Source organism: Molothrus aeneus, chromosome 1 (assembly GCF_037042795.1).
Source record: "Molothrus aeneus isolate 106 chromosome 1, BPBGC_Maene_1.0, whole genome shotgun sequence".
In the NCBI taxonomy this organism is placed as follows: Eukaryota; Metazoa; Chordata; class Aves; order Passeriformes; family Icteridae; genus Molothrus; species Molothrus aeneus.
The window spans coordinates 136,027,802-136,095,718 of record NC_089646.1 but is presented as its reverse complement, the minus strand read 5'-3'; the positions used below and the strand labels follow the sequence as shown (position 1 = coordinate 136,095,718).

General features: G+C 37.6%; 3 protein-coding genes across 4 annotated transcripts; 1 reads left to right on the top strand and 2 right to left on the bottom strand.

Annotated features, from left to right (window-relative positions):
- Nucleotides 1–12,286: 12,286 nt before the first annotated feature.
- On the bottom strand, nucleotides 12,287–29,442 carry LOC136555972 (ATPase family AAA domain-containing protein 2-like). The gene is made up of 16 exons (XM_066549048.1): nucleotides 29,406–29,442; nucleotides 28,983–29,081; nucleotides 27,833–27,911; nucleotides 26,890–27,058; nucleotides 26,560–26,675; nucleotides 24,868–25,042; nucleotides 24,202–24,290; nucleotides 23,719–23,878; nucleotides 22,407–22,497; nucleotides 21,543–21,964; nucleotides 18,279–18,497; nucleotides 16,538–16,723; nucleotides 15,314–15,449; nucleotides 14,961–15,079; nucleotides 12,597–12,725; nucleotides 12,287–12,394 (listed from the first exon to the last, which is right to left on the bottom strand). The coding sequence occupies exons 1-16, from the start codon at nucleotides 29,440–29,442 to the stop codon at nucleotides 12,287–12,289; spliced, it is 2,334 nt and encodes a 777-aa protein (XP_066405145.1).
- Nucleotides 29,443–37,335: 7,893 nt separating this feature from the next.
- On the bottom strand, nucleotides 37,336–43,641 carry SLC7A13 (solute carrier family 7 member 13). The gene is made up of 4 exons (XM_066548052.1): nucleotides 42,918–43,641; nucleotides 40,337–40,468; nucleotides 38,322–38,686; nucleotides 37,336–37,581 (listed from the first exon to the last, which is right to left on the bottom strand). Exons 1-4 carry the CDS (start codon nucleotides 43,639–43,641, stop codon nucleotides 37,336–37,338), a joined length of 1,467 nt encoding a protein of 488 aa, XP_066404149.1.
- A 3,082-nt stretch (nucleotides 43,642–46,723) lies between these two features.
- Nucleotides 46,724–65,459, top strand: LRRCC1 (leucine rich repeat and coiled-coil centrosomal protein 1). Of its 2 annotated transcripts, XM_066548031.1 has the most exons (19): nucleotides 46,724–46,826; nucleotides 46,908–47,113; nucleotides 47,475–47,540; nucleotides 48,296–48,463; nucleotides 50,330–50,499; nucleotides 50,600–50,809; nucleotides 51,636–51,838; nucleotides 52,550–52,721; nucleotides 53,048–53,196; nucleotides 54,251–54,455; nucleotides 56,780–56,919; nucleotides 58,185–58,386; nucleotides 59,479–59,664; nucleotides 60,712–60,886; nucleotides 61,560–61,723; nucleotides 62,578–62,786; nucleotides 62,966–63,103; nucleotides 64,429–64,564; nucleotides 65,171–65,459. In XM_066548031.1, the coding sequence occupies exons 1-19, from the start codon at nucleotides 46,750–46,752 to the stop codon at nucleotides 65,300–65,302; spliced, it is 3,108 nt and encodes a 1,035-aa protein (XP_066404128.1). In that variant the 5' UTR covers nucleotides 46,724–46,749; the 3' UTR covers nucleotides 65,303–65,459. The 2 variants fall into 2 exon arrangements, with proteins under 2 accessions (XP_066404128.1, XP_066404139.1); XM_066548042.1 differs by lacking the exons at nucleotides 62,578–62,786; nucleotides 64,429–64,564; nucleotides 65,171–65,459 and having other exon boundaries at nucleotides 62,966–63,097.
- The last annotated feature ends 2,458 nt before the right edge of the window (nucleotides 65,460–67,917 follow it).

Sequence of the window (67,917 nt, the reverse complement as noted above, 5' to 3'; positions counted from 1 at the left end):
TGTTGCATACAAATAAATGTCAAGTGCCATTGAAGATGCTTTTGGGATATTTGAGATAATCTTCTGTAGCAGAGAGCAGCTTCAGGGAAGTCTGTGACCCCTCGAAATTACATCTAGAGATTAAGTCCCAGAGGACATGTTAAATATTGTAGGATACTTCAAAATGAGTTAGACACCTATGTGTGAACAACCGAATGACATCCCTAATAATCACCACTTAACATCTGCTGATTCAATTGTCTCACTGCTGGCAATTTTTTTGGAGTTACCCAGCTGTATATTCAATTAGCACTGTTGATGGAAAAGAACATCCTGGTGATCCAGCCAATTCTCAGAGAAGCTGCTGCACACTTGTATCATGCAGAACTGACTATGATGATGTGGTGTTATTAAATGTCTCAAGAATATGTCTTCTTTTTTTCCCCTCATACTTTTAGTAAAGATACAAAGTGGCCTCTAACCCAAAGATCCCTTTGCTTCTGAATTGTCTATTGACAGTCAAGAGGACCAGAGCCATTTGTCAGCTGAGCTGTAATTTTTGTATATAAATGATCATGTATAATTACTTCCTGCATGTTTCAACAGATACTTCTGCTTTTTGGGTGTTACTGTTTTAAAGTTGCCATTAAAAGTACTAATTTCACCCAAGGAGTCACTGCCATTAAAGAAATGAGATCATAAGAAGGAGCAGCTACTGCAGACCCAGCAGATAAGAACAGATGCAGCAGCAGCTGTTTCCACATAAACCTGAGTTTTATTGCACTCTTTACAATATGGCAGGTACTGTAGCTCCTGGGAGCCTTGAGGTATTCATACACTACCCTACACTTCAGTGATGGCTCTCTCTCTGCTATGTCCCTTGCACCATAGTCAGTCACATCTCAGTGTTTGACATCTCAGCCTTTGCTACAAGAGGAGTTTCTGCTGAACCCTGTAGAAGAAGGGGGCATCCAAACACACATGAGGAAATCAAAGTGAAATTTATATAGCACTTAAGTGCTGACATAAAAAAAAAAAAATCAATTAAAAACACCAATTAATTCACTTGGAGGGGAAAATATCAGGGATATGGAACGGACACTGAAAAAAAAAAACAACAAAAAACACGGAATTTGCCAAAGTCCAAAGCCATGAAAACACCTGTATGCCAACAAGCGCAGAGGCATGCACCAAAGCTTGCCAAAATTCTCCTTCAATTTTATTTCCATGATGAACGCCGAAACACAAAAGAAGGACTTATGAAAACTCTGGAATGGAGATACCATCAAAGTAAATGAAATTGAAGGAAGAAAAAAAAATTGTGAAATTTTGTGACTACAAGAAAATGGACTGGAATTACATCTGGTACAGTGCAGAGGACAAAAACATGCCAAAACTAAGCTCACAGATTTTGCAAAAGCAGAGGAAAAAAATCAAGGAGGAAGACACAACTTGGAGGGGAAGATATGAGGGACATGGCATGGATACTTAAAAAAAAAAAGAAAAACAAAAAATTTGCCAAAGAAAAAAGGCATGAAAAGGCCTGTATGCTATAAGGTGCAGGCACATGCATCAAAGCTTGCCAAAATTGATACCTGCTGAAGGCTGAAACAGGAAACAAGGACTTACAAACACTCTGGAACGGAGATACTATCAAAGGAGATGAAATTAAAGGAAGGAAAAAAAAATTGTGAAATTTTGTGACAACAAGAAAATGGACCGGGATTATATCAGGTGCAGTGCAAAAAACCAAAAGATGCCAAAACTAAGCTCACAGATGTTGCAAAAGCTGGGGAAAAAGTCAAGGAGGAAGACACAACTTGGAGGGGAAGATATGAGGGACATGGCATGGATGCTTAGAAAAAAAAAAAAGAAAGAAATCTTTCCAAAGACAAAGCGAAAAACTTTCCTAAAGTCAAAGCTATCAAAAGGCATGGCATGCCATCTAGTGCAGGGACATGCACCAAAGATTCCTCTATTAGTCCCCATTGAAAAGGAAATTTCATTTCCTTTCAGGAAGGGAAACGGAATCTCGCGAACCCGAAAAGAAAGGCTTACAAACATTCTGGAAAGGAGATCAGATCAAATGAAATGCAATTGAAGAAAACCCCAAAAAATCCAGAAAATTGGGAGATTTAGTGTGTTCATAAAATGGTCTGTGAGGAAATGAGCTGCAGTGCAAAGGACCAAAACAGGCCAAAAGTAATCTCACAGATGTTGCAAAAGCAGGGGAAAAAGTCAAGGAGGAAGACACAACTTGGAGGGGAAGATATGAGGGACGTAGCATGGACATTTAAAAAAAAAATTTACCTAAAGTCAAAAGCCATGAAAATGCCTTTCTGCCATCAAGTGCAGGGACATGGACCAAAGCTTGCCAAAATTGATCCCCAGCCGAACCTGAAATAAGGACTTACAAACACTCTGGAACAGAGATACCATCAAAGGAAATGAAATTGATGGAGAAAAAAATTGGGGAAATTTAGTGACTATAGTGACTACAAGAAAGTGTTTGCAAGTGTTTCCTGAAGAAAAGCAAGTGCATTCTGCAGGCTGAGCCACTGTAAAGGGAGATCTCCAGTATCACGCACACAGGGAAGATGCTTTAGGATTAACCTACAAGCATGTATAGGGCCATCAGAGCCTCACCAAAGCTTTTGTTTCACTCTATTCTCCAAAATACCCTGTATGCAGATATAGGGAGTGGATGATGCAAAACTAGTGCATTCAGCTTTTTTACCAGAGGCTGTGCCCACTGTGGCAGAAGTGTCTGCTCCCTTAGCAGCAGACTTCCATCTGCTTTACAGCAATGAAGCAGTGTGATGCACCTGCAATGGACACTTAAGGGACTGAAAGGATACCAAATTCTGAGACAAAGGAAAACTCAGATAAATCTTCTTCTCCAATTCCAACTCAGGCTGCTGACACAGTAAGAGAGGCAATGGGAGAAAAAGACTCATTCCTATTTCCTAGTTGTATTGATTGGTGTGTTTTATCACAGACTTTCAGTTCATCCCGAGACTCCTATGCTGTCACACAGTTGCCTTTTTTTGGGAACACATGCAGGATGTTTGAAAACTCCCATTTTTTATCCAGAAGAGTAGGTTACTGCAGCTACTGGTAGCATGAGGATGTGCAAGAGCGGTCGCAGAGTGCTAAACACTGCAGCAGTTACTGAGGGTTTTCAGTGCACAAAGAAGGAGACTGGAAAGAAGAGATGTTATCTGCAAGTACAATAAGGGGAAAAAACCTTAAAATTCTCGAAAAATACATTAAGGGAAATTTTCAAGGGATCAGTTTTGGTGATTAATTTTAAATAATGTCATTTGGATCAATGCAGTGTAAAGGGACAAGTGTTTCTTTTTAACATGTGAAAATGTTCTAAGAGATGCATTTTAATAAATTTTAAAAGAATTTTTGGGAAACAAGAAAAACACACTCAAAGGAACTTCAAAGAGTTATAATGTAGGCGGGGTGTTCTTAAATGCATTAATGCTTACATGAAATGAAAGTTCAAACAAGACCCTTCAATCTTATATATGATTCAAGCCAATAGAGAAATAAAACCCTGGTATGTTAATGGGAGCCATTACTTTCACAGGGTTTGCTGCAAGCCTCATGATAGTCCTACTTTAATTTGAAGTTGTATTTGCAAACTCAAATTAGGACTTTTTATTTGAGGAAGATTTCTTAAGCTATATTGAAATTCAGCAGACAAAGATGAATACTGCTTCCCCGCCCATCTCCCAGCTTCTCAATTTTCATGTGTTTCAGATCATCTCACAGACAGCTATTCACTGATCAGCATCATGCTGCAGCTACCTGCAGGTGTATTTCTGCCTCTTCCTCTGCCAGATCAATGATCTCTGTTTTGTACTGCTAGTATGCAGTTCATAATACAGTATATAAATCACCATATACAGTATATAATTCATCTAACTCCAGCTTGGGTCTGGAGCATAATAGCCTTCTGGCTCTGAAGGAATTAACCTTTCACTTGTCAGCCTGTTAGAGCACCTCAGCTGATATTGTAGCACAAACAGGAAAATTACATTTCTTATCGTAAATGCACAGGGGATGGGATCAGCCACGGTGATGGCAGTGTTTACCTGGAGCTGCTGGTTCCTGACCCTTTCACTGGTGTGAGGAAAACTCCTCTCACATGGCTCCACTACCATCTTGGTGCAGATGAACACTGCCTGGCCCTCAAAGCCACTGATAAGGAAGATGCAAGTATCAGTACCCACCCAGATTTCAGCTAAAGTGGCTGGAAAGGTATGGGGGGAGTTGGAGCAGTAGTAACTCTGTCTTTTACCTGTGTAATAAGTGTCTAGAGCGCTTAGACTAAAGCACAACTAAATGCTGCAAGACTAATACATAAATCAGTGGTTTTTCCTACTAGTGAAGAGAGGTACCAGAGGGAAAGGGAGGCTTCTCTGCTCCCAGTACAGCTTAAAAGTGACTTTCTCTTCTACCCTCACATAGTTGTTAAAGGACTTCTCTGATGACAGACTTTCAGCATTTAATCAAAGACTGTTTTGTTAACCATAGGTGAAGGGAGATGCTTCCACTGGACCAGACACTAAAGGAACTGTGATCTGAGACATATTCTTGCATTTGAAGGTTGCTGCTCACACCCCCTACCTCAAGTGCTTGTTTGTGTGGCTTTCAGTGGAAGATGGCTAAATGGAACCATTGACCATGCAGAAATCATGGTGACAGGTAATTTAAAATTTTTTCAGGCATCTCCACATGATGCTGAGATACCTTTCCAAAAACTCACTCTTATGTCTGCATTACACAATCAATATTTTTAGAAGAAATACTGTGACATGATCAATGGCTGGATGCACTTCAGCCAGGTCCCAGTTAAGGTTATGAACCTGATACTAGCTGCTACAAGGCCCACTGAATAATCTGCACTCAAACAATGAAATAGGAATTTTTGTATCACCCATCAAGAACAAGAAATGCAAGTCGTCTCCAGGACTCAGAAGTCTCCTGGGAATTACTGCTTTGGAACAGGTGCTAGCAGCCTTGGCAAACAAGTGGCTGAAAAGAACTCCTTGGAGTGAAACTGTGGCCTAACTTGAATCTAATTTATGCAGTCCAAATGAAAGTTCCCCATTTCACATACACAATATCTGCATTACTTCTTTTGTGTGATTGCATTTCAGATACAAAGTCCAGTTTCAGTGTCCTCAGAGAATGCTGACAGAAGTCTCTTAAGAGAAAATGAAGAAAGAATCACATTAAACACACTTTTGAACCCCTTAATTTTAGTGAAGATTTCCCTTGTGACTAGGGCAGGTTTTGAAATGTCTTGGTCAGTCTAATAATATATATATGATGAACAGAAATTCAGTAACAGAAAATAAGGAAAAAGGCAAAATCAATCCAGAAAGCGAAGGGAGACAAATTCAGAGAGGAAATACTTTTAGAAATGCATTTTTAGACATCAGAACACATACTAAGGCCTGTCTATTAGTGGAACAACAAACTTCATCAAGTAGCAAGTATAAGATAGCAAGCATGGCAATGAACACCCAGAGGAGATGCCATTTCTGACAGCAAATTTGGAAGCTTCCTCTTCTAGGGACAAAATTCAAGACACTAATTCCATGTCCTGAATGTTTTCACATTTGGGTGACATTTTGATATTTTGCATGTACTTGTACTGCAATTCTGCTGAACTAGTCCAACCACTGACTGCAGCAAGAATAAACTACAGATGAGGAAAGAGTGAAATGATAAAACTCACATTTTGGCAGATGTGTTTTTCCCTCAGCAGCTTCTGAAAGTCAATTCAAAACAGTGCCATAATTTTTTTTTCTCTTAGAATGAGCTCAAGACCCCAAATTGAGATTATTAGACAATTCAGGGGAAAAAATTGAAGCATAACAGAAAGGTCTAAACATCAACAGAAATAGCTTCAACAGAAATTTCTGTTGGAAAGAATTTCAAAGTCTGCAACTTACCTGTTGCAAAAAGGGACTAACGAGAAATGGGAGAAATAAGTTATTCTCCTGTTTTCCAAATATATTTTTTCCTGTAGCTGTTCTGGTGACTAAAGTATAATGCAGTATAAAGTCTTTGAGACAGAAAGTATATTATTCCCTTTATTTGATGTTGCTCTAGCAAAATGTAAAAATATGTAGAGTGGATGGAGTTTTTTTCTTTAAATACTGAATTGAAAGTCATTGTCATGACCACAGCATTCAACTTAAAGTACTTAAGCTTAAACTACCTATTTAAAAGCCTAATTTCTCCAGCAACTTTTTTATAGACTGGAAAGCCATGAATGTGACGGTGTTCACAGGGGTTCTTGGATGAGGGAAGAGACGAGGATCTGACTCCATGTTTCAGAAAGCTTGATTTATTGTTTTATGATATATTACATTAAAACTATACTAAAAGAATAGAACAAAAGGTTTCATCAGAAGGCTAGCTAAGAATAGAATAGCAAAGAATGATAACAAAGGTTTGCGGCTCGGCTCTCTATCCGAGCCAGCTGAACTGTGATTGGCCATTAATTACAAACATCCAACATGGGACAATCACAGATCCACCTGTTACATTCCACAACAGCAGATAATAATTGTTTACATTTTGTTCCTGAGGCCTCTCAGCTTCTCAGGAGGAAAAATTCTAAGGAAAGTATTTTCCATAAAAGATGTCTGCGACACATGATGACAACAAACATCCAACTTCTGTTCCATGTGGGGTCAAATTTATTCCAGTTACTTCTGTCTGGAAAAGTGGAAAGAACAAAGTAATAGACACATCACCATGTTAGTTTAAGTGCAGCTAGGCTTTGATCTCATAATCCCAAATATAAAACTAACTGTGAGCTCAGTAAATAACAATTTATATTGCACAAGCAGAACTTGAGTTACTACATTCAAAGGGCATTTCAGGCCCATTTCCACATTCAGCCCAAGAGTGGCAGGATGCTGCCCAGAGCTACTGGATTTTCCCAGCTTCCAGCAAGCAGCCTCATGGCACCAAGCCTGCTTGTGTACTCAGCACAGCAATTTGGTTCCAGGGTAGTATGTTCAACTTCCTCCCATTAGTGGGTTTGTGCATCTTATGAACAAATTAATTTTCACATGTGTTACAATACTGCAATATTTCCTCATTCTTCAAGAATGATTTACAATTAATCTTTGTCCTGCAGTCTCCAAAAAATCCAAGTTACAAAGAAATCTGAGCTAAACAACAGATTCTCTAGTGCCTAAGAGCAGGCAGGAATTCACACTGCATTCTTCCCAACCATTAAAGGAATCAATAGCATCCCCTCCTGTTTGCACCGACATCTTTTCATGAAATTCCAAGGAAATGCATCATGTTTGTGGTATCCTCACAACTTCAGCTGAATTTGACTGATGAGCTCAGAAGTTTTTGGAGCCAAGTTAAATAGACAAAGTGACCAAATGCAATCCTTCTTAGAAACCAGACTAAAAGGGACACCTAAGGGATTACTAATACTTACCTTTATAATCTTCCTTTTTTGGACCCAATTTTGGCTTTACCAACTGGCTACATTTAAGAAAGAGGACAGAGGAAAAGAGAAAAGGATTGCTGAATTAAACGTATTGTACACAAATCTTACATTGCATTGCATTGTACACTTCCCCAAGACTGGGGAGGTTTACCAGGTTTATAATCTGATGCTCTACACCATGCAAAGAAAAGCCTGTGGACCCAAGGAGACTCTGAGTCTGCTGCATACCATACACACACAGTACTCAAAGGACAGACATTTCCTAACCATAGTCTTGATACTCCATAGGGCAACTAGTATCTCAGTAACCAAAGAGGAGGGGAGATCTCAAAGGAGTTGCAAAGAAATACATAGGTTTTATGCAAGAAGTCGTTTACTAAGAAGAGTGATTCTGGTTTCGAGACACTGGTACTTATATTAACACACTCATATTCCCCTGTGGACTTTTAGCTGTAGATTTGCCATGACACGACTCATTGTACATGCTTGCTCTTTTCATTGCATAAATTGAACAGGAATTGAACACATAGAAATAGAATATGTTGTAAAACATCAACTGACATTTTCCCTTAGTATTTTCATGCTTTTGTCAAAACTAGAGTCTAAAACAGATGCCATGTTTTTCACATTGATCTTACACAGTGTTCACTGAAACATTCAATGTTGTCAGACAGAAATTCCTAGGAAAAGAAGCAAGAGCATATTTATGTGAACAATGTATATTGCCTCTAATCAGAATTTAAGTCCAGCCATACCCAGCCCCTCTGAAGACCAGCTGGGACACAAGGCTGTTTGTGTTCTGCCAAACTTTTATACCCTTAATGCAGCAGAAAAACACCTTGTCCTGGGAGTAAAGTCTAATTAGGAGAGGTTTCCTCCTGTATCTCTTCCATTTATGACAGCATTGAGAGGAACATTAAAAGATTTCTTTCAGAAGGATGGCATTTACCCACAGAAACACAAAGGGAACTGAAGATAGACTTTTTCATGGCTGTTGATCTTGTTCATATCAGTGTTTCTGCAAGGAGGATGATACTATTCACATTTACTATGTGAGGAAATCTCTGATGGCCATGGGACAGGGCTTGTTGTTTAGAATCCAACGTTTCATAACAAGTACACCAAACTAAATCTCATGCTCAAAGCAGCAGAAACCAGACTAGATTCTTCTACTTCTCCATGGAAATGCTACTAAGACATAAAATAAGTCAATGATGGAGAGGACAGAAGTGTGAAGAAGTACATGAGGACTACAAAGATGTGAGGAGTTTATTCAGGGAGAAAATTAATAGGCCAAAGTTCAAGTACAACTTTGCTAGGGCCATAAAAGGCAAGAGAAAATGTTTTTACAAATATATAAGCAACAAAAGGAGAGTTATGGAGAATCTCCATCCTTTACTTGACACAAAAGGAAACATAGAAACAGCAGACTTCAGGGTATTCAACCCCTACCCTGGAAGACAGGGACTGGAAGCAGAACACAGCCTATATAATTCAGGAGAAAATGGTTACTAAACTGCTACATCACTTAAAACACCCATAAATCTATGAGCTCTAATGGGATCCACCAAAGGGTACTGGGGGAGCGGGCAGAAGAACTTGCCAAGCCACTTTCAATCATTTACCAGCAGTCCTGATTAACTGGAGTTGACTGGAAGCTGACAAATATAACATCCATCTACAAGAAGGATTGGAAGGAGCATCCCAGAAGCTACAGGCCTGTCAGTCTGACCTTGGTGCTAGGGAAGGTCATGGTCCAGAGGATCTTGAGTGCCATCATATGGAACATAAAAGACAAACATAGGCTCAGGCTCAGCCAGCATGGGTTTATGAAAGGTAGGTGCTGCCTGATGAGCTTGATCTCCTTTTACAACATGGTGTTCCTGCTTGGTGGATGAGGGGAAGGCTGTGGATGTTTTTCTACTTGGACATTAGTAAAATCTTTGATACTGTCACCTATGGCATTCTCCAAAAGAAACTGTCACTGTCTGCTCATGGCTTAGACTGTAAAAGCAAAGCAGCAATTTAAAGCAGATTCCACAATCCTTTGCAAGGAAAAAAACACCAAAAAACATCAATCCACCCCTCCAAGGATTTCTTCTTTCTTAGTTCAGTAGTTTTGAAACTGATGGATAAAGAAAATCCAAAAAAAGCCCTAATCCATGCTGAAACTCCTGAAAGTGTTCCTTGGGAAGGAAACAGAGTCCATGACAAGCCTCACTCCAAGGCAGGGCAGACCATTTCTGAGTTCAACTTGGTCTGTGTTTCCCATGGAAATGCAAGACAGTCTGGAAAGAAGAACCTGACTGGGAAAAATAAGAATTTTAGCTTTTGAAAGCTATGTTAAAAATACTGAACTCCTGCAAGTTGAATTATTCAGTCATTGAAGTAGCAACACTGAGATGCAGAAAGCATGGACTACATGACATGCTTTATAGTCATGTAAGTTGTCTCTTTTTTACTAAGGTAGACCAAGATTAAAAAAAGTAACATTTTCACCAGTTTAGATTATGAGTTTTAATTAAGCACAAATGAGTCCTGATTTCTAAACAGAGTTTTGTTTTTAAAGCATCTAAAGTAGAACATATAAACACTTGACTAAAGAGTATTTCACAGGTACTTCAGGCCAGCTAAAATGCACTCAGAGGTTATGTATTTTTGTCTTAAGCACTGGTCCTGATGCCTTTTTGTCATCAAAATATGGGCACTCTCTGTATGACCATTATTAAAATACGACCAAAGCAGTGTCTAAGAAAATCTTTGTAAGATAACTTTACAGGTAAAAAACTGAATCAAAATAAACAGGAAGAACAAATAAATCAGCAAACCAGCACATCCAGATGCATCAGCTCCTGAGGGAGGAGGATCAAAGGAGATGAACTCGGAGCTGGAGCCCTGGAGGTGGCCGCACCACAGCTGCCTACAAGGCGGCCGTGCCACCCCAGCCTGCCTGCTTCTGCACCCCGGGGCACTCAGGTGCCTCCTGATCCATCCCCATGAGGTGACAGGGCAGCCAGAGCCACAAGTGTGTCCTACTCCTGGCCTCTCAGCTTCTCTTTATTTCACTAGAAATAAACTTGCAGCAAAAAAAAATTAAGCCGTTCCAGTGTCTTCCAGCAATAAAAAATGTTTGGAAGGTTTGAGACAACAGCAGGAATCAGAATCAAAACACTTTAGAAGAATTCTATGCTGTTCTCTTGAAAATAAAACACTGTTGTCCTGAAACGGGTTCTTTCACCCAGTGTGCAAAAGACTGAGCCATACAAAGTAGAGGTATTGGATTTATTTTCAGTTCTGTGCAGAAAAGGGTGGTAGGCAGTAAATCCACAAAGTCGGCATACTGATTATCAAAACTTTCCAGACACTAATGTTGATTGGCTCCCAATTACACAGTCTTCCTATTCATTAATATTCAATCTTCTATTGGTTGAATGATTCTCTTGCTTCAGATGCTAATTAGCCCACATGCTCCATCTTTTTTCAAGCTGGTGCCCACTGTTCTTCAGCTGATGCCTTCCCTTCTTCAGACAGATCCTTTCTCAATCCAGTGGGCATGATCTACTTCTGGAATTACCTAGTTGAATAAACTTGCCTTGTTTTGTTCCTCATACTCTGGCATTATATTGGTCATTTCACCAAGTGTCACTGGTTCAGCACTCCGTTATGTCTGCTTTCAGTTACGTACTTAGCTTCTTTCTTCTGATCTTTTTTCCTATAGCTGTTACAATTAGTGAGACATGCTAAATATAACTTATCTATTTGGGAGCCATACATTACTTCAGTATGTCAAGTACACTGAAGCCAAGTATCACAGCCAACTGAGGGCTGCAATTTCTTTCTTCATTTCCTAATAACGGAAAAAAAAAAAAAAAAGACAAATTAGAAGTCAGTGCAAATACAAGCCTGAGAACCCTGATAACTTCATCAAAAGAATCAAGAATCTCTACGTATATACATGTGTTGGTGATATTTAGCCAATACACGTGCTACCACCATCACAATTCCTTTCTAGCCCCACTAGCTTCAAACAAGTCCTTAGGCACCCAAAACAGAGAGTAGACCAGAGAAACTGCAGGGATCTATCTCAAGGAACAAAGGATCTCTATCAAGGTGCTTTCTACAATAAAAAAGAAGACAGTTCCTGAAGAGCCACTACTGAAAGCTGGAACTAAAGCTAAAAGTAGACAAAAAAGTCAAGTCCAGTCACAAGAGCCCACAAGCCCTGATATAACACAAACAAATCCTTCCTCATGCTAAAACACATTATTTTGCTAGATGAGAGAAGGGCACATTTTTCAGGAATGGCCTGCTTGGCTGAAGAGAAGAGGCTTCCTCTTTTTTTTTTTTTTTTGAGGCAGACTTAGAAGCATAAATAATTTTATGTAATTTCATGCATAAACATCTGAAAGACAAATGGATTCAAGGATCTTAAAGACTGAATACTCAATCTATCTAAAACAACTTAATACTGAGAATGCCTGCCTGGGACCATGGATGCCTGTGGAAGATTTCTGCTGAGTTCCACAACTCAGAAATCCTCTCTCAGTGGAGGAGATTAGAGAGTTGGACTCATTAGCATCAAAGCATCATAGGCAGAAACTTCCCCACATATCATATTAAAGATGCTTGAGCCATGCCAAGTTAAAAACGAAGTCTATTGAGCCTGCAGAAAATACTGAAATTCTTGTAATGTTTCATATTTAATTTCTTTTCAAGAATGGAATGAGTGCTATCCAAGTGTTACCATATGTGCCTGCCTGCAAGGGAAGAAATAGGAAGTGGCAGACTGAGAAAAGTGCTCTCCTTTCACAGGCCCCCACCTTCTTTATAAAACTGGAAAAGTTCTTCAGAAACACTAGTGACAGATAGATCACTGGTTTGAGAGGCCTGTGTAGGTGGACCCATTGCCTTTTTCTGCCAAAATTACCAACAATTATGCAAAATTCAATAATGGGTTTGCAATATGAGTAGATGTCTTCTATCCAGAAATGAAAGTCTTGCAACACAGGCAACAAAGCAGTAAAGAGTGATAAATAATTGTGAGCACATACATATGCATAACATACATACACATAATACCATGTGACAGAAAGTGCTATAAGACAAAAACAATTACCTCCACTAATATGGTTTTGTCTGGATTTTCCCGCTGTTGATAAATGCACATGCTAAGAACAGAATATAGTTTTGCCATGCTCGATATACTGACATTCTCAGTTGCTGTGACGACAGCATCCAACACTTTCTGAAGAAAAAAAAGTGGAAACTACAATTCAGAATAGGACAAGGTATGTCCTCCTTTCGTATCTTGTGAAATAAAAGTGGCACTTTGGAGAGCTGCTTAAATATCTCACAAGATTTAACTGGAGAAAACAATTTCTCACACTTCAGACAAAAGGAAGGTTTAAAGTTCAGACAATATTTTCTCACTCATCAATCTATGACATCAATGATCATAACTGCCAATCAACTGCCTCCAGAACAGAGGGGAATGACACAATCCACTTTGTTATCGAGTAGCTGCCACTGAGAAGCCACGGCTGTATTTCATTAGAAATCCAATACAGGGCCCTGGAAAATATGTCTTTGGAAGACAAGTTCTAGATCTTCCAGGTACAGCTGTGCCAGCTGGAAATAGAAGCTCCTTAGGTGCTCACCCCTACCCATTAGCTGGATGTTACTGTGCCAAACACCAGCTAGCTCCTATCTTTAAACTCAGAAGTGGATGAACTAGCAGAGTGACTGCCTGTAGCAAATTGCCAATCTGTCACAGTTCCTTCTGTTGTGGAGATGTGAATGTGATAATCTGTGGAAATGCAACACTAGCAAGCTAGTGGCACCACTGCTGTCCAGTAACTCTGTGTTGTGTGAAGTTGTGAAGATATAGCTTAAGAAATGAAAATATTACTGCCTCACAGCTGCTTGCCATTAACTCAGCCCTGTTCAGATCAGTTAAGACAACATTTGAGTATTTCCCTGAACATCCTTTTATCCAACGTGCAGCTAGGAGGCACAAAACCCACACAGCTTTCAGCTGCTGCAAGCACAACACATAGGACATGACAGTGGTGCATGGCCAACATCTCCAGTGAAACGACTTCTAATTGCAGCCACACAGGTGAGTGCATGCTTTTCTATTTGTTCATCAAGTTGTATGCCTATTACCAAGCAAATAAACAAACAGAAACTGCCACCAATCAAACCACCTTAACAAACCCAAACAAATAACAAAAAAAATCCTATCCCATACAAAACCAAGCAGATATGTTTTGGAGGTTCATGCAGCTTACTGACTTCAGCAAAGTTCCAATGAGGTTCTCTAGTACAAGTGTCAAGTTCCAGTGACACTCATGTTAAGGAAATAAGTTTTCGAAACAGACATGTTTCATGACTGTAGCTTTCCCCTCACAGCTGAAAAATATATATCTAAGCTGAAATATCTTACCCTTTCTCCAGCTGGAAATAACTTTGGAGCACATGCTATTAGCACTCTGACTCTAGAAAAACCTATGTGGTTTCTCTCCATATGCAGGCAGATGTGAACAACAAAATCCCCTACAATTTGCTTCCTTAGGACACCAGCCTTAGAAAGCTAGTTTCACTTCTACAAATTATGTCACAGCTTAAAAATGTGACAAATTGTTTGGATAAGCCCCTTCATCAGAGGGGATACCACTCTGGTCGTATTCTCCCCATACAGAGGAAACCTCAAAACAACACTGCCTTTCTCAGACAGATAAACAGTGGCCTCCTCTGCTTTGACCGATCTCCAGGAGTTCAGCCAGCAACTTCCCCAATTTTCGCCCAAGCAATATTCCCTGAAAGTCAGGTCCTTCTTTTATACCCTCTCCAGTTCAAGCAAAGGAACCTCTTTTACCCCCTGCAGCTAGGCCCACTTTTGACCCTTTCCCCAGCTATAGCCTAAGATAACAACTCCTCTCCTATAGGGGATTAGAAAAACCTTATAACTCTGTAACTGTAAGAACGTAAAATTCTAACACCGGATTTTGAAAGAATTCTGCAAAAGTGGGTATTAGTATTTTATCCAGGATGTGCTTTAGGTCAACCAGCTAATTTCAGGTTTACAGCCATAACTGCTAAAAATCAAGGTCCTTTTCTGGTTCCTAATACATGAAAACATGCAAACAGAAAAACAAAACAACCTTACCACAATCCATCATAAAAACTGCATTAATAATTAACAGTAATAGAAGGTTGTCATTGGGCTATATTAAAATCTAACAAGCCCTTTTACATTAAAAATTAGGACGAGAACCCCATCTTCTAAAATACAGCAAGAGCAGCAGTTTACACCAGCTGCAGAAACAACTGTCATAGTCCCTTACAGGCTGAATTATTTCACAAGCTATATATCCCTCTCGTAAATTGTTTGAACTGGCATTGGTTAACAACTGACTTAATTCACAACCATAAAGAAAATGTCCTACTTCAGTATTAACAAAATTGAAGTTAGACTTACTCTGAGCTCAGAGTAATCTACAAACACTCCTCGTTTTAGAATTTTGATTGCTTTCTTGTCCAATACTTGTCGTTGCCCATCCACCTGAGAACATCTTGCAGACAGGTGTGCCTGCAAATCTGGAATAATGCAAATTTAAGTCAGGATTTCTCTTAATGTGGAAGAGAGTATCAGCTAAGTATCCTGTACCTGAAATAGGGTACCTCTCTGCAATAACAGAGAAAAATTTTAGTCAATTCATGGTGCTCAAATGCAAGTACATGAAAGATGATTGACAGAGAATTATCACCAAAGCAAATACTGTATTAGCTGTTAACTTACAGTAACAAAGTTTTATATATAGAAATCCTTACCTGCATTGTTTTTTGATGCAGGGGGTTCAGCAGCTTGCTTCATAATCAAGTTCTCATAAAACCCTCTCCTTTCAGCACAGGTAGGCCGCGGGATATTGAAAACTTCTTCACGATTAGTATTAAACAATGTTTTTATCTAGACCATGAGAAGAAAAGAGCTTTCACATATAAGGCCACAAAGACTTTTTATTTTCTATTCCAAACAGATGAGTGCATTTCTAAATTACACTGAATACTCATCTAGATAAAACAAGCTTTAAAAGTCAACTTTTTGGCCTTAAAAGACTGGATTCCCATAGCACTGCAGACTAAAATACCTTCTCTAATCAACCTTCTCGAATTTAAGATCCATGAGAAAAAGTATGATAAACCAATCACAAAGGGGTGACATTTACCTCCCCAAATACTGCTTATTGTACCTTTACCCAGCTTGATGCCCTTTAGCTTGCATATTTATGACAGTTATAGAGGGAAGAGGCAGGGATCAGCAGACAAGTGATAACTTTTTGGTAATGTGGGATTCTTAGGTTGTTTTTTTTTATTTTAGAAGGTACTTATTAATTTTATAAAAACTTTGCTACTTACACAAAATAATCAGAGCAGCATATAATATTTTAAACACCTTCCTTTAATGAACACTCTCAGATTCTAGAAAGCACAGCACGTGTTCTTAATTAATTTCATTAAGAAATACAACTAAAAATTGTTTTCCAAGTTGCTTAAACAGAAGTTAGTCCTTAGCTTTTTAATTTGCCAAGTTTCCACATAGATAAAGAAACTGATTTTTTGTGAAATAATTTAAATTAGAAATTACATTCTATCACTAACAGTATGACCACAGCACTTTTTCAGTAAAAATGTTTTCAGAAAAACAATCTTTTTCCCAGCTCTCTTTCAAGCACTGTGTATTCTTCACTAAGTACACACAAAACCATCTCAAAGCTACTGAACTGGTTGTCTGAAGTGTATCTATATGTCTGTCTAGTAAGAACAAGTGTGTGAGAAGGGAAAAAAAGTTGGGTCAAAATCAATCTCTTCACTCAGAAAACACTTCAGGTAAATGCTTTCAGCATTTTTTATTCTAAGAAAATTTTAAGAGGTTCTGATGCCTGAGTAATAACAGCATAAATCTGCTTAAGAGCAGCAGAGTACTCCAACATTTCAAGAAGCTGTAAATTAGCAAGAAACTGAGTAACAAAGAAAGAAAAGTATTGGCAGAAATACCTCCTCAGGGAGATCTTCATGTGGCACATCAGATGTTGCAAGGAGCAAAACTGGAGCAAAGTATGGAATGTTATTCAGCAATCCTGTAAAACCAGCTTTCAGTGTAGGTCCAACAGCCTCCCACCACGAAGAGATTTGTGGGATATAAATGATACTTGGTGCTGTTCTTTGAGCTTCTCGTATCAACTGGTAAAATGAAAGCTTGGATAAGAAAATTGCATCATGTAGAACAGGCCACTGAGTAACCACATATCAGTCAGACTATCTCGTGAAATAGGAGTGCATAAAGCCAAGACATCAAGACAAACCAATGAATGAACAATTCCTTAACAATAAGGTAACATTTTCACTTTGACTCAAACATAGACATTGCTATGCAGACAGAAACAGAACTGAATCAGATTTCAAAACTACTTAGGGGTCAGGTAACTCCTAAAGAGCCTCAAAACTCAGATGATGTGATGATGTGCCCAAAAAATCAAGACTAACCCTTCAGCAAGATGTGTTAGCCTGGAGAAATCACTACATAACTGTGCCTGCACCATTTCCAGTTCAGTTCATTTGCCCATACCCATATTAGACTGGAGCACAGCCTGAACAAAGACCTATGTGAAAAGATGAGGGCTAGCACAGTAAAATAAGCCTGGTCACAAATCATAATTTCAAGAACACTTTATAAGAGGTCACTAGTCCTTAGCCTGCCTGAAGAGCTAAATCGCTCAGAGCCTCGCATTCCTCTCATTATCAAAGTATCCATCAGACCAGATGCTGTGCTTTGAAAGACCACAAACCACTGCCTACAGATGGCACTTCAATCACAGAAGAGCACACAAATCTACTTCATGAGGGAAGTGGCAACAGTCCTTTCACATGGCAAATTTCTCCATGCATCATTTCAGAGTAAGAATATGTAGGGAGTCCCTGTCACAAATGTGTGATATATCCATGCAGCAGTCAGGGTATTTATATAGCCATAGGTGCAACCATGACATAAAAAAAGGAGAATTGCTCCTCCTGTATGGCAAACGAGTATCCAGTCACATGATGAGTCTGTCCCGACTTGTACAGCTCTAAAATGCTGCTAATAAAGATAAAAATATTTTAATACAGCGATGTCAAGTAATTAAATTGATTTCCTGCCTAAAGGTAAAAAAAAATCAAAACTGCAGTAATCTGCTTATATTTTTTTTCTAGTTAAGGGACACACAGTTTGCACATTTAAGCATTCCATTAATTGGAATGCTTTCATTGCATTTCACTGCAGTAGTACAAACTGCATATGTATATTCTAAAAAACTTCTTTTCACAAAAACTTTGGCTGTTTTACAAATACAATAAAAAAAAGTTACAAAAAGTGCATGACACCATCAGGCTGATGCAGAGACAGCTACTGGGAGCACAGAGACCTAAGAAGTAACAAAACCAACTTTCTGGATCCCATCAAGACCAGCAGGATTACTTGCCACAAAAAAGGGCTTATTAGCAGCACCTCCCACCTTCCCAAGCTGCTAGCGACATCCTCCCTCTTTCATTTCAAATAGAAATGAAACATGGCTATGTAAAAATGTCCTTATTCAGTATCATTCCATCTACAAGAAAAGTGAATTTTCAAACAAAAGTAAACACATAACAGCAAATTCAAATCAGGCCAACTCCATTAACAGTGATTTGTGCTTATTTTACTAGTTTATATACAGTTCAAGAATCCTATGAGAACAACAACAGCAACAAAAAAAGATACCTGTGAACATGTTTCTTCCTGTGATGCGGTGCCAACAAACAAGGTGGGTAGATCTAGTGTATAAGCTGGAAACTTTTCCAGGGCATGTAATATGGCAGGTGCCAAATCAAAAGCCTGCCCACATCCTGGCTCTTCAACTAGTAAGAACCGTGGCCTGAAAGATGTTGGCTGGTAAGAAGCATTTCTACAACAGTAAGAAAAAAACAAGTTTAAAAAAGTGTGATGAATACGTACATAGATATTAAATATTTTTCCCTTTTTTTTTTTTTTTTGGTAAATATGTTCCATGTTCTACTAAATAATAAGCTGCTCTGTGATTCTGTGTTCAAGAAGACCAGTCTGTTTATCAAAGTCTATTTTCTCAAAAACTGGTATCACTCCTCTGCTAAAACATCCTGCCAGTTCCCAGCATGTCTATTATTCCTTTGGCTGGGTTAAGTAACAGTTCTTAAATCCAACAGGGGGAATGTCCAGACAAACACACACAAAACAGCTGGTCAGTAATCTGATAACAGGGCAAACTAGCAATTCTTACAGCTCAAACCAGTCTGGGTCTCTTTACTGTCCATACACAGCTTGTCTTGACTTTAAGTGAGATCTCTACACCTGTCAAATTTAGCTAAAATTTGGCCACAGTTCCTGGAGATGGTGGGAAGAAAGGGGCAAAACCACATTTCTAGGAAAAAAACTAATATGATTAGTGAAATACATTATGTGTATCTGAAGAAGAACATGATTGCTTAAATTAAAGCACTACACTAAATATGTGTAAGATTTATATTCATTTTATTCAGTCATTCTAGTTGTTTCATCTTTGACTTGGGTATTAATTTCCTAGTCATCTTGCTTTACTTGCATGAAATACATTTGTGAAGAGGTTTGTGCATTTTCCCACCACATTACTACTGTACCTTTACTTGTTGAAGTAAAAGACCCTAGAAACCTAACCAACCTCAGCAAGTCATATTTTCTGGGCAGAACAGCCATAGGAAGGGAGAAAAATATCTGACAATAATCTATTTTTAAAACTATTGGACTACGCAACTTTGACAATTAAAATGTCAAAAGATAACAAAAAATCAGTAGGGTAAAGGTAAAAAATGGAGGCATCATTTAAATTTTTCTCCCAGTGATTTAACAAACCATTTCTTGATTTTGTTTCTGATACATCATTTGCTACTGATTCAACCATCTTGGAAGGTAGAAGGGTAAAAGATAGCAACATAAATCCATAGAGGTTTTCTAAGCTAAAAGGACAGAATGAGCATTTTTTGGGTCTTGAGTCTTTGAAGGAATACTATGGATTAAACCAGCTTGTTTTAATGGTCTGTGAACCAGTTTGACTTAGTAAAAGAAGGCTGGGGTGATCAGTTTGACAAGTTAGGGCCTTTTAGTCAGAACAGTTAGATCTAGTACCCAGCTGGATCTTCACTGTTGAATTCTTGCAAATATTGATCACCCCTCCACACACTCTTAACTCCTTCATCTGGCAGCCCTCAAATATTTACATAACATTTTACAGATGCAGCCATCTCAAAAATGTCACCATAAAGAGGACAAACATGTACCCGCTCAAAGTGCGGAATTCTGCCTTTTTGCTCTCAGGCTTCTTTTCAGAGACTGATGGTGAGTTGTCATCATCGCTGTCAATCCCATAATTCCCTAAAATAGTATTTAAAGACAAGAGAAATTTGTTATCTTTACTGAATAGTTCATATTTCGCTCTTGCTTTAATACACCTTTGAAACCAGTGCTGGAAAACATTTCTCTTGCATTTTGTTATTTGAATGCTATTATCTGAAGGGTACACCCTACCACAGATCTAAGGGCATTGCACAAGCTTATGCAAAGCTGTCCCATGTCCTATGATTTGCATCAGGTATTATCTCTCTATTGACAAACCTTGGGAGGTTTTTTCCTTAGAATTAAGATGATCAGGAACAATTTCTGTAGTTGTTAGATACCAGAAAAACCCTTCTCCCCTCATTTAAGCATTTATTTACTGTATTCGTAATAATTATTGATTATATCAGTGGACAAAGGAAGGGTTACAGACATCATTTATCTGGACTTCTGTAAAGTTTTTGACATCATTCCCCACAGTGTCCTTCTCTTTAAATTGGAGACAGATGGATAAGTGATGAGTGGACTATTAAACGGCTAAGAAAGTGGTTGGATGGTCATATCCAGAAGGTAGCAATCAATTGCTCAGAGTTCCTGTTGACATCAATGACAAGTGGTGTCCCTCAGGGGTGCCTACTGGGACTACTGTTATTTAATATCTTCATTAATGACATAGATAAGGGAATTGAGTGTAACCTCAGTAAATTTGCAGATGACACTAGGCTGAGTGATGCAGTTGACACACCTGAAGGATGGGATGCCATACAAAGTGACCTGGACAAGCTCAAGAACTGCAAAAATGGGAATCTCATGAGGTTCAACAGGTCCAAGTTCAAGGTGCTGCACCTGAGTCAGGGCAATTCCCAGTATCAACACAAGCTGGGGATAAATAGATCAAGAGCAGCCCTGCCAAGAATGACTTAGGGCTGCTGGTGGCTGAGAGGCTGGACATGACCCAGAAATGTGCTCTTGCAACCCAGAAAGGCAATTGTGTCCTTGGCTCCAACCAAAGCAGTATGGGCAGCAGGCCAAGGGAGGGTATTCTGCCCTCTGCTCTGCTCTGGTGAGACCCCACCTGCAGGGCTGCATCAGCTCTGGGGTCCCAGCAAAGAAAGGACATTGACCTGTTGGAGCGAGTCCACAGGAGGGCCATCAAGATGATGAGAGCGATGGAGCACCTTTTCTATGAGGAAAGACTGGGAAAATTTGATTTGTTTAACCTGGAAAAGACAAAGCTTCAGGTTGACCTACTTTTGGATTTCCAGTACCTGAAGAAAACCTACAGGAAAGATGAAGGACTCCTTACAAGAGCATGTGGTAGGAGGACAAGGGGAAATGGATTCACACTGAAAGAGAGTTAGTTTAGATTGGATAATTGCAAAAAATTCTTACTCAGAGTGGTGAGGCATTGAAACAGGTTGCCCAGAGAAGTCATAGATGCCCAGTTCTTGGAAGTGTTCAAAGCCAGGCTGGATGGAGCTCTGAGCAACCTGGTCTAGTGGAAGGTGTCCTTGTCCAAGGCAGGGGGGTTGGAACTAGATTACCTTTAAGGTCCCTCCAATGCAAATCATTCTATGATGCCACAATTTGGAAAGAAGTGCCTCATATGTGAAACCTTAGATCCATCTATGAAATTATAATGGGATGTGAGCCACTGTCAGTAATAGGGGGCTCCAGTAGGAACTCACAGTTCTCCACTGACACACAGCTCCCACTCTGCACATGCAAAGTATAACAATTAGATGTTATTGTAATACCTTGAGTCTTCAGTGCAAGCTTTGCATGGGGAAATGGTCTCTGCAAGGCTTGTAAAATTCTTTCCAGGGTGTTTTCTAACAGAGGCTTTGAAATAGATGGTAGTGCTCTCCCAGGTGAAGCCCCAGCTCTCTGTGATGCTGGAACAATCTTCTGCATGGCCATGGCAAAATCCTTTGCTGTTACTTTAATCGATCTGGCATCTATCTTCAGTCTTTTGTCACTTTCATGTATCTGTGGATAGCGGCGGCGCAAAGCACAGAGCCCAGCTTCAACACATAAGGCTTTAATATCAGCACCACAGAATCCTGACAAACAAAACAAGAACCAAATGTTACATCAATGTATATTTGTGTTATATAGGTTAAAAACTGCCTGGATGGCCTGGTCAGGAGTGTTGGTGAATGATGCTACATCCAGTTGGCAGAGGGTTCACTAGTGGTGTTCTCCAAGGCTCAGTACTGAGTCCAATCCTTTTTAATATCTTTATCAATGATGTGGATGAGGGGATTGAGTCTACCCTCAGTAAGATTGTGGACAACACTACGCTGGGTGGGAGTGTTGATCTGCTGGAGAGCAGGAAGGCTCTGCAGGGGGATCTGGACAGGCTGGATCAATGAGTATGAGGTTCAGCAAAGCCAGGTGCCAGCTCCTGCACTTCTGTCACAGCCCCGTGCAGTGATACAGGCTGGGGGCAGAGTGGTTGAACGCTGCCCAGGGGAAAAGGACCCACACTGCTTTCAAACTCACCAACACATTTCTCAGCCAGGTCTTGAAGTAAGTTGTCTGATGGCTTCAGGGTCCAGTCTCGTGTGTGAATTTTGAAAATTTCTAATCTTGCCTAGAAACAAAGCAGTTGCATTTTAGTTTGCCTTAAGTTTTCTCTTAAGAAAACAACCACAACACAAAACCCCCAAACCTCTCACACAAGTACAAATACTTTTCTTGTCTGCTAAACTTCTAAGTATTTTAAACATCAGTTATTAATACATTTGCTGCTTCTTCAAGCAGGAAATTTATTCATTCTTAAATTCTTACATCAAACTTGTGTAGGAGATAAAAGGCAGGTGCCTCTTCCATAAAAAGTGAGTTTTATAAGCATGAGACCTAATGATTTTGAAGAACAAATTGCAGTAAAGGCCTCATCTTCAAATGGACATTCTGCATCAAAGAAAATTTTCTCAAATTTAGCAAAATTTCACACTGAAATTTTGTGAAAACTCTCTCAAATATAGCAAAATTTCACACTGAAATGTTGTGAAAATTTCACAGTGAGGTTTCAGTAGTTCATCAAATTTGCTTTTCTGCCAGTTGATTCAAAGAAAACAGTCATATTTAAAATTGCTACAGTTCCTACCAAGAACAAAAACCATGACTCAGACTACTGTCACTCATCCAGAAAATGTCAAACATGGCCCATTATCATCTCTGATCCCAGCAAGACTTTCAGTGAAGTATCTTCTGGTTCACAGATTAATTATGGCACACTTCTAGAATTCTTCCACAGCAGGGAATTGTGTATTAGATCTGTTTCATGGCACCTTGTCTCTTGTTCCTGAAAGCACATAGATACTGTATACAAAGATTTGTGCTAAATGCAGTGTTTCATGCACTTTTACTAGCCTTCAATCCAATTAGCCTTTTATCTTTGCTCCAAAAATTTCCAAGAAATAGCAGTGATAGAGAAAAAACACAAAAGCAGGGTTACAGTTTTGTACACCATCTCTCTCCCAAACATCCCCATCCCAATATTTTTGTTGCTATAAAACAAATTTCTTCATTGCTTAGCTATTGCCACTGAACTCAAAGTGCTGCACCTGTGCAGTGTACTTCATATCTTTGTCCAAGAGAGAGACAAGTACTTGTTGACATCATCTTATTCCTCTATATATTCAGTACCAGGTTTGCCTTTCACAGTACAATGGAAAGTCTCCAGATATCCCTCTTGTGTCCAAGCTGTACACTACAGATGGAGACTTGCACTGCTCCACGATGCTGCCTTGTTACAGGGGGTTGGTACAAAGATGGACTTTGTCACATCAGACTGATTTGAAGTTCTGACCTCTTTGTTTGGCAAGTTGAAGCGGAATTCTCGTTCAAAGCGCCCAGGTCTTCGTAAGGCAGGATCTATGGAATCCAGTCTATTGGTCGCTCCTATTACCACAACCTCTCCTCTGCTGGCTAAGCCATCCATGAGTGTCAGAAGTGTCCCCACAACAGAGCTAAACAAAAAACATAATTTTCATTCACTGGTTTAGTAAATTTTCTTCAGTCCCACATAACCTTCTCTAGTGATCATTAAAAAACGACAGGTTTCTATTGACAAGATACTGATCAGTGAAAGAATTCTTTTAATACAGCAAAATACAGATAAGGTAACACAGACCTTGTACTGATATCAAGCTTAGTAAATTGTTTCCATTTATTGTTTAAAATCATCTGAAATTCACTAGCACTGAATTACTAGTTTTTGGGTTAAATGAAGGTGTTACATCAAGATAAATAGGTTGTGGTCTTCTCTTCACAAAGATCAAACGTGTCCTACCTGTGAACCTGATCTTGTTTGCTGGACCGTACAGGAGCAAGAGCATCGATCTCATCAAAGAAAATAATTGAAGGTCGCATCTGGTAGGCCTACAAAGAAAACACAGGAACATGGACACCAGGAAAACATTACTACTTGAAAGACAAACACATTATGGTTGGAAAGGCACTGGAACTAGATTTTTGTTATCAGGGATCTCTATTAATTAACCTAATGTGAAACAGCAGCTTGTCAACAGAAAACAGCAGCCTGTCAACCCACTGAGACTGGGTGACAGGAAACAAATCATACCAGATTTTTTTACTGCTATTTGGCAACCATGAGAACAGACAGGGCTCAAAGTCTCTGGAAGTGACCTTCCATTACTAATTTAAATGAACATGTGCATCTGTTTCCCTGTCACCTAAAGCTACCATCTCTTGTTTCTTGAGACCATTTTTATGACTGAGTTGTGTGTATGGTGAAGGGTTTTTTCAGGGTGGTGGTGGTGATTTTCTTGTTTGCTTTACTAATCTTTTCAATACATCTCAAGAGACTCCACTGAGAAAGGGAACACTGGTAAGCCCATTTCAGTGGAAGATTACAAAACACGAAAGAGAGTGAGTTCTTGACCACAAAAAAGTTAGCTACAATTCCAACAGAACACATGGCATGTTTCAACCTTACCTGCTCAAACACTAAACGCAGCTGTCGTTCAGATTCTCCTACCCATTTACTCATGCAGTCGGCAGCACTTCTCATAAAAAAGGTTACTTTCCTGTCACCTCTGCTACATTCATTAGCAAGTGCACGAGCAACCAGGGTCTTTCCAGTCCCTGGTGGACCATAGAATAAACAGCCTCTATGATTTAAAAGAAAGAATTTTTTTAAAAAATCACATAAGAAAAAATGTAATGGAAAAGTATTTATTTCAACCCCCATCCCTAAAATACACAACTCTGCACTCCTAGGCTGAACACTTCATGGATATTTTAGTAACAGCTGAAGTGTGAGAAAAGTCAAAAGTGTTCCTACACAATTCTGCAAGACAAAGGAAACAAAATTAATAAAGAGAATAATGCAGATGTACAAAAAGATAGTAGCATCCCAGTTCTGACAAACCAACAGAGATGGTTGCAGTAGAGTGAAGCAAAACAAGAGCAAATTTCCAGTGCAGAATCTGAGACTGAGCTATCTTAGGAATCATCAGTTCATTTTTTCAGTGATAAACTGCATATTCATTCTTGTTTTCACAAAAGTCAAGATTTGAGAGCAAAGCATTTCATTCTCCCTTAAAAAGCTTTGAGTTATTGGATTTGGTCTCCCTTTGCTGCTGATTAAGGAAGAGAAAGTAGTCTAAAAATGGGAAGGTATTCTGCATTTCTGTATTTCCATCAACTAGAAGAGTCAATGCACTGCTTCTTCAAAAAGAATTTCAATGAATAAAGAAGCAAAACAGAGATTTCCTTTTGTTTGTAATACTTTTAAATTCACTGGAAGCAAATAATTTAAAGTCCTATTTCAATATACCATGACCAAGGATATATAAAGCTAATGAATCTCCAATAATTTCATTTCATAACAAAGAACTCCCTTAGCTGTGTAAGAAGGGAGCATGTGGGGGGATAGAATGTAAGAAAATAGTGCAGAAGGTAGTCTCCCACTTGAGGAGTTGCAGCTGTACTAATCACCAAAGATTAGGAACAGGCCTGCCCTTAATAGGCCACAGCTGTGTCCAATAAGAAGCGAGTGCTACAAAAGACTGGGTTAGCTGGGTGAGGAGATGTTGGAGTTTGTTGGCTGTGCTATGAGGGGAGCTGCAGTTTGTTGGCTGTGCTGTGAAGAGGAAGGAGTCAGTGCTGTGAGGAACTGCCCATGAGAAATCACCAAGAAGGTATGGGAGCTTTGCAATAAGATAACAACAGGCACAGATTCTTATTTTAGCCCAAACATAAAAAACACTGCAAAGTTCTAGCTGCAAGTCCCATCAATTGTAAAACTAATACCTGAAAATACTTGAGAAAAAAAAAAGAGTTGGTGTAAGACAAAACTGGGCTTCCACAAAACAAACTACAGTCAACTAGCAGCAGATAATGCCTTCCTAATCACAAACTGATTAAGTCCACTTGCATGCCAGACTCTAAAGAAAAAAAATCTCCAACTCCACCTTTTAAAGGCTAATTTTGACACAGTAAATCTCTGAACATACATGTATGCTGTATTCTATCCTTTTTTTTTTAATTACTTTTTATTAGTGCTAAAAAGAATCATAAACACTGCTGAAAATTTTGAAGCATGGAAACATGTTGATACCCCAGCTGGATATTCTCCTGAAAATAACTGAGTTAATAATTTACAGTTTTAAATGGTGTCTCTTACCTTGGAGGTTTAAATTTCAATATCTCAAAGACATCAGGATAAAGCAACGGCAAAATGACCATCTCTTTTAAAGCTGAAATGTGGTCAGAGAGACCACCCACACCCTGAAATTGTGCCTAAAGATGAAGTCAACAGAACACATGTTAAAGAAAGTGCAATATCTATAAGGTTCCATCACAAATTAGATGTCAGCACAAAGAACAAGACAGTGGCAATTTGAAATTGCTTGAGAGAAAACTGTAAGTCAAAGGAGCTGCAGAGAGCCCATTACTGGAAGCTTCCATAAATACTGCAAATGTCCCACTGACACCATGAAGTAAAAATCCTTACTGAACCATCTATTTGCATTTGCTCCACACCAGCCAGGCTTGCTCCAATTTTCAAGTGATCCTTGTGAACTTCATTTAAGTTGCCTTTCCGAGTTGCTTCAGTTTTCGTGTGATCATTTGGAGGTCCCTTTGTTCGGAGCTCATCTTTCTGAGGGTTGGCTGAAGGAGACCTAATTTGAATTAAGGAGAAAGAAAAAAGTGCTTTCTAATTTATGATGCAGTTAGATAATTTTTGATTTTCTAATGATAGCAAGTAAATCCAAAAGACCTTATAAATGAGCATAAACTTCCTAAATAGTTATTCATTCCAACAGTTTTATGTTTAACGGTCATGACTAAATAAAGAACTTTAAACTGAGTTAATTATTTTAACGACTCTTAGCACTTACAAATATGAGTATTGCAACTTATAATTTAGAATTTCATTAGGCATTTTTCTTGTTTAAGGATAGCTTTATAAAGAAATGTGAACTCTCTTCAGTGATTGACTAAAAAATCCATTTAAACTTCCATACAGGCTCTCCTTGTAAGTTGTCCTCAGTTTTAATAAATTGTACCCTTCAAGATTAAGTCTTAAATCTTAATTTGTGCACTCTTCAAGTCTAAGATTTTCAGAGGGACATTATGGCTTCCATTCCAGAAAAATGAAATTTCAGTTACACAATCTTAGTCACAACTCTCATCACCACCTTATTAGTGACCAAAAATGCAGCATTTTCAAATAAAATCTAAGGACTAGTAAAAACGATGGCCTCTCCTGCAGTGTATGTTTTCCTTATACCCTCAGACAATCACAGTAGTAATCTGCAATTGTATTAATCTCTAATTATCCCCAGTCCAAAAAACCTTGAAAGCATTATTCAGTCATATGAACAGCACAACACATATCAGCCCATATCAACAGCGGTCTCATAAAGGAGAACTATCATAAACCATACACCAACCTTTTAGTTTTTTTTCTTGAATCTCTCTCTTTGACAGGTGGAGTATAGTTGGATGAGCTTTGCTTACGTTTTCTTAGATCTGTTGAAAGCAAAGAATTTAGAATTTGTTACAAACAAGTTTGAGAGAAATCAGGATAGTGAAAGGGAGAAAATGAGACATGTATTATCCATCTCTAAGTTCAGGGAAAGTTTCAAGGAGGGGATGTTGGGTGGTTTAATCAGTGCACAATAGAAATAAAAAGACACACCTGATTTTTAAGAAAAATTGAAAACCACAAGAGTGGTTTATTAAATCTCTTTGTTATTATTTTTAGCATAGATAAGTAATTTTTTTATAACTGAAAAGCAACAATAAGGATGCCAAATTGCAAGAAAAACAATAGAATGCACACAGGATACGTGCATTCAATAAAATTTACTGGCAGAAAGAAGTAAGAAATATAAAGAGAAGTTGTGTGCATGTATTTTCATTTAAAAATAAAAAGTAAACCTAAATCAACAACCCCTCACTTTCATACAAGAAATTAGCTCTCAAGAGAAACTGTATAATATATAGTATTGTACAACATACTGTATTAGGTCTGGCTGGGATAGAGTTAATTTTCCCCCCAGCAACTCTCACAGTGCTGTGCTGTGCCTTGGTAGCTGGAAAGGTGTTGATAACACGCTGGTGTTTTGGCTACTGCTGAGCAGTGCTGGCACAGCATCAGTGCTGTCTCCCCAGCATTCCACTCCCAAGCAGTAGGCTGGCGAGATCCTGGGAGGGGACACAGCTGGGATAGTTGACCCAAATTAACCAAAGGGATTTTCCATACCATATGACATCAGCTTAGCTATAAAAGTTATGAAAAGTAGGAGGAAGGAGGAGCATTTGTTTTTTAAAATGTTTGCATTTTGGAGCAATCACTACACGTGCTGAAGCCCTGCTTCCTGGGAAGTGGCCAGACATCGCTTGCTGATGGGAAATAGAAAACAAAACCTCTTTTTGTTCTTTGTTTGTGCACAACCTTATTCTTTTGCTTTGGTGAACTGCTTTAACCTATAGATTGCCTTCCATCTTACTTTCTCTCCCCAGTTCAGCTGAGAAGCGAGGGTGATAGAGCAGGTTGGTGAGCACAGGTGCCCAGCCAAGGTAGCCCAGCACACCTACTTTCCAAGGGAGATTCGTAGCGCTCAACAGCTTTCCTCTGCCGGAAGGAGCGACGCAGGCCATCGCCTTCTCTTCCTTCACTTCCTTCTGGTGAAACCACTGCACATCAACACAATGTTAAGTCGTGTAAGTACTGTTGCAAATGTGATGTATTCAAAACACACTATATGACACATTCCCACCTGTCCACAACTTCTTATCTTGTAAGCATTTCAGAAAAACAAGTGGATTTTCTTTTTCCTCTGAATACCTGTTCTAAGCTCACTACAGTACAGCCCTAGAGCTTGTAATGGCAATAGTAACATAAATTCTTTAATAGATGAAAAACAACAAGTAGTTCAGCCCATCTCAACTGTTAAGGACAAGGCTGTTGGCTAGAGTGTAGTCAAGAAAATTTAAAGCAGAAATAGCCTGCAATGCTACCTGGATCATCAGGATTTTCATTGTTAGTTCTTTCCATATTGAGGCTTTCCTAATTAAGAGAAACAAGAAAGATAAGTCAGAATTATGCAAAAAACCTGTGGGCATATTTGGTATTTATATAGTAACATTTTCAAGGCACTCCATATACACAAAAGATTGAATTAGGCATAGGAGGGTAGAATGGGAGCATCTCTCTGGTACCCAGGATTAATAACAAGTATTTCTGCTCTAAAATAGGATTTAATACATGTGATAGTTAAACACTTCACCAGATACAAAAAATTGTGCATCAGGTAATCCCAGGTAAATAATCCAAGAGTGTAGCAGAACCTCAGACAAACCAATTCCTAGCAGGCAAAAAAAAAATCATCCTGGTATTTAGGAGATGATAAACAAAGTACTGTGGAAAAATCTGATTTCATTAAAAAACAAACAAAGAAACAAACAAACCAAAGAAAACATAAAGGAATTCACATCTAAACAAAAAAGACCTATCAAAGCAGGCTATGAAGATGTTCAAAAAACAAAGCACCTGTCAATCAAAACGGCAATGGACTAACTTAATAGAGGAAAACTAAGAGGGAATTTGGCTGCTGAGTATAATTTTAACATGACTTCCTCTCACAGCAGAGGACTACTTGAGCTCACAAGCAAGGCTGGCAAAAAACCAAACACAGATACAGCACTCATCAGTTTTCAGTAGGATTTGAAGTGAAAACTCAAGCCCTGAAACAGCTATTCATAAGCAGAGTCCATTCAACAGTCATAAGGCAATTCAGAAAGCATAGTTTATGGCATGTATTGTAGCATTTCACTGCTATTTTTGAGTTTCTTCTGAAGATATTCCTTCACCCTTTGAGTGTAGAGATGTGTCATGACTGTAAGGTATTAAACTATAACTGGAGAGCAAAAATAAATAGTTTTCTAGACTCAACTGTCCTTTGGAAGAGGTCTGTTGAGCTAAATTAAAAATACAACTAAATAATTCCTCTACATGAAATACCCTACAAATCTTCTCCCTGTCATCCACTTTTTTGCAAGACTGCTTCTGAAGTACAATGATATAGAATTGAGATGTAAGAACAAAGATAGCCAGGTACAAAAAGCTTCATTGAAACCAGCACACATAATCATATAATGTTTCAATACAGTGTGCACAAAGCAAGTCTTTGACCTCCAGCCAAGTTTTTCATCACTACATAAAATTAGGTCCAAAAGTTTATTTTTTTACAGAGAGATTTAAGAACAAGTGGTTAAGCATTTGCAAACATGAACCATTTTCAGGTTTATTTTCCCCTCTTGCTGAGCACAATAAAAAAAATCTAATTTAGCAATTAAAAAATGAATTCTGAAGATCACATTAAGATAACAGAAAGAAATTATGGAAGTTTGTCATCACAGTTGGGTTGGTCTGCATGATGGCATTAAGTCATTTTTAGTTCACAGCCTTCCTCAGACAGCAGACTCAGAGAGTGTGTTGGAAGGAAGCGATGAGGACCATCGACTTCAACTCCTAAGATTGCTTATTCTTCTTGTAACTGGAATTAAGGTCTTACACTGATTTTCTATGATTGTATATGGTAGAAAAAACATCTCATTGCTGTTACACTTTGCAAACCTTTCTGAAAACAATGTCAGTGTGGGCTTCACAAAGGGAATTAAGATACAGACACACATACAGAAACACTAGGACTGCTTCACTTTGTATCCAGCTTTCCACCGTGTCTTAACATGATCTGGCATTACAAAATTAGTTTTAAGCATGAAAGAAAAATTAATTAAACATCAAGATGCTTCTGATGCAAGAAAACCGATTTAAAGGAAAAGTTAAATCTGCTCAAAGTCACAACGTAAAGTCACTGTTTTGGAGCACAAGAACCAGCCTACACGTAACAGAGGCTCAGGTGTGATCTCTCTGCAACAGGCAATCCCAAAATGAGGACACCAGTAGCCAATTTAAACTTAGCTGTGCCCAAGTTCTTTACACATGAAACACCTGCCAAATACATCCTTCTGAACATACTCTGAAGTCTTAAACAACCTCAAGAACCTGTTGCCAAAAAACCCTCAGGTTCAAGAGCTTGGCTGCAAAGTACAAAGGCCAACATTTATATAAACTAGCACTTTAACAATAATGACAGGACATACCCATGCAGGCAGAGTGAAAGAGAGGGACCCTATGTGCCAACTGCAGTGGAATGTTTAAGAAAGGCTGTGAGGTTGCTGAGCAACAGCCCTTCTCCAAAGTTCCAGCCTTGGCCACGCCCAGTCCTGGTGCGACTCTACTATAAAATTCCCACTTGCAGCCTAGAACTTGGCAATTACAGAATCATAGAGCGGTTTAGGTTGGTGAGAACCTTTAAAGATCATTTGATTTCAACCCCTCTGTTGTGAGCAGGGACCCCTTTCACTAGACCAAGTGGCCCATCCAAGCTGGGCTACAACAGGGCATCCACAACTTCTCTGGGCAGCCTGTTCCAGTGCCTCACCACCCTCACACTAAAGACACACTGTATATGTGGTGGCACCTAGGAAAGTCTCAGCCCAAACACATTTATCCCTTGCTGCCAGGAACAATACCTTTTTCTGTTGTCAAAAGGAGGAGAAAATCCCTAGCCAATATTATGCACAAAGCCTTGCTAATAGGGCTTATTTAAGTAGCTTTGCAAGATGATGAAAAACCCTAGTCACTTTTAAATTTGCCAAACAAAACATTGATTTGTAATGGTGTAACTACTTTGTCAAGTCTGCAGCTTTGGTGGACCTCAAAATCACCTTTTCTTCAGCTTTTATCCCAACCCATACTACAGAAAGTATAATGTGAAACTGGTTTCATAGGAATTTTTTCCATAAATACAAATGAACTGGCATTAATTCTGCTACTCACTTTTAATTCATTATTAATTCAGTTTCACGTGATCTGTTCCATTACTTTTCCAAGGAATTATGTGACACTGACAAGTTTATAATTTCCTGGTTAATTCCTTTTATTCTGTTTAAATATTAGCATGTTACCTTTCCTTTGCACTTCTGAAATTTCCCCTGTGTAGCAAGAGTTACTGAAAATCGACAGTAACAGTCCAACTCTTCAACAGTGCCTCTAAACCTGTAGGATACAGCTCATTCAAACCTGCTCATTTAAAATGTTTCATTTCCTGTTCCAAAGTAAAAAAAGTTCCTGAAGCAGATACAGCTCTTATCCCTCCAAATCAAGCCAATAAGAATGGGAATGCCCAGGAACCCCCATCACTTGAAACAAGCCATAGAAGACAATGACAGGAATAACTTCTGTGATACAGAGGAGAACATCACAAGTGAATGCTCTTTGACATGTTATTTGTTAAAACACAGTTGTTTCTGGTTTGGCATATGTGGAAACTGAGATATAGGGAACCTTACCAATATCCACAGTGCACATAGCAAACATAAGAGCAGAAGGTGGGAGGTCTGAACAACTCATGGCCTAACAGCTACAGGCAGCTCCTCATACATCCTTCACTATTAACCTAGAGGTTCCAACCAAATATCACCACATCAAAGCACAAAACACCATGTACAGCTGTTCAGTGTTAGCTGATCATCTTTTTATTGGAATCACAGTTAACATTAAGTATGAAAAGGAAAGTAAAACAAGTAATTGCTGGGGTTTTTCTTTCTTTGTACAATTTCTGGGGTTTGCCTCAGGGTGATTTTTTTTTAACACAGTCAGCACACGTGGAATTAGCATGATGTATAATTGCAAGTAATTTTTTAAATAATACCGATAAAAATTTTGTATTTTACATTGTCTTTTTAAGAAGATAAAGGACCAAAAAAAAAGGCAATGCAGACATACATACAAATATTGTGTTAGAAACCTAGAAAAACATATAGGGAGATTAAATGTCAAAATGGACCAGTCAGTACAGTATTGGTAAAAAATTATCCACATTCTATCTTTAATTGTTGTAAGGCTGAAGTTCTGAAACATGCAAGTATGCATAAGCATAAAAGAATGATGAAGTAAAAGACAAAAAAATTTAAAAATGTAAATAAATGTCTGATATAGTCTAGTAATAAAAGTCGCACTTCCATATAGCATTTTCTGGGATATATTCAAGTAGGAAAGCAGCTGAGACCAACTGAAACAAGCTATAATGTTAAAATATTGATTTGCTCTTGACCAGAGTAGCTAACATGAGTTATAAATTTGAATTCTATTCCTTTATGCTTACTGCTTGGAGATGTGGAATGAGCCAGCAACAATAAGAAATCTTTATACGTTTAATAGTGTATTTGCTTCTTTGTGATTTAGCATCCTGAAACACTCAGACAAAAGAAAATTGCATTAAGAGAACATCAGTGACTCATATTCAGGGGATGGGCAATACCATATCTGGGATTGCTTTTATAATGCTAATTCAGCTCAGGTGTGTGAGTCCCTTTCCAACAGGAGTCATTTAACGAGAGCATTCTTTTTCAGAAAATCCTGTCTCTCTTGGATCTGGGAATAAGTCAACATTTGTGTTGAAGAAGATGCTAAATGTGAGGCAGCCAATCCCTCATTTGCTGTAGAAGAGGAGGAATTTGATGTCATGAATGATGTAGCACATGCAAAACAGTTGCTGGATTTAGGAATTTGAGTATTGCCCAAAATACACGTTCGTCTTTTTCTATAAAATTCCATGGCCATACTGGAATAATTTAAATCACAGTTTTTGAAAATTGAAATTAATTCTGCTTTCCCCATTTTCTATACCAAACTTTAAATCCTCATGCCTGATTTGTGGAATTTTTAAAATCTCATAGTTGTAATTTAACATTTAGTAGACTGTAAGTCTTAAAGGAATTGCAGGTACTCACAGTTAAGTCAGAAGTTGAGCTAAAGGATACCAGCTATTCATCTAAACCAAAGTGACTGTGATAATTGTCCTATTTTCCTTTTTATAGTATTCTTGGAACTTAGTTCCAGGGGACTAAAGGCAGTCTGAACTTACTAATTACTACAAAAAATCAGCTCCAAGGATCCAAAAGGTAGTGAGCAATTTTGGTCATACCTCCTTTGTTTCCATCTAAAAACTGGAATGAAAGGAAATGGAAATCTGTATATAGTGTCTGAATAGTGTATGTTCACCAATTCCCTGGCTCTTTGCCCTGCTTCTAAGATAAACATACATACTTGGACTTGAATTTCCATAAATGGTTCTCCATCCAGGTATTTGATGTGAATTGAAGGATCTCAGGGAACATCACAAAACTGATTTCTTGTGCAACCTACCTATCAGCTTAACTTACTTTCAGTAAGCCAAGATGATACCACTGATACAGCTCATAACAGTCAAGAGAAAATTAGTGGTTGTTTGTGAAGTGCCTAGGTGCTGACATGAGGAACACCATAGAAAAGTCTGTAAGATATCAACAATGTCTGTCAAGAGCAGCATTTGAGCATAGAGTGTTAAACAAAATCCAAGACCACATGCTGAAATGGGGAGAAGATGATAGTGAATTATTTGGCACCATCCATTCATTCCAATAAATGAGGTAAGGGTATATAGAAAGAACAGTTTATGATCTGATAATACAAGGCCATTGAAAGGTGCCTTTGCAGAGGGGCTTAAGCTTGCATGGACATTTTTAATTCTGATCTATTCTAAATCTTCTCATCTTGTACATTTATGTGCCATTTCCTAGATTTTTGTTAAAATAAAAACTATCTACTTCACATTCCAGAAAGATACATAAAAGCAATTTATTTCATATTACATTTCATTGGGACTTTTGAGTTCCCTGGTTGGTTGGAACTGCTAAACCTTTATATTTGAAGTTTGTATCATTAAAAAATACATGCTCCAATTACACAAACATACCCTGACATATGTTATCAGTGGGTACCCAACTCATTAGGGAATTAAACAGATAGTTGACAAACTGATAAGAAATAACATGGAAATAACACACCCAAGTGAGCAATTTCCCCCTGATGCTTGCTTTTCTAATCATCTGGTGTACAACACAGTATTATTGTTACATAAACTTTCTTTCCTTACAACTTCCACTTTTCTTTTACATATTAAAATATAGATTTAAATAAATTACTTGAAAGTTCATTTGAAAATCTGTGGCATTGCCACACCTGTATTTACAAATCACTGATGGATGCTTTAGTCACAGTAAAATAATTTCTTCCATTTACAATTCAGTTCTTAAAATATAACTCCTCTACAATGTTGATGAGTCTCATGATGTTTTGAATTTAAACAGCAAGAGAATGTTTTTCCAATAGCACTATTAAGTGAAATTAAACATTGATTCCTTTCTTGTGTTCAGCAGGATCCAGGATCCAGTCTCCAGCTCAGCTGTATACATTGCATTCCTCACTTGTATGAACTTCTCTTCATACAGCTTGTTAAAAGGTATAATTTTTTCTTCAGATTTTCATTCTGTGTCCATTATCACCTTGAGAAAAGCGACTTGCTACATATATTTGTTTTAATTTGGGGGCTCATTCCAGTGCAAAGTGAAATCCTCTTAAACCTTCAGTTGATTCCTGGTTTTATTGATGCCACCCTAGACTTTGGGTAGCTATGAAAAATTCTTTATCTGTCATTCTGATTTCTAAAAGTGTTATACATTAGTGAATTGAGTATTGTAGCAATTTTTTTTTCATTCCACTGTGTTATAATCCAGTGCCCTGTAACACAGTTTCACCAATACAAGATCCATCAGACCAGAGGTCACGGAGTAGAGTGATGTTCGGCTGCGGCCATCTGCTGGTTGTGCTGCTGATCTTTCATTGCCAGATTTGGAAAATCACTTTATATTTGTAATTCTATTGTAATTATAAAAATAGCAGCATATATTAATAATCACCTCCATATATGATGGTTTGTATGTACTTTTAATTTATTTTTAAGATTAAATATTCCATGAACTTTATATGGCCCAATTATGAGAAGAAAAAAGAATTCATTTATCTTTTTTTCATAAACAAAATTTAAATGGAGGGGAGGAGGCCTAAAAAAAGCTTTTACTTTTCAATAACACTAAAAAGAAAACAAGGAATAAAGTAATATTGATGCTAAGATGTAAATGATTTAGTAAAGGAATCTACATATCTTTAGCTTTTATTTCTGTGATGAAAAGGATAAATAATTTTTATTGTCTTACTTGATGCATTGTAAGATTTTACCTTGAATTTTTATGTGTTGTTCTAAAATAGCTAAGATGCACTATGTCCAATTTTCTTGCTATTTAAAATGATCAGTCAACTTTATGATAGTCTTCAAAGGCTTTTATTAAAAATAAATTAATGCCAAAAAAAGTAGCACATGAAGAAAATATAAAGTCTTTAAAACCAGAAGTTCTAATCAATGAGCTACTGCAAACTAAGGATCCAGACAATTTAGTTCAAAGCGTGAGTGTATTTTTAAAATTATGCTATTATGTATTTATTCACTTATTGTATGATAATACTGATAATTATTTGTGCTTGTGTGATTGAGTCTTATTTCTATTTTTGCAAGACTATGCAACTTTTAACTGTGTTTTCAGGAGCAGGAGAGAGCATTTTACAGATTTTTCAAGTTTAAGAGAGATCCTTTGCACCTATTAAATTAGTATACATATATATTTATGTATTTATACAAACAAAACCAAACATATACATATTAACTTATTATGCTAATGACATGGTTTATTTGATGAGGAGGTGTTTGGTCATAGGTTGCACTTGATGGTGTCAAAGGTCTTTTCCAACCTAGTTCATTCTGTGATTCTGTGCCTATACATACATATATGTGCATGTTTGCAATATATGTGTATACATCTATATATGTATATGCATGCGTGCACATCTATGTATCACACCAACATCTAAATTGTACTGTTTATAGCCTCAGTTAAACAAAATCCTCTGTTGGCTCTTAGTTGTACTGAGATTAAATATCTGCCATTATTCACATTTGCCCTCAGCAGGTCCATCAGCAGGACAGACTTCTAACAGGAGCTGTAAGTGGCAAGTAATTTTATCAAGAAATGCAAAATGCAATTTAAAATGTATAAAAGGCAGATAAATAATGAGACTTCCAAGCATAAACAGGAAAGCGTAAACATATTGCATGTTTGGAGACCAGACTATGGGAGCTAGAACTAGGAAGAAAGACATTGCCACCATCATAAATGGAACTGGTAAAAACACCTGTAAGAGAAAGAAAAAAAAGTGGGTTAGGAAATAAACAAACCAACTGTGACTTTTCTGCCTCATTCATTAGAGTAACAATGTGTTCTTTGCCACAGTACAGTACCATTTCTCATGCTGCTATAAATTCACCCAGGACAAGAGTCATCTGACTCAAATTGCCTATAAGAGAGGAATCTTTTAAAAAATATTTGTTTAGGCTCCTTCTTTTGTCAAGGGGGAGAGACAGGCAATACTGGGAATCCATTTTTTCACATATCATAATGTGGGTTCCTATAAGACACTCAGGGCTGGGTGCCTGGAAGCCTTCACAATGAACATGCACTTCTAACCCGAGCTTTCTGACTGCTGGAGTATGAGGAAATTCAACCTATCTTTAATGCTGTGATTGTGTCAGGGAAGATGAGAGCAGATCGAAGTTCAATGAACTGAAGGGCAATGGGTCCTAAACTGTTCTTGTTATTGCTCCACACTGGTATGGTTCCACATTGTTTGCACATCTCCCCCATTCTGCAAAGAACCATCTCATGTGTTCAACTTCTCTGGGGCAGAGACCATCTGTTTGTTTCTCTTCTTTTTATAGTGAAGCAACATTTTCAAATGAGGCTCTAAGCATTGAGATTATTATTCGTATTTTTGTGACTATCCACTTTAGATTTGCACTTCTTCTATAACTTTTGCATGCTACCCAGGACTCAAAAAATAATTTATAAAGATATTTTTAATTTAGATCCATTTACTTTGTATGGTCGGTGTAGATGAGGTTCCCGGTATCGAAGTACAATCAAGCTTGCACAAGTCAATCCAGTCATAAGCCAGGCAGAAAATCCAAAGTAATTTGTTAGCATAATAAGGTCAGAGGGGATGATAAAAATGGATGCAATGGTGGTTGAAAAAATCATGGCTGGTGCTGGCGTATAGGAGTGGACATTAAGCATGGATATTAAGAGAGGTAAATGTCCTGACTGACTTCCAGCATAGCTCAATCGACCGAGTGTGAACATGCTGCAGTTGAGGGCACCAAATATTGAGACAGCAACAGAGAGAGGAATGATCCAGGCAACGGAGGGGATCACTCGATCAGCCCAAGTGACTGCCACAGCAACTGCAAGAAAGCAAAGAATTAGTGTAGTACAAATACCATCTTCTGAATAAGTGACATACTCAACAGGAACAAAACTTAAAAACATGAAGCACCTATTATTTACCAGCAATGACTGCTTTTTCATTGCAGTAGTCAAATACTAATCCAATCCTAAAGGTATTTCATTCAGAAACTAAACATTTCCTGGGAGGATGACAGCAAGGAGTGCTGCCTGCCAGAGCAAGCCAGGGAAACCTGCTGGGGCCAATACCACAGTCATGGACTGCCCAGCAGGAGTGAGTCACATCTCACATCCTGCATCACAAGCACACACACCTGGGCAAGGAAAGAAAATTAACTCCTTGGTCCCTGACATCACCATGGTGCTGACACAATCTGCTGTTACAGGAAACTGCCAACAGGAGCACATCTACATTCAGAGATGAGTCAACAAATGTGCTATTAATGAGATTTTGCTTTGGGTGGAACTGGGAAATTGGAAAGATTGTTTCTAAACAAGAGATATTCAATATTGCATGGAGATTAGCCATAGCTGCTATTATAGTGAGAACAATATTTAGTGGGTCTATAATCAAATGCCATGAGGAACATAGGTCTTGCAGTGTCCTGTGCAGCATAGGAAGTAGTTAGAAATGGAGAAAACAGTGCCCTGAACCTCAAAAAAAAAAAAAAAAATTTGGGAAGGAACAAAGAAATGTTTGAAAAAGTGCTGTAATTTTAGGTTTATCTTCTGAGCTGGCATAGGTAAACACAGGTAAAAACTGGTATGCATGAAGCTGGTCATGCCAGGTGGCAGCTGCTATTCATGGATAGTCTGGTATTTGCCGCCTCCTTCATTGTAGCATACAAATGATCCATCTCTCCCAGCAGACAGCCTGACACTGAGGTTACTGAGTGACAATATGAGGTTACTGAGTGACAGGTATGCTGTTCTCATTTATATTAGTGAGCTTTTTTCATAGGAAAAAAAAAAAGATTAATCCATCCAAATGAGGTATGGTTTTTGTCAGGCCTGTAGGCAAGGTCTGACAGCTCAGTGTCATTACAGTGGGATTTAAAATGTGCTGCTTGGACAGTCAAGGAGAAACACAGTTCCCTTTGGAGCTTTACATGGCCAGCTTATTGATACAGGATCTGAGAAAGGGTTTATACACACTGGATTTTGTATAGGCTCTTCTGAGAAGTTACAGTATTTATCATGAATAATACACACCCAAAATGGCTACATTTTTATGTCCATAGTATTTTCTATACTCTTGAACATGTTAGACTTGTCCACCTCCTAAAGAGCGATGGCTTTAGTCTGAGACTCAATGAGACAGAGAAAGAAGGAGGAGATAGGATTAAAACTACAGGAAAACAACGATCATCTCTATACTTGGGACCTGACTTTCACCTTATTTTCCAGGTTTTAATACACTTCTGATTTCTTTTTAGACAGTGCAGGGAAAAGCCAACAATTTCAACAATCTGCCTGCATTCATCCAATTTGTGTCATACAGTAAAATTAAAGAATTCTCTGTTAAAAGAAAATGAACCCAAATTTCTGGACTGTGAAGTAAGGTGAGCAGAAGTAACCCAGGGCATTGACATCAGATGGATATGTCAATGGGCCAGTCCTTTTTAATTAAAAAAATATGAAATACATACCTGAGGAGACAATTTCCTTAGGTGTGAGGACAGTCAGATATGAGATGTTCACTAGTAAATAAAAAACAATTACTGCAGGAACAGCAGTCATCACAGTTAAGGGGATATTTCTGCTGGGGCGTTTCATCTCCTCTGGAAAATACAATTTAAAACAACAAATGAAGTAAGCAGTGTAGCTTCTGCAAGCGTTTTTCAGTGCTGAAGCTGTGCAGAGTTTGACAAGACTGATGCCAAAGTCCTGCCCCAATCCCTAATCATGGCTGCTAAATTCTCTGCTTGTGAAGTCCTACAGTGGCTCTCAAACAGGTTAATATCAAAGATTCTTAAACAGTATTTTTTTACTTAGCTATTTTTAACTATTTTGGAAGGAGGGCTGGATGAAGAGCTGATTGATGCACAAAATGATAAAAATGAGTGATAATTTCCCTTTGATTTGATTAATCACATATTTGACTTACATTAGAAAAGTGATTTGGTATAAAATTTTCAATTAGCCTTACTTGAAAATTACTAGCTTAAACATGAGACTCTTAAGTCACATTATTTATTCTCATGTCACCTCATGAATCCTGATCTTAAACTTAGTGAGCATATTTGCATATTTCTACTCATAACCTTTCTCTTTGCTTTTATATCAGAAGTAACAGAAAAGACCAAAGGTATAGACATAGGAGCAATAATGCAGTGACTTTAAAAGGGGGCCATTCCCAGATGGATTTTGATTATTATCATCTTTTCCAGGGCAAAGATGGTGGAAGAAAACGGTTTAGTGCTAAGCCTGATAGCTTAGAACTACTCTTACCAAACAAGAAAAAAGCCTAACTTTGCAGGTGTATAACTCAGACACAGGCACACATTCTTGGGCATGTCATAGTCCCAGAAAAAGATGGAGCTGGTTTCCAGAAGCTTAATCTCAATCACCCTCATCTCAATCAGAAAGGTTCTTTTTAATTTCTTTCACTCCTTCCTCTTGTTCTCTCACCACTTCCCACTTCCCTCAGCATTTACAGACAATTTCTTGAGTATTACCAGCAAATAACTGATAAGAGGGAAGAAGTGAAAAGTGAAATGTGCAGCTTATTTAAACTCTTTTTAGGAGACAGAAATCTGCTTCTTCCTTTACATTTGATTTCTCCTCGGGACATCAGCCCTGAGCCATGATCCCTGTGCTGGCTGTAGTGCATGGAGACAAGACCAAAGGACCACAATAGTGAAATTCAGATACTATCAGAAAATTTGGGATTTATTTCAGATATAAAAAATACACTTAGTAATTTTGAGCTCAGAAGAGAATAATCACCAAAATTTCCAATTTAAATTTATCTTTCCTTTTTTTTTGTTGTTGTTGTTGTTGTTTATTGCAGTCTTGCCAGCCAGCTGGCACCTGATCCATCAGCTGAAGTTCACAGAAATGAAGTTATTGATGAAGCATAGGAAACTCAGGTCAGTTTGGAACAATTGCATAGGTTACATATGTCTAAACAGCTGTGCTGCCCAGTGTATGGCATTTATTAGTACTGCTAACTGATCAGAATAAATCTGTATTTTACTAGAAGTCTTGCATTTTCTCAGGCTTACAAAGCCAAGTACTTGTCTTTAAGGAATACCTAAGGTTTCAAAACTGTACTTTACTGATTTATAAAATGCAGCCTATTTTTAAAGCTGGAGTACCTGGATTATAAAGACAACAGTCAGGTTTTTAAACATTAACCAAATTTTCACACTATCCTCACCAGTGAACTTTGTGGTATGCATTTAACACATTCCGTTTATTTAATATTTTACATGACAGAGGTCAATGGATACAAATGGTTAAAGATATAACAGCAATATCCACTTGCTTACAATATAATTCCATGAATCTGATGATACTATAAAACTCTACTGATTTAACTTGTGATGTGAATACCTAACATAATGAACATCATCTCTGTAGCTTTGATGAAAAAGTTTATTACTGCCATGTCAGCAGATAGAGAATAGAGAAGTAAATAGATATTCAAAAACATTTTGAATGTTAAAATTGAGTACAAATTCTATGAAAAAATCTATGCCACCTTCCACAGACCTCTCTTTACCTTCTATTGGACTTCAAAAGTCTATTTTCCCAGGAAAATATATCCCATAAAATTACTACATTGTAACAAAACTCAAAATTAATTTGACCATGTTCAAACCAGCTGCATAACCTCAGATAAGGCACAGATATTTAAACAGAAATTACCTATGCATATGTAGTTTAGCATGGATAACTTGATATTTTCCTAAAAATACACTGACATGGACACTGAGAAAGACAAAATGCAAATGTTTAAGGTATGGAAAATTCTGTTTATGCATGAAATTTAAAATTAACTATTATGATTTCTCTTGTACTTTCCTGAAAATGTCAGCTTCATTCTGCACAAAAAACAGGAATTTTCCCTAGAGGAGAACAATGCCTCTTCTACCAGCCCCAACAAACACTTATGTAAAATGAGAAGGACCCTGTGGTCTTGAAGCAGAGACAAGTTCTCCCAAACCAAGCTGAGGAACACAAGAATGAGAACTGCAGAAGTAAATCTAAAGAGGAGCAGAATACCTGCCATGTAGTTGAGGGACCACCAGCCGCCGTACGCGTACAGCCCCTGGAAGAAGGCTTCGGCAATCTGTGAGGCGTTGGGGATCTCTGAGCTGAACATGTCCTCAAACCTGGCCAGACTCTCCTTTTGTCTGGTAATGAGGAGAACTATGCCACCAACAGCAATCACAGACAAGGCCATCATCTTCAGCAGAGTGAAAACTGTCTGCACCCACGCAGACATTTTGACGCTGAGGCCATTCAAAATCCCCAGGGACCAGAGAACGGCCAAGGCCAAGCACTTCTTCAGCACATCTGGCGCAGGACAAATGCCATAGAATGGCTGTGTGGCATATTCAGCAAACAGCAAGGCTCGAGCAGCATTTGATGCTGGCTTGGTGAATGTTGATGTCCAGATAAACACGAAGGCAGGTAGGGATCCAAGGCCTCTTTTAATGTGGCTGTATTCTCCTCCGGAGAAGGGCAGAGCAGTTCCCAGCTCCGCATAGCAGAGGGCACCCATCAGAGAAATCAGCCCAGACACGGTCCAGATTGTTAGTGCAACGCCAACATTGAGTAAGGAATGTTTTAACACCCCTGTGGGAGACACGAAGATCCCTGCTCCAACAATTGATCCTATAATAAAACTTACCCCATCAAAATAACCTATATTTCTTTTGAGTTGCATCTTGGCTTTTCCTTTTCTTTGCACATATTTGGGGTCATTGTTTTCCTCTTTTCCCATTTTTTTGGAGTTTTTTTTGTTTTTCACAGCAGAGTTCACTTTGTTGTTAGCAGTCTGTCATAGCCCTACTTGCTAGTGAAATGTTATGGGAAGCTTGGCTTAATCATTCAGAAAAGAAAGCATACTTTGGGTTTTGATGTCTCCTGTGTGAAGATAATTAACCAAATACTTCAAGAAACACTGGCAAATCATGGACATGTTGGTTTAATATGTACTTCAGAAATTATAAGGCCTGCAGGTATTTTTAAAGAAAACAACATTAAAATTAATGCATGGCAAATGCTCATTTCTCAGATGATATTCATCAACAGATTTCATTTTGTTTTATGTACATCTTCAGAGACAACCTTAGAGGTGAGTAAATGTGACTTCAACATCAACCCTAGGGAAAGAGGAAGGTTATGGCAACGTGAGGAAAGAAATCAACCTTCCATGTATTATTGACAGTGACATGGACATTAGATGAACAGCCTGCCACTATTTTTCCACCATCTACACAGAAAGGAACAGTGATAACCAATGATCACCAGTATGCTTTGCCAAAATCTCATCAGTCACTGGGTATATTGGAGCTTGTTTATACTTCACTCATTAAACACTGCCCTAGAAAGAAAATTACCAGTTTTATTTCCATTTTTTTTTCTGAGCACACATTGATAGACTAATACTAAAGCATGTCCTAAGATGGCATTAATCTTCAGACACTGCTGTGAGGGAAGGAAAGAAGCTGTATCATAATTTTTATTTCTGCACGGGAGCTGTGGAACAGAAAGAAGAAGGTTGGAAGTTCCGACTGGTGTGGCATGTGTCTTTTAAGGTGTGGCTGCTGATTTTTCTACATACTTATCAATCTCTTGCATATTTTGTGTTAGGAGCTTCTCTTCAATCAGATGTGGAGATGCCATACACAAATTACTTTTGTACCAAACATGTATTTTTTTTTAAAGATGCAGAGAAAAATGGGCAGAAAGAAGAAAACTAACTGAAAAGAAGCTCAGCATGAACCCTAAGGGTTGTGTAAGTGCCCAAACTCGTAACTGCAAAGTTCTTACTTTTTGTCAGTCAAGTGGCAGAACCAGTTTTCTCCTGCAGGTCAAAGCTCACCAGTGCAGTGAACAAAACTCATGCTTTTACAGGGGCCAACTTGAAATACACAGTGGTTCACACCAGTCTTGAACAGCAGGATTTCCACTCAAATACAAAATAAATTAATCTGAAAATTAGTTTATATAATATGCCATCATGTAAGAATCCTATGGCTAAAACAAGCACGTGCACACTTTTTTAATTGTTTCAATGACCTGAAGTGAGCTTCCTTCACCACAAAGAAGCTCTGCAGCATGGTCAGTGACAGAATCTACAGCCCCAGAGCAGCCTCTAACCATAAGAAAATTCTTCCATTTTCTCCAAATCCCTGCAGTACTCTCCAACTACTTTCATCTTACAGACTACAAAAATTGTAGTTCTACAAGAAGCACACCTCTACTTACTAAAACTTGCATACATTTTAAATTGCATTTATTAATTTCATAAATTGTATTATGTATTTAAGTATGCATTTACCATGCATGATTAAAATTCATAATATTAAAATATTAATTATCTAGTATTCATGATTGGGAAATTCAGCATAGCATAGGTTTTGCACCGTTAAAATAAGTAATTTCTGGTTTTATTTTCTGAGTCTCCTTCTCTGTGAATGCACACACATTATGTGATATCCAGCAATCTCCCAACTCTCTTATTCTGCTTCCTACATCTGGATTTTGATCACTCTCTTACAACAAATCAATGTTACACTCTGTTAAAAACGCCAATCACTTGTTTTTAAAATGTTTAAAAGTTTAATAGTAATAAAATGGTTATAAAAATAGTAATACAATTAGAGTAATAATAATTTGGACAAATTGAATTAGGACAATATGAGACAATAAAGACAAAGAGTTACGGACGTCCGGGTACCTGGGCAGCACGAGCCCGAAAAAGGGCACTCGTTAACAAAGGATTAACCCTTAAAAGCCATAGCCTGTTGCATATTCATACACTTCATACATGATGCATAAATTCCATTCAAATACAGGATTCTGTCTGGTCATCGTCAACTTCTTCCTCCAATCCCAACAGCGCCTTAGAGGCGGGAAGAAGGTCGTTTATTCTGATAAGAGGGCCATAAATTCTTCTCTGAAAGATTTAGGTGTCCTGTGGCTGCTATCTCGCTGCGAGTCCTTTCTTTTTAAAAAAAGTATCCTACATAGCATCGTTTCTATTTTAACAATTTTTATAACCTAAAACTATATTTAACACAGTACTTAAGAGAATTAATACAGCATTACTTTCTAACACAACACATATAATATTCATTTTAATATTTGCGAAAAGCCAATCATAAAATACATGCATTTTTCACAACTCAATGGAATCCTAAAGTACAGACGCAACTTTTTTCACTGATCATCCTAGCGTACGATTTCTAGTACAAGAAAGGCATTCACAGAATCTCCAAAACAGCACCTTAATAAGGATTTTTTTTTTTTATTTCTGACAAAGCTGCCTAATCTCAGAAAACCTCACTGACGTTATCCCTTGGTGGCTGGGCACGGGATCAGGCTCCCCAGGCAGGTGGCCACAGTTCCAGAGTTGCACAGTGCTCTCAGGCACACGGTGTGACTCCCGGCGACGGCCGCCGATGATCCCTGTGTGTTTTTTCCATCTCAGGATGTTCTGTGTTTCTGTGACACTCTTAACACCGGGTGAGCTCTAAAAAACACCAAAGCCCCCCGCACGTCCCCTCGAAAAGAATGCAAAGCAGCCCGGTCTCTAAACCCGGCCCCTTCCTGGGCCCATGGCAGGAAGCGGTAGGAGAGCGGCGGGAAGCGGTAAGAGGGCGGCAGGAGAGCGGCCGGAGAGCGTCAGGGAGCGCAGTGGAAGCACGGAGCTCGTCCCCGCTGCCCCGCGGGCTCCGGCAGCGCCCCCTCCCTGCGGCCGCGCCTGCCGGCGGCGGGAGCGGGACGCGGCGGCGGCGGGGCCGTGAGGCGGGGCCCTGAGGCGTTTTGTCCCGGCCTAAGGCGGGCAGCGCTGCCGTGGGAGACAAGGGAGCATTGAAGCGAGATGCGGTCAGCGCGGGGGCCCGGCGGCATGGCGGGGATCCCCGGCGAGCTCAGCCTCATGGATAAGGGCCTTAAGAGGTGAGTGCGGACGGGCCGGGAGAGGCGAGGCCGCGGCGCAGGGCCGAGCTGCCGGCTGACGGTGGGCTCCTCTCTCCGCAGCCTGAGGGATGTGTCCCTGAGCTCGGACCTGCACACGCTCAACGCCCACTGTAACCTCATCACCAGGATCCAAGGGCTCGACCACCTCCGGAATCTGCAGCACTTGGATCTGTCATCAAACCAGATTCGCCGCATCGAGGGGCTCGGTTCCCTGGCTAAGCTGCGCACCCTGAGCTTATCCTGCAACCTGCTAACCAAAGTGGAGGGTCTGCAGTGTTTATTTCTATCCATTTAGCAAGTTACGAAGGTTTTTCTAAGAGTCGTATTAAGGTTTACTTCTGGAATGTTTGCTTATGATTAAGGTTATACCGAGTTAGTATGCGTTAGTATGCTAGCCATTTTATAAAGTGAATTTTAAGATGAGTATGTATAGTCTTGGTAAGCCTTATCATAGCAAAATGCCTTAATTTAGAAGGAAAACCTGTTTTTTGTAATATGATTATAGATTAATGTCATAATTTGTAGTTATGATCTTTAAAGGTTCACTTTGCAAGTTTTGAATTTGATGAAAACAATGCATTTTTCTGAAAATCTTCCTGTTTCTATTTTTCCCCTCATTTTTTTTAGGACTTGAAAAACTCTTTAATTTAACTGTGCTGAACTTGTCATATAATCGCATACATGATCTCTCTGGTAAGTGATGTTGCCATGTGCTGTGCAATACAAAGCATTTGTCTCACTTTAATTTTGAAAAACTTGACCAAGTGTATTTTGAGAAGTTTCTAGCACTTCAAGTGCCAGTTCACTGAATAATACTAATACAGGTGGCAACTGCTGCTCTTCTCAGCTTTAAAGTTTTTAACACCAAAGATTGCTCTGAACTGGAATTTATTCTTCTGTGTTTGGTGAGGCCAGGCTTGTTCAGAAAGTAGTTCAGTAAACATTTCAGACTTACTTCCAAAATATTCATATCTTTCATTTTTATAGAACAAAAATGCAACTTTGCATATGAAATGGAAGTTCTCTTATATATCTCTGTTGAAATGGTCAGTTGTTCTTATGATTTCATGCTACAAAATCAAGAGAACTTGTAATGGAAAATCAAAAGAACATTGATAACAATTTTGTTAGTGAGCTAGTGTTATAAAATGAAACTTGAAGGAAAAGGTTTATTTTTACATGCTTTTTAACAGTCAGAGATTAATCTGTTTCTTTAAAGTTAGCTCACATAAGTAGCTTAAGTGTTGTCTCTGTGGTAGAGTAGCATAGGTAATTAATGTGTAGAGAAGGAATATGGAGCAAGTGTAGTTCTCTCATTTCTAGTTATGATACATTATTTACTGAATATTTTTCAACAAGATGCTGTTTGTTCTAAACCTCATAGTCTAGGACTGTAGTAGAAAACGTGACTTTGTGGTTGTTTGGGTTTTTATTCCTGAAATTTCCAGGATTTCGATCCCTTCATGGAACCAGACATAAAATTAGCCGCATTGACCTTCACAGCAACTGTGTAAGCAATATTAATCACTTACTTGAGTGCACAAAGGGGCTGCGCTGTTTGACAAACCTCACGCTGGAAAGAAACGGAAAAGCCAATCCCGTTTGTCATGTAGCAGGTATGGATCTGCTCTTATGGAGATCATTTGTGCTCGTTAGCTCAGTGATTTCCTTTAAGCTGTGAGCCGTTTTCTGAAGCTTGCAAATTCATTCATAAACTGGCCAGCCTGCAGAAATCTAAATTCTGTCAAAATGAATTCATTGCCATTTTAAAAAATCATTTTTTCCCGACAGCATATTCTTAAAATTGTAAATTGTATGCTTTGATAAGGCTCAACATTTTCACCTGTGAGCCCAGAGGAGGGCCACCAACATGATAAGAGGGATGGAGCACCTTTCTTGTGAGGAAAGGCTGAGAGAATTGGGATTGTTCAGCCCGGAGAAGAGAAGGTTTCAGGGTGACCTAATTGTGTCTTTGCAGTACCTGAGAGGAGTCTAGAAAAAGGAAGGAGAGAGACTGTTTCCAAGGGCAGGTAGTGACAGGACAAGGAGGAATGGCTTCAAACTGGATTAGGTTTAGATTAGATATTAGGGAAAAATTCTTTACTGTGAAGGGTAGTGAGGCACTGGAGCAGGTTGCCCAGAGTGGTTGTGGACACCCCATCCCTGGAAGTGTTCAAGGACAGTTTGGATGGGGCTCTGAGCCATGTGGTCTAGTGAAAGAACAGGAGTATTAATATTATAAGCTGGAAAGGTGGAGAACTCAAAGAATGTATGTAGAGATACTGAACTTTTAGGCAGAGGGCAGACACAAATAGGTAGTTTGCTACTGCTAGAGACTGTAAGAGAAAGATAAGTAACAGCTTTTCCTTCTTTTCCCCCTGCTTCGGTTAGCAGTGACAGACTCTGGATCCTCTGCAGTAATTAGCATTGTCATCCAAATAGGTGTCAGGTGTTTCACTAGGCAGCTTGGAGACAAGTTAGAGAATGCATGTGGATGCATCACTTTCAGTTGCATTTGAGCTTCTGGTTTGGGGGTAGATTTTTCAGGCCATTAGAATGTTATTGTTCATTCAAATGTCTAAGTTCAAACAAGTTAAACTGTAGCATTTTATATTGGTGTAGTTTTTTTTAATTTTCTTTGTGTGTAAGAGAGGAAAATCTCTTCCAGGAAGGTGGAAGTGGAGGATTGATGCTTTTGCAAGAGTTCAAATGTAATTTGAAAGAGTAGGACAGTAGGAATTACAGCCATACAAAATAGCAATCATATCATGAGCATACAATTGATACAGGTGTAATGTATGTACAGTTAAAAAGAAACACCAGGTGTTACTGAGGAAAGCTAAATAAGGTTTTAAGTAATGTTTTTAAGTGCACTCATCAGGTTTTACAAATACATTCAGGCACTACAGAAACAGTAACGGGACTATTAAAGTTATCTGATTAACTTAGAAAATGCCACTACTTTTCTTCTGCAAGTGTTAACGTACCTCTTCATATCTATGTCTTTGGTGGCACTTTCAAAACTGTAGTGTTCAGCAGCCCAAATTCTAATAAATGAAAAGTGCTAACTTCCATGCTTTATGGTTTCATAACACTTTACTTCATTCACTGACAAAGGATGAAGTTGTTTAGGCCCTTTCAAAACTTGCTTTTCTATTACATTTGTCTACCCTTCCACTTGGTACAACTGTTTGGGTGCAGTAGGCTGATGTTGAAAGCTTGTCTGTGCAATTGCAGTGTGCTGATGGTGGCTGGGAAATCCCTGTGTAGATCAGAACTAGGCAGGCAGCTTCCCAGTTGATTTAATTTGTAATGTTGTCTGTTGAAAGCCTTGGGAGGGGAAAGGTGAGACAATTGTAGATAACTCACTACTTTTTTTATTACATTAAAAATGCAATGAATCATTTAAGATGATGAGGTAAAATACACCAGGTGTCTTCTTGGAAGGTTGATTTCAATTTAAATGTGGTCTTTTTCTCAAGGTTATAGAGAAACTGTTCTTCAGTCATTGCCCCAGCTAACAGTTCTAGATGGAAGAAATACTTCTGGTGAACCAGTGGACCTGGCAGAAGAAAACTGTTCAGATTTGCAGTGTTTAGAAGACATTTTGGGCTCTTTGGTTTCATCTGGGTGCCCTTCCACCCAAGATCAGGTGCCATAGTTTGTGTGTACTAGTTTTAAAATTGACACATTCTATTTTTATATTGCATGCAATGTATTAATGCTACCAGAGTTGTCTTATCTTCTGATAGAACAATGTTCCCTTACCGCTGGCGACACCACACATTGACCAGGCGCTGGCTCAGTTTCGGCAGCGTTCAATGATACCAGTGCAAGGTGCCACCAGCTCCTCCACAGAGCTTGTCTCATCTTCTGAACCCGAAAAGACCCAGCTTGATAAAATACACAGTGAGATGAGGATTAAAAAAATAGAAGATCAGATTTTACAGATACTGCAAAAGGTGATTTTTTTTATTTCCGTGATTGCACAGCAAGTTTTGTTTGTAAGATAAGGTGTTTGTAAGATAAGGCCTTTCTGATTATGAAAAATTTGCTGAACCAGACTAGAGCATTTCTACTGGTATTATGGGCTGACTGTGCTAATGTGTTCTTAATCATTTTGAAAAGCTGGGAATAAAATAAAAACGAGTCTTTAAAACTGAAGATTGCACTTTGTATCATGAATCATAAATCATTCCATACAGAATAAAAAACATTGTGTATGGGACTAACAGAGCTATCCAATCATGTTGTATTAGAAAATTCTTTTTATGTTGTTTTTTATTTTAATCCTGAAACCATCTATGTACTAGCTGAACCAGAGTAAAACAAGAAATGCACCAAAGTGCCTGGATTATACAGTTGGTGAAAATTAATTTCACCAATAGGTCAACTTGATATGCTTGTCACGTATTAGTTTGTGTTGTTAACATAGACAACATAAGTTTGTCAGGTTTGCTTGGTACTGGTGTTTGCAAGGCTTTTTTGGTTTTATGTGCTGTGTTTGTTTTACATTTTTCCCCAACCGCCTAAGGATTTTACCAAACGTCAGGTATTTCAAATGGAAACAACTATATGTTCTCAAGCATCCTGGGTTTACTTTAGTTTCAAAACAATATAAAATATTTCAGCAAGGAGGGAAGGGATTGTAAAAGTAAAGAACTGGAGGCAGTTGTTTAGTTTTTGTCAAAATTATTTTGTATGAACTTTTTAAAAAGTTGCACCCGAATAAGTGTTAGCCAATCAGAAATTGTAAAATTTGTATCTAAAACTTTGATCTCTTCTTAGGTATCTGATAGTTCAAGACAGGAAGCTGCTCCAAGTGCTCTCAAAGCTAAGAGAGACACAGATCCAACTTCTGAGAGTGACAATGAAAGTGGAAAAGAGAACAACAGAAAGGTCATGAAAGGAAGCAAGATCCCCACTTACCGTAAAACTGCCTTATCTACAAAAGGTCGTGCAAGTCATCTAAAGAAGAAAATTACTGACAGGTATCTCAGTGTTTACTATATAAAGCCAAAATTAATTAAACTGAATATTGTCAACATAAACATAGTTTTAAATTGAAGCATTTCACTGAAAGTGGTAGGTTGAGTAAATCAAGTTAATTAATAGTACCCTGAAAATGAGTAGCTACTGAGGCTTCATTCAGTTGTTTCTCCACATGAGAAACATGTGCTGTTTCTTTCTTCAGGTGAGAAGGAAATTGAACTGAAGATTCCAAAACAAACACTTTCAAAATCCTAACAGCTTATGTTTCCATCTTTATTTTAAATTGTGGTGGCAGAAGAATTCTCCACAGATGGAACTGAGTAATTAAAAGATTCATGGTGTCAGAACAATGCTCAAGAATAAATATTTTTGATGAAGCTGAGGATGCCATAGTGATTTGTTTGATTTGTATAGTAAATATCAGAAGTGATGAGTAGAAGACAATACAAATTGGAATATATTTGTTCAGTCAGCCACTTCAGCTCTACAGCTACTCTACTCTTCTAAAATAATTTTGTGTTTATGTGATCATGAGATGGTTTTAGGTAGCATCTGCTAGTTGTAAGTATCTTTTTAGAGCTGAATATTTGAATTTAGCTGTTTCTGTGGTCTGCAAAATATTTTCTAAATACTCTCTAGTATTTAGCTGCTGCACTAAACTGTACATTTTTTTCATTTAAAAGTGTCTGAATTCACTGTTACTTTTTAAGCTCTGCATATAGGGAAGAGAAGAAGAGTTCCTTGAAGTGTCTGTGCTCCAGTGAGAATGACTCTCATTTTAAAGTAGTGGGAAGAAAAGCTGAAATAATAACTGGAAGACAGAGCAATACGGAAAAAGTAGAAGAATGTAATTCAAATCACATAGAGGAATCAACATACCGAGTAGGTTTTGCATCATTTCAAGTTAATATATCTTCATCTGAAGCCAAACATATGTCTCCTGGTCAAACTAAAACTGGAGGTGACAAAAATAATTGCATGTAGATATTATCAAAAGTAGTGGAGTTCTTGTAGTGTCAGCTGGGAGAGGATGTATTTTATTTCACCTTTATGGGAGTTTTTGACCTGGTTGTTTGCACTTTCTTCTGTCATCCATGAATTCCAGAAAGACCAAAAAGTCTTGTTCTACAATTATAAATACTGTTTATCATTTTTGGCTATGTTTGAATGTTTCCTAATAAGTTGATGCTTATCATATTCTTGCTAAGGCACTGATTCAAGAACTGGATCAGGAGAAAGAAAGGAGGTGGAAGGCAGAGCAAGCAGAGAAGAAATTATTAGAGCATGTCAGTGAGCTACAGAAGCATGCAAAAGAAGAAAAGAATATTCAGAGTATGGCTTTATTCACTAGAGACAGGTAGGGAAATAATGCTATAGTCTAAGAGTTTGTTATGATGGGTTTTTTTAGTTTCCAATAATTCATTTTGTAGGCTTAAGAAACAAGGACAGCTTTAAACAATATACTGGAAAATAAGGCATCAAGAAGTAGTGCTAAAATTTCTCTGAGTATTACCTAGTGAAATTCTCTTCTGCAACTTTCTTCCTGTTCTTGTCACAGAACAGTATCAGTATGCCACTTTCCTCTGTTTCTAGCCTTTACTTTCCAAACAACCTGTATCTTAACTATATCTTCAGTTCAAGCTCTAGTAGCGGTCCCATATCATACTTCTGCCTTCTGTGTCCCAGTCTCCCATTCCACATACATCTAGAGCATTCTTTGCTTTTTTCTGCACAGCACATTAGAACAAAAATGTTTCTGGCAGGCTAGAGTTGGTCCATAGGCAATGTATTGTGCTATTGTGCAGGGCAAGCCTAGCACATCATCAGAGAGGAAGATGTCATCATCCTTGTGTGTTCTGAGCAGCAGCTTTTTTTTTTTTTTTTTCAAAGATCTCCTTATTTTTGGACATGTCTGCTCTATTTGGCTTTTTCTTAACTGTATTGTATTTATCAAAACCTCATTTTCTTTTAGGAAGAACTAAGCCATGTGCTTCCTGAGTTACCATCCACTACTGACTGTGAATATTTCCCTTTTTTCCCTTTTTGTTTTAGGTTCACTTCCTACCTTTATTTTATACCCATCTACATTTATACCATCTTCTCTAAGAGGCTTATTATGTTCCTGTAAAGCAAAGTAATACTGGAATGTCATTTCCTAGAAGATGTATCTATGAGGTTGTCTCCATCTCAGGTTTTTTAAAATGAATCTCCATATAGTAATGCTACACATGACTTTATTAATAGTTTATGTCTCTTTAAACAGTTTTATATGACAGTGCTATAAATAGTAAAGCACAGTAAAAAACAAGATGTGTAGCTACAATAGCTACTAATGCCTTTTTCTCAATGTATTTGGCATGAAACTTACAAGTAAAACATTTATAATACAACTTCACTGCGTTTATTCTCAGGTTAAAGGAATTGGTATTGAAAGAGAGAGATGCCAAAGCAAGACTGCAAGAAGATGTCCAACAGTTGAAAGGTGAAACTGAAAGACTTACTAATGAGCTAAATCAGGCAAGAAATAAAGAAGCAGAATATCAGAAGGCCATGCAAGCTTTAGAAGAAACACTGTCTAAAATGGAGACACAGAGGTTGCAGCAGCGAGCAGCAGAGGTAAATATTTCTCATGAGTAAATTATGCAATGGCAACAGGGTGGCTACCATAGTCCTGAATACAGAGAAATACTAGATTTTACCAACATCGAGTCTGAGTTTTCCACAATAAAATCTGGGGCTTTTTTTCCTGCATAGTTGTAGTTAATAACAGGTATCTATTTAAACTGTCAATTAATGTATTTTATAAATATAAATTTTAAATATAAATTTTATGGTGGCCTTAAGATAAAGGAGAGCAAGTCCTATGTAATTTTAACACTGAGAGTTGATATTTTCTGAAAATATCGAGTGATAAAGACAAGTTTTTAAAGTTTTTAAATCAACAGACATCTTACTACTGGGATGGAAATCTGGTGTTTCTATTTGTTTCACTGGTCTAAAGAATTAGATGCTTTTAATTGCAACCAGAACAAAACAATAATTGCTGAGAACATGAAAGATTCTGGTTAGTTTGTGTAATGTTTTGTGTTTGTTAGTTTGGGATTTTTTTTGTTTTATTTTTACAGCTGGAGAAGATAATGATGCTTTTGTAGTCAGAGGCTCTTTGTTGAGTATACAAATATATAAGATCAAGATGCTGGACCAGATACTGCCACTATTTCTTTCTGAGAAATTAATTGTTGAATTTTCACTGTCCTCCAATATATACTCCTTTTGTTTGTTTATATTCCTATGTTAGTCCACTCCTATGTCACTTAACTTAGAGAAAATGAATCTTAACATATCCATCCTGAAAAGTCTTTGAACTGATAGTGTGGTGCTCTAGGAAGTGTTGATGTTTAGGTTCCCTGAAAGGAATGAAAATCAGGGAGTGTCCTGACAAACCCATCCAAGTACCCTCTATTCTAGGCTCCTGGTTGGGGACTTGAGTGGCTCTTCCATTTCTTCCTTAGCTGTAGATACCCTGGAGGTATTATGGAATCTAGAAGTGATCTTCAGTTTAGATCAGATATCTGCCTGTCAGTTTAAAAAGTACTAAATTTAGTGTGTGTGTGGTTTTTCCTATCCTATAAGAATGAAAACATCTCATTGATGTATGAGGCTTTTTATTTTTCTTTCGATGAGTTTGTAGAAATAAGTCATCCCTTTTGGTGTAGTAATATTGTTTTTATTAAGGGAAAGTCTTTGTTCCTGTCCTTAAGATCCTGTAGCAAATACTCCTTAATAATTATGTTTCAAAGAATAATCATGATGCTCTCAAAACTAAATCCTGTTTTTCAGTGTTCAGATTTAATATACCTTTGGCCTATTCTATCAATTCCAAGATTAAGAAATTCTAGAATATTCCATAGAGCTTTCTCATTGTACATCCCAGCAATTACTTTCAGAGGTAAATTATGGTTACTCCATGTAGCCACCACTATTTAAGGCCTTCAGTCAGCATTACTAGATGACTTCTTGAAGGGTTTCAAGATGAGTAAGTTTACTATGCATCTAAATGTGTACCCTATTCCCTTGTTCTTCCTTGACATTTTTGTCAAAACGTGTTCTTGCTTGACGTTTTTAAGTGCTTCAATTTAGGAGAGAATTCCTTCACTTCTTCCACAAAACAAAGGAATACAGTGTGATGTGTCTAAGTTATTATTAAATTATTCATGAAAAGGCTTGACATGTAGAACATAAAAATTTAGCCTTTTGAATTGTCCTGATTTTGAATTACCATTTAATGAGTAATCAAAACCTTTTTTATAACTTTTTTTCATATCTTTTTTCTTCATGTTGAATCAGAAAAGAGTTTCATATTTAAAAGGCTTAAGTCTATAAAATGGAATTACCCATAAAAGCTTTCATCGAATGGAAAAGTGGAGTATGCCATCTGGTGTTTATACCAATTCTACATTTTTTGTAAAATCATTAGAAAGCAGCTCTGTTCAGCAGCTCTAAACTGTACTAATCAGAAAGATGGAGATTTTGACAAAAGTGGAGTGTTAAAAAAATGAAGTTGATGTTGAATACATCTAAAAATGTTTTGTTTGAAACTAATACAAGTACTAAAAAAAAAAGACTTTCTAATTGCAGAAATTTTTCTGCCAATGCCCTTCTTCTTCCACTTCTGCAGGACACCTCGAAGTTCTTTACAAATTAGGTAAATGCCGCTAGTTCTTTATCAAGGTTGCTTTTTGAGTTGTAGGAAGTTAAGACTTTAAACATCTTATCTTAAATTTCTTCAAGTGTTACAATATATTAAGAAAAAAACAACATAAAATCAAACAAAAACCCTGAACAAAAACTCTTAGAAGGCTGTTCCTTTTTGTTCTAGTATAAAACATGACAATTAGATACAGTTTTAAGAAAATCTTGCTCTTGTCTTTATGATACAGATGAAACAGGTGCAAGAAGCAGAGCTTAAAGCATCAGCAAATGAAAGAGAAGTACAGTTACTTCGAATATCTGTCCGACAACAGAAGGAGAAGGTAAAACAACTCCATGAACTTCTTGTATTAAGAGAGCAAGAGCAAAGGTATGGGGTCATTATTTTCTTTTCACAAGTTAGCAGAGATGCTTGTGTTGCCATCATGGTTTTTAAAATGTGTTCTAAAGTATGGATGCGTTTTTGTTTAGGTTTGGTTTGTTTTGGGTTTTTTGATGAGTGGGAGAGATGGTCATTGTGAAAATGTAGATGTCTTCCTACACATTTTCTTGCTCATTTAGAAATATCTTGTAGATTCCTGACTCATAAGTTCATGTAGGCAACTTCCAGCCTTTCACATGAAAGGTTTTTCTCTTATAATATGGCCAAATTCTTTATTTTAAATACTTGATCTGTAATCCAGGAATAATCAGATAAAAATAAAATCATATTTGAATTACTGACTGAAGAGCTGCATATGCTACAATAACACAAAGTATTCTGCAGCCTCTGCAGAACCTTGCTTGTTGGGTGGCATGTGAGTTACTTGCCTGGCTGTTTTCCTCTTTGAAAATTTCCCTTTTTTGGAGAATACTTGAGGTTAAGTTCTGTGGTGTTCAGCTAATACAATCAAATATGTGTAAAAACTATATCAAGAATACCATGAGGTATAGTATTATATAAGGAAGGTTATTAATAAAATAAGCTAGTTAAATTTGCTAAATTGTACAAGGGAAAATGTATTCAGTCACCAAGAAAATGGTAGGTTTAGATGGGAAGAATCTTACAGCTTTATTTTGAGAACTTTAAATAATTACCTCATAAAGCTCCAAAAGATATAATGTGAAGGACGGTGGATTTTTTTTTTTTTTTTTTTGCTTTAAAGTAGCATTGAAGTACAGGGTACATTTGCTTCAACATTGTCCTTTTAGGTCCCTGTTGCTGCTGCTTTTCAGGTTTTGGGTCTGAGTGAATAGCAGCAGTTGTTGGGTGAAGGTGAAAGGAATGACTGACTGCAAAATAGGGCCTCTGGCTGTACAGGGCTTTTCCTTGATTCCAGTGTCACTTCCAGATGTTTGTTAACAGCAAAGCATACAAGTGCTAAACCACAGCAAAAGCACAATTGAATAGTTTCTACAAATGTTTGAATTAAAAAATAAGGATATTCCTTTGGGTGTTTTTAACAGCAGTCAACAGAATTTTCCCTATGCTAGGGCCATTGTCAGAGGAGACTGAAGGCTGTCTGTGAGATGAAGGAATTGATCCCATTTTTTATGCAATTCATTATCCTTGTTCAGTAAGACCAAGGAAATTAATTAAAACAGCATTGTGAGATCCTGCAGTTCATATCTCAAGTGTATGCTTGGTAATTTCAGGAAAGAACTTGGAACCCGAGTTGCTTTAAATGGACCTGAATTTCAAGATGCTTTGTCAAAAGAAATGGCTAAAGAGGAGCAGAGGCATGAACAGTGTGTTAGAGAATTGCAGGAGAAAATTAACATGTCAAACCAGAAGTACAGAGAGTTAGAAGATGAATTTCATTTAGCTTTAACTGTTGAAACAAAAAGGTTTAAAGAGGTAAGACTAAGAGAACATTTCATCTCACACTAGGTGGGGTTGTAGTTCTCTTAAATGTGTTGGGTTTGGGTGGATATTCTGCGTGTGGTTTTTTGGTATTTTGTTGGGTTGGTTTTTTATCCCTATGATCTTTGCTCCAAGGATTCATGCAAGAATACTGGTAGAAAGGTTTGAAATATCAGTCATTAAAACAATGACAGCTAATGCCAAATCAGCATTCAAAAACCCCAGCATTTTTGTTCATATGTAGAACTTAATCACCTAATCAAAAGAAATTTTAAAAACCCCTTCTGTCTGATGTTACTAATTTCTTTTAAAATATGTTGACCTTCAATTAGAATATATTCAATTACAGTAAAACCTCTTTATTGGTTTGTGTTTTGATAAGGTTATTGTAAATATATATATACAAATGTATTTAGTAATATAGTTCCTTATTGTGTAAATTTTCAAAATTGAATTTTGGATATATATTTTGAAACTCAAATTGAAAACTTACGTGCTAAATTCCTCAAGGAATTTATTTCTCTGACTAGTATTTACATTTTTTATATGTTAAATAAAATATTAAATTCTTTACCTTAAACTTGGTTTTATTTGTTTTAAATAAGTTTTAAATAGATGGGAGAAGAGAGAATAGACAGGGGTTTTACCGTTCAACTCTTTCTGTTGCAAGAAAAAAAGTCTTGAATTAACTTTGTCCTTCTTTTGTGATTTTAATGTCAATTTTAACAATGACATTAAATCAAGGCATTGTTTTTAGCTCCCAAGTATGGTTTTTCTGCTCTGCTTCCCACCCACCCATATTTTTTTTCTGTGTGTTGGGGTTTTTTTTTGTTTGTTTGAGGTTCTTTGTTATGTTTTGTTGGGTTTGGGGTTTTTTTACAAATAAGCAGCTGGGTACAACCAGTTTTTCAAGTTGTAGTTTCACAAGTAAACCAGGAGAAAACCAGTTTCAGACATTCACTAATTTCCTATAGAGTTGATGAATTTCTGTGTCTTCACTTGAAATTCAAATGTCAGTTATGTTTATATATGCACTTTTTTTCCCAAATGTTAGCATTTTTCAAGTCTTGTCTTATAAAATTGTAGGTAAAACAGGGGTTTGAAAAAGTTTCTGCTGATCTAGTTGAACACAAACAAGCCCTGTTGGAGTTGGAACAAAGGGAAAAAGACATGGCAAGTCTGATCCAAGACCTCACAAATTTAGTGGAAGAACAGAAAGCAAAAATTGCAGAATTAACAAAATCAAATGAAGAAGCTACAGCGAACCTAAAGGTATTTGTTTCAAAACATTTCAACAACACAGATTATTTTTTTGTGATGTTTCATCTATAAAAGTTAATGATTCCATACAAGCTTGATTAACTAAAAGACACAGGTTTCTTATTGCACAGAAATGCAGTAGTGCACGTCAGCCTTTATTCTTGCATCTTGCACTTCTATTTCTCACAAACACTGCTCCCCATATAGAAAAATGTCGACTCACTCATGTTTTGGAAAGTGCACTCCTTGCCCTTTGAGCAGTAGCAGTTTTTACATATCAGTTGGTCAATCAAAACTACATTAAGAGCCCTGACCCCTTATAAATTCAAAGAAATGGAACATGCTTCTGCACTGGTCACTTACATGAAGTAAAACAGTAATTGAACAAATGATGCAGTGTAGTTGTTCGCAGCTTAGTATTTCCTAGTTGTATAATATTAGTATTATTTGTTATCTACTGAGTGTCAGATTTTAATCTTAAATCCTATGGGCACAGTTGTTTTGTGGTAACATATTCTAGTACTATTCTCTGTAAATATTTTTTTTTAATTTAAAGGACATAACTTCTGAATGGTTGTGTGATCCAGTCCAGCTTTGTGCTAAAACTTGGGTGGAATACAACCCCTACACAGCTGTTTCTAATCTCCCTTCTACATGTTGTTGTTAGGGTGTCTAAACATTTTGTTGTTAAACAGAATACGATTCTGGCAGTCAGTGATGGTTTTAAGAATAAAATTGAAAAATACCTATATTAAATAGCTGTAATCTGTAAAACAAAATGTAGCTGGGATAATTGAAGATACATATTTATCATTGGAAGTGAAAGTACATCCCAGCTTCTGTCTTCTTCTGATTCAGTTTTTAATATCTTTACTTTGCTTTTCTTGACTTGTCCATTTATAATTCTAAACTGTTTTTTTATGATGACATTAATACTTTAGAGTGGGTATTTAGAAGTCAGCTTTACAGTTTTCTGGGATTACCCCTTAGTATTAATTTGAAATTTTGCATATTGTTTTAAATGATCTTACTGTCTTTTCCCAATGTTTGTTTGTACAGTGTCAAACTGGAAAACTTGAAACTGTGATTGAGGAGGACAAACAAAAGGCTATTCAAGTTGAACTTCTAAAAAAGGAAAATACAAAACTTATTTCCCAGCTGACAGCCCAGGAATCTGTGATTGATGGATTAAAAATGGAAAGAAAAATATGGGGGCAGGAGTTGGCAGAACAGGGTAAAATAATGGTTTTTTTTTTTCCTTTGCAGAAAAAAAAAAAGGTGTTCAATATCTTACATGTCAAATAAACACTCCAGTAGAGTTTTAATGATGACACGGTCCTTGGATGCCTTCCTGATCTCACCCAGTGTAAAGATGATGTGCAACAATAAATGTTCTGTGGCACATGGGCTGATACAGGATCTGTAACAGCAGTTGTGGGAGTCAGCTGTGAATACAGTTAATCTCTTTCCTGAAAATGTGAAAATGCCATGAAGTTGTACAAAGAACTTTTAAACGTGAAACTAGAAAAACAAGGATCTATAAATAATGTTATGTAATGCTTCTTGTCTGGTAGGGAAATCTAATATGGAAATTTCAGTATATATCTTAAAACAGTGTTAAATGTTAGGAGAAAAAAATTTGGACATTTTTCATTCCTGTGATTCAGCACCACCTTGTGGTCTTTAGGGGTCTGTAAGAATTATTGTCAACTGTTTTTCAGAGAAGTTTTCATAAAGGATAAAACAGAGACCTTCAGTTCTGCATTTCCTCTTAAATGTTATATAGATTAAATCCCTACAGTGAGAAAAACAGTCAAACCTTTGGTTTGTAAGGTTCTTACCTTTTCCTCCCCCAGCCCAATCTCCCAACATTCCACATCTTGAAATCAATATCTTATTTTGTCCAGGAGCTCATCTTGCACAAGATCGGGGGAAACTGGAGGCAAAAATTGAAGTTTTAACAAATGAGATTGACACATTAAAAAAGCAAAAGGAACAGGACAGTGATACCATAAAAATTAAAAACAAAATAGTGGATGATCAGACAGAAACAATTAGGAGACTAAAAGAAGTAAGTGCCACATCTGACAATTTGTGTGCTTAACTTTCACTGCAAGTGTTAATTTTAGCTATCACAAACCCTTTGATAAAAGCTGGGTCTGCACTTAGAGTTTTCTGACTCAAAAATCACAATCAGACTGTCAGTGGCAATTCATTTCATTGAGAGCAGAAGAGGGCTTTTTATTAAATAAATGCACAGTGATACTATTTGAATCTCTCATTGAACCATATTTATGTACAGACCTTCTCTTTGCCTTGCTTCAGTGTATTCTTGATAATGATTTTGCAAGAGGTGAAAGTAGGATAGCATAATTCTGAGTGTTTAAAAGAAAAGGAAAAATAATTTTTAAAAGTTTGCTTGACATTTATTTTACAACATAAATATTTCTATTTATTTTGTTCTTGTAAAATAGTATTTTGGCAGCAGAAGTAATATGTTTTGTCCCAATAATTCCATTTGTCTCATTTAGAGACTTAAAACTTCAGCTTAATGATCAAAGTTTTATAGCATGTTATGTCAGTCAGTTAGATGCATTAGTCATTGTTACACAGATTGTGAGCTCAGTGACTTACATATAAGTTGTTTATTCAGCTCTTATGTAGAATAAGAGTGCAAAATAACTTTTTTCTTATCTTGCTTTCAACTTCAGATTAATGTTTTGATGACTTTTTTTAAATTCAGACTTCTTTCAGATGAAGATTAAGTAACTGACTACCACTTTACTAAGTGTTTTTCATAGATTCAGAAGAGGAAACTTTTATGTTATTCTCTGCTTTATTCCGTCATAGACTAAACACATACTCTTAAGGGGTAACAATAAAGTTAAGGGAGTTTATGTGTTCTAAAATATTTATCTTCTAAAGGGCTTACAAGAAAAAGATAAACAAATTAAAAAACACCATGAAGAAAATCGGGAAGCTCAGAAATTGCTTCAAATACAGTTGGATGAAAAAGCTGCTGAATGTGAAAGGCTAATGAAAAAATTAGAAAGGCAAAATGAAAGAAAAGAGGAATTAAAGCAACTGCTAGAAGAAAAAGAAGTAGAACTTGATGACATTAAGAATGCACACAGGTGATACATAAATATCACAATAATTCTTTGGGATCGTTGTATGCAATACTGCTCTGAAGTTATTCTTGCTTGCTATTAAACCCCACAGAAATGAGGAAAAATGGAAGCATGAGAAACTCTTCTGCCTTCCTAAGAAGTGGTATTTACATTCATTGTAAGTATGTGCATTTTATTTTCAGTGCACTGAAAAAGAGGTGGCAAGGTAAAGGAGAGCTGTTAAGCCAGCTGGAGGTGCAGGTTAAACAAATGAAGGAGAACTTTGATTTCAAAGAGAAGAAGCTGATTGAAGAGAGAAATAAAAGTCTTCAAACTCAAAGGTAAACACTTTAATAATTTATTTGTGACTACTCAGTTCCAGTAGAGTTGCACTATTAGTAACTGTGCAGAAATGCTTGATTATGGGATGAAAGAATGTGTAATACCTTTTTAACTACTTGGTGAGCTCTGTTACAAACTGGGCCTAGAAGGAATTCTTGCTGTAGAGGTGACTTACTTTATGGAATTGGCATTCAGTTAGAGCATTTGGCATCTGAACATAATTATTTCCATTTTCCTTGAAAATAACCTCATATTTGAGGTTATTTTTTGCCTCGTCCCATCAATCCAACCTGCCCTGATCCCTTCTGTAGAGCCTTCCTGCCCTCCAGCAGATCAACTGGTGTCTGTTAAGCACCGTTTCAGTCTGTGACAGACTGTTTCTAAATTACCTGTCATTCTTTTCCCATACAAATAGCAAGATTTAAAATTTATTTTCTTGTTCCTCTTACTGTCCATTTCTTCAATCAATTAATAGTTAAATATGACATGATACAGAAACTAGTACTCATAATCTGAAAAATTATTTCATATGCTTCTGGAATGATGAAGAAGTTTGCTAAACTGATGATTTTTACTTTATTCTTTGGCCCCCTTCTCATGTTTTTCTTCCTTCCTCACAACTATTCTTGAGAAAATACCAGCTAGTTAATAAGACTGCATAAAAAGAAAATACAGAACCACAACAAATCAACAACAAACAACAGTAACAAAAAAGCCAAACAAAACAAGCCACCTCAAACAGTCAATAGTATTGGGGTTTGAAACTGTCAGAAGATCAATAGTGAAACTGAAATTTTTGTTCTAAATAATTCTGGTTTGTTTCAGAATTTTGTTGTAAATTAATTGTATTAAATTGCCTTGCATTTTGTTCCTGCATATTTAAGAATTATCCCTTATAAGCAGAATTTGCTTGCAGTTAAAGAAATGCTTCTTTATGGTGAAGGAGACACTTTCCTATTTCTGTGAGACACAGGCTCACAGGCTGTTCACAGGATCACACAGTTCATTCACTTCTTGGGAACCAAAAGCATAAGATGTTTGAAAATAGGTGGAGTTCTTGTCCATGTTGACAGTAGCAAGCCCTAATCTTCATATCCTTTGCTTGTGATACTAAATGCCTCTCCTTAGAGAATGCCAGAGGTCCTAAAAAAGCTAGAAAATGTACTTGAGAAAATGTGCTTGAGCAAACGGAACACTTCTGATGCCAGTTTATAATTGTCTTCATGCTTACATTATTAAAACCTGATCAAAGGCAGAACTGGACAGAGCAAAATACTTCAGTTGTTTGCAGAACTATGATTTTTTTTTTCAATAATTTTTTTAGGATTGCTGTGGAAAAGCTTCATAAAATGGATAATGCCTTCAGAAAAAAACTTGAGTCAGTTTTGGCAGCACATCAGGAAGAACTCTTGCACCTGGAAAATGAAAAGGAAAAACAAATTGAAGCAGCAAATGAAAAAGTAATTTTAACACTCAATTTATACATTTATTGTATTTGCATTTTTATTCTACAGCTGCTACAAGAGTGGTGCTTGGAAGTCTCCTGTTTGTCGGGCTGACTGGATGGAAACAGTCCTGGTTTAGTACTCAATCTTTGTGCAGCAAGAAAATTCCTAGACTTGTGCCATTGTAATGTTTTATATTCAAGCAAAGTGCAGTGCCATGCTGTACAGCTATTATGAATCAATAGCTAAACATTTCCTTATCCATACAGGCAAGAGTAATGTTGACTATGCCAGATAATCCATTTAACTCACCTATGCCAACCTTAACTGTTACTGTTTCTGTCATCTACTGCATTCTTCCTTAATTTGACAACTGGTGCTTTTTTCCTTAATAAGTTTTCTGTATTGATACAGTACTTGCTACCTCCTAGCAGATTAATACATTTTTTTAAAGAAGAAATTCTGCTTCTGAATCCAGTATCAAGAGTAATGTGTTGCATATTCAAACATAAGCATGTAACTCCTGCATTGCTTATCAGTGTTAAAAATTGCCAAGATTATATGGGTTTAGGTGTATTAAACAAAGCAAGAATTCTACTTCATGTCTCTGTGCTCTTTCAGGTCTACTCTGTTGAAGAAGAAATGCGGGAGCTTCTGCAAGAAATGGCAAACAATAAAAAAGCCATGGAAAATAAAATACGACGACTTACAAATGTACTGAATGATATTCAGCAAGACTTTGAAGATTATTAATATTTATACTAAAAATGTATATTACACAAGAAGTTTCATCCACTACAAAGCACTTTTCCTTGTTTTCTAGAGAATTAAGTCTTTGTTGTATATTTTGATAGTTCAGGGAGCAGACAAATGTTTTTACATTATTTTCATAATAAATAGTTATTTCTAACCTTTGTTTATTTTTAACTGCTTTCAAAATGGGTCATAACATGTATAGATGAAAAGCATCATATGAAGTTAAGAATTAGCATGTTTAATAAGAGAAAAGGAAGTTGGAAAGTTCTAAGTCAAAAGCTTGAAGCTTTGCTTCAGTGAGGTAAAGATTCTTGTAATGAGAGAACCAAGAATGTTGAATCACAGAAGGGCTTGTTTTGAAAGGGACCTCAAGGATCATCCAGTTCCAACATCCCTGTCATGGGCAGGGACACCTTCCACTAGACCAGGTTGCTCAGAGCCCCATCCTACCTGGCCTGGAATACTTCCAGAAATGGGGCATTTACAACCCCTTTGGACAACCTGTTCCAGTGCCTCACCACCCTCACAGTAAGGAATTTTTTCCTATCAGCTAATCTACACCTGTCTTTCAGTTTAAAACCATCCTCCCTTGTCCTGTCACAACATGCCCTTGTAAATAGACTCTCTCCATCTTCCTTGTACCTGAAAACATCTTTAATTTGCCACTGCTGGAGAATGTGCAACTCCTGCACTTTAGAGTGGCTTTTTTGGCAGTGTAGTTTGGTTTTCTCCACAGCAATAGGCTCCCTACCAGGCTTTTGAAATAGAGGAGATAATAACCTAAGAGCTTCGTAAGGAAGCAAAAAATAACCCTTATGTTAATATATTGTTACACTTATTTCAGGGTGTTTTTACCATCTCCACAGTACTCAAGTGTTTACCATTTGCTTGTTCTCAGAAGATCCTAAACTGCTACTGAACAACCCCATCCTCAAGCATTTTCATGCTGCTGAAGTGAAGGGAGCCGTGAGCAGCAGAATCACGGGAACACGCTGCTACACCAGGTGGAGCTATTTGCTCTCCCCTTGCACCTCGCTGTAGCTGCAGCACAGTCCTGTTGCTCCAGTGACCGTAGCAGCCCCTAAGCCGACGTCGCCATCAGTCGTTCAGAACCCAGGCTGTGGCACATTGGCACAGTGTAACTGATGGTGCATTTTGGTGCACAGCAGCCCTTTAAAAGTACTTTATTTAGTGCTAGTAAAAAGCCCTGGCCTTTGAGTAAATGTGTGAGGCCTGTTGGGTTTGTTATTAATTTGTTAATGAAAGCTTGCTGTGTGAGCCAGAGCTTGATACCAGCTGCTTCTTGTTATGAGGTGCAGCTTAAGGGATGACAAAGGCCTTGAAAACATGGCCACAAGTTAAAAGCAGAAGCCATGGCAGTGAAAACAACATCCTGATGATCAGTTACTAGTCTTTAACAAAGCACAACATTGAAATCTGGGAACAAACTCTGTTTTAAAAATGGAAGTAGCAATAGCAAAGCAAAATTTTAAAAAAGGCAGCCTGACAACGGAATGAGGTGCCTGCAAGAGCCTGGGAAAATGGCTGCCCACTCTGCTTTGCACAGAGGGAGGTGTGTAGGGCTGGGAATTGTCTAGAGATTGCACTGTCTTAGAAAAGGGTAAAATTCCAAATTTGTGGAGGGGACTGAAAGCAGACACCTGCTTCAGCTCTGACTCCCTGCATGGAGTTCCCACACCTGACCCATGAAAACACCAGGAGTGAGCCATCAGCAATAATGGGGTGCCTGCACTGTGGTATTCTCAGGTAAGGTAGGAGAGAGCTGTTAAGGACTGTTTGCTTGGAATCTCTGCCATTGGTTCATAATATGTAAAAATTAAGAAATATTGGTAATGGTTTGCAGGGTGTAAGAACAAACTCTAACTTACTCCATCCACAATATGTGAGGGAAATGCTCACCTGGGAAAGCTGTTCAATAATACTTTCATGGTTATCATTGGTGCAGAAATCGTGCACCACTTCAGGGTGCTTTTCTGGCATGTTGGTCAAGTGTTTCCTGGGGAACTTCTTTTTTTCTTTGCTTATTATTTGACCAAGCTATGCTGTGGGTGAAGTAATTGAATACCTGGAATGCACCAGGAAGTTAAAAGAACTTATTTTTGCCCTGATTCAATTTCTTAATATCTCCTCTGAGTTTTAACTCCAAAATTGCTGTTCTGAAACTTTCTGATTTCATCATAGGGAGTTGTTAACAGTTTTAAGATTAATTCTTTCTATTCCTTGCTCTTGGCTCAGGACTTTCATATTACAGTACTTGGGAACATGCATGTGTTAGTAGTGCTTGGAACATTTGTTTTTCTTGCAGATGACTCCATCTTTGGTATTGTTTCCCTTTTTATGTTTGCATGGCTTCCTTAGAGCTTTTTAATAAGTGTTGAAATGATTTTTACCTTCAAAATGGTAAAATAATTAAGACATGGGGCAGGTGAAAGCTGCACCAAATTTACCTAATCACAAATGGGTAAATGAATAAATGAAAGACAACTTATAAAATATATAACAAAATAAAATATATAGTAAATAAATTTAATTAAATAAAAATATAACAAAATGTGAACACTGATCTTGTCAGATGCAAAGCATGCTCTCAT

Bases quoted from the DNA above. Each gene is read 5' to 3' on its own strand.
- SLC7A13 (XM_066548052.1), bottom strand. From the start codon at position 43,641: ATGGGAAAAGAGGAAAACAATGACCCCAAATATGTGCAAAGAAAAGGA. The intron at 40,469-42,917 runs GTATTCTGCTCC...TGTATTTTCCAG, and splicing joins GTCCCTCAACTACATGGCAG to AGGAGATGAAACGCCCCAGC. The intron at 38,687-40,336 runs GTATGTATTTCA...GCTTTCTTGCAG, and splicing joins TAAGGAAATTGTCTCCTCAG to TTGCTGTGGCAGTCACTTGG.
- LRRCC1 (XM_066548031.1), top strand. From the start codon at position 46,750: ATGCGGTCAGCGCGGGGGCCCGGCGGCATGGCGGGGATCCCCGGCGAG. The intron at 53,197-54,250 runs GTAGGGAAATAA...GTTTATTCTCAG, and splicing joins GCTTTATTCACTAGAGACAG to GTTAAAGGAATTGGTATTGA. The intron at 61,724-62,577 runs GTAAGTGCCACA...TATCTTCTAAAG, and splicing joins CAATTAGGAGACTAAAAGAA to GGCTTACAAGAAAAAGATAA.
- LOC136555972 (XM_066549048.1), bottom strand. From the start codon at position 29,442: ATGGAAAGAACTAACAATGAAAATCCTGATGATCCAG. The intron at 24,291-24,867 runs GTAAGGTTGAAA...TTTTCTTTGTAG, and splicing joins TGCGTTTAGTGTTTGAGCAG to GCCTACCAGATGCGACCTTC. The intron at 23,879-24,201 runs GTAGGACACGTT...TTTTTTGTTTAG, and splicing joins AAACAAGATCAGGTTCACAG to CTCTGTTGTGGGGACACTTC.